The sequence below is a fragment of the Podarcis pityusensis genome (genome assembly GCF_964106645.2).
Source record: "Podarcis pityusensis genome assembly, chromosome: 3".
NCBI lineage: Eukaryota > Metazoa > Chordata > Lepidosauria > Squamata > Lacertidae > Podarcis > Podarcis pityusensis.
Genome location: NC_138026.1, coordinates 10,929,017 through 11,001,105, shown reverse-complemented (window position 1 = coordinate 11,001,105; position 72,089 = coordinate 10,929,017). Strand labels below are relative to the sequence as shown.

The following is a 72,089-nucleotide window of genomic DNA, read 5'->3' as shown; positions in this document are numbered from 1 at the left end:
TCACTACTGGGAAAACCATAGCTTTAACTATACGGACCTTTGTTGACAAGGTGATGTCTCTGCTTTTTAAGATGCTGTCTAGGTTTGTCATTGCTTTTCTCCCAAGAAGCAGGCGTCTTTTAATTTTGTGGCTGCTCTGCATAAATTACTCTTTACCAAAAAAGGGAAATGGCTGCAAAAGTTGGGAAGTCTACTCCAATCACTGTTTCTGTAAATCTGCATTTTCCAGTGTCGTTGTGGCATTTGGTGCAGATGTGGGGAACTTTTGGCCCTACAGAAGTTGCTGAACTACAACTCCCATGAGTTCTTTGTAGTGTGACTGTGCGTTATTGTCTTGGAAAATATTCAATAGCACCAGTTCTGTCCCCCCTCCCCATCTCTCTCACCGTCAATGAAAACTAATAAAAGAATAGAAAGAGAACCTACCCACGTGACGCTGACATATAAACCTCACATATACACTATGTAAAAGACTGAAAGTTTACTACTCCACCTCTCTCCTCACCTCTCTTCTCCCCCAACTTTATACTTTCTACAGCATTAAAGTCTCACATCAAATATAGCTGACCTGTAGAAAGGACTTTAGGATCTGAAAATAGAGATGATGTATGTACTTTTGTAACCCCAGAAAATATTTAATAAAAACATTTAAAAAATAAAACTACTGTTCCCATGGGCCCCAGCCAGCATTGCCAGTGACCATGGATGATGGGAGTTCTAGTTCAACAACATTTGTAGGACCAAAGGTTCCCCATGTATGTATTGGAAGAGAACTGAAGAGAACTGGCTTCAAATCCAAACGCAGATGCGTAGCTCATTGGATGAACTTGGGCCAGTCACACACACTCTTTCCATCAGTCTGACAGGGTTGTGAGATAGAGCAACCATATATATCATCCTGACCTGAACAGCTTGGATAAAATATGCAATAAATATAAAATAAATCAAGAGAAATCTAGCCACAAATGCACATGAAGCAGGTCTTTGGGGGGGGGGGAGTTGTTAGGTGGTTTTTTGTTTTTGTTTTTGGAAGGGATATATAGTGAGCAAAGAAGCAGTAGATGGGAGAAAATGATAACTGTTTGCACCCTGCCTTCACCCCACTACGGCTGAATTACAAGCATTTGTGTGTAACATGTAGTCTGCCCCCAAAGTGTCAGCTAGTAAAAACACACAAAGTTCATTTTGAGTAGGTGATTTGTGTGCGTGCAATTTTAATAGCTTCACACAGAATTAATAGGTTTGACAGATGGAAGTCAGAAACCTCCATTCCTCTGATAAACTTTCAGAGGCTAAATTGTTAGAGACATTAAAATCTCTGCTCTTTCTAGGCACCGAATCTTGAAAATGTTAGTCTACAATCTTCCCTACCCCCCCACGGAAAAAAAATTGTTACTATGTCATGCTTGTGCATGGATGTGAAGTTAAACACACTTTAATATATAAAGCATAAAAAGATGTTGCTTTGGTAATAAAGTTTATTTCTGCAAAGCTTGGCTTCATCACACTAAATGTGCCAAATTTGTGGGTGTGGTTTGAAATTAGCAGATGTTCACCCACACTATGAACAGAGATCCCATTTGTTGTGTTTGGAATGGGGTTAGATTGTGCAGCTTTTGGAACCAGTTAGGGTTTCTTAAATTTCTACCTGGGGCCCCAAACCAGCAACCAAATTAAAACAAAAGCAAATGCAAAAACGTTTATGACAAGAACCTCAGAGTTCACAGCTTAGGTTAGATGGGTACAGATAATGAAAACTCATTGATGTTGATGAGAACAGGATTTTGAAACATTCCCATTCATACGTCACACTTGTCGAAATCTCCCAAGGGGGGAAAAACACCCTTCTCCAAACTGCTTGCAGTCATTGTAGGTGCTAAAGAGCAATGAGGAAATAATACAAAAGACTGAAGCTGGGGGTTATCCTAATTCATTGTGGATCATTAGCTTGAAAGGTTTGCTGTGTGCATCCATAGGCACAAATGTTTTTGAATTTTTTATTGAAAATTTCCACTTAAAATGCAGTAAAAGCCAAACTAATCTAAAAACAAAAGAGAGGAAAGAAATGAGAAGTGGGAGGGGGGAAAGGGAAAAAGAGAAAGAAAAAAAGATATCATAATACCAAACTCTTTATTATTCCACGCACAGAAGAGTGAACTTGCCCAACTCTCCCCTTCCCACAGCCTCTCTGAGAATCCTCTCCACCCTGTCTCTCATCAAATTTTGATGCCTATTCAAAGACCATCTAGCCAGTGTTCGAAACTCACATTGTTCCAGGCGCATTCTGCGACAGGGAATTTTATTAGCGTGAGCAGTTTCTGAGCTCTGGGCGCAAGTGCTGCGCCTAAAATTTCAGGTGAAAACTGCAGAGTGGAAGCAAAGGAGGACCTTTTTATGCCTCCCCACTGCCATCTACTCTCTGAAAGTATTAAGAGACCCTCTTAATAATATTAAGGGGGTGGGAAGGGGAAGGACTAGACCATGTGGAAAATGAACATAATATTTAAGCTGCAGGTCATTCATTTTCAGCTTTGTATTCTTGTTATACTAAAGCATGTCTAGACCTTCAATTCTTGCACCCATAACCTTGGTTTAAGGTGCTGTTTAGCTCCTGGCTTTCGTATCTCAGTTTCTAACACTGCTCAACCACCTGTCAATGCAAGAAATCTACTGCTACAGCCTCTCCTGAAAACCTCTCTTGTACACACACACACACACACACACACACACACACACACATATATATATATATATATAATTTTAATTAAAGATTTAAACAAAACATATTATCCAAAAACATATCATCCTTAATTTTTTTCCCATTTTCCTCCCTCCCCCCACCCTCCCACACAAAACCCACCCACCCCACCCCCACCCCACCCCGACTTCCCTCAGTTCCAGTCTTTGGTTTCTTTGTGAACGTTATTCTCTGCATGTTACTAAGTTGTATAAATTGTTACAAAGCTGTATAAATCCTTAAATTATTTAACTGATTATTGTCAATAAAAAGTTTGAGAATGTTTATTCAAAACCTGCCAAGGAGTCCAATTCACTTTGTTGCCTCTTCAAATACTTTGTAAAGGGTTCCCATTCATCTTTAAAGTCACAGTTATCCTTGTCCCATAGCTTATGTGACAATGCATAGTCCATCAGTTTTTCTTGCCATAATTCTTTAGTTGGAATTTCTTCAGTCTTCTATCCTTCTGCTTTTAGGACTCTTGCGGCTGTTGTCGCATACATGAAGATGTTTTTCATGCTGAAAACCTCTAATGGGGAAAAAAAAGTCCACCATTTTCCAAATCAGTCTGTTCTACTGCCTTACCATCAGGAAAGTTCCTCTTAACATTTGATCAGAATCCCCTTTCTTGTAACTTGAAGCTGTTAGTTAGGGTCCTCATCCTCTGGAGAAGCAGTGGATGGAGGTGTGCTTCATCCCCTATATGAAAGCCTTTCAGATGTTTGAAGGTGGCTGTCCTATCACCTCTTGTCTCCCCTCCAGGTAAAACCATACCCAACTTGAGCTAAAGCTTCATGCATCTGATGAAGTAGACTCTAATCCATGAAAATGTATGCCAAAATAGAAGCGTTAGTCTCTTAGGTGGCACAGGACACATTGTTGGTTTTGCCAACACTGTATTGTGTAACATCCGATGGACAGCATGTAGTGTCCAATGGACAGGGCGACCGTTTTCTGCACCTTCACATGAAATTAGAGGTCTGGGTCCATCACCAAGCAGAAAGCCCTTCTGTATGCACAGGGGAGTGGCAAACTTCAATTTCAGCAGCAGCCCTAGAGACCTCATGAAGTGCAGAATCGCTTTGAGCAAAATATGAAGAGGGGGCACTTTTGAGGATGGTGGAGGAGGGAGTTGAAAAGCCTCTGGGTGCATCGTGTTTTGGGTCTGAACCACAATTCTCCTCCTCTACCGAACCACAGAGCTCAAGAAAGATTTAAAACTCTTGGGTGCCGGCCACATTTTCAGACATCTCTGAGCTATTTGCAGCCCTGAGGCCGTCCAAGCCTTCCCTCTTTCCTAAAGCTTTTCTGTGGTACCCTGTAACCAACACCTTTGAGAATCGAAGTACTTTTTAAAGGCAAAGACTAGTTTTAGTTAGGATAACTTTCTTAAATATTTTCCTAGAGACCTAATCTGGCCCCTGTCTTTCCTATTTATGTGAGCTGACTGTTGCCATCTGCTGGTGAAACAACGATCCATTCTAAGGACATTTAAAGAGGTGTGTTAAACCCTCAGCAATGTAGGTGTTACCAAAGCAGCAAGAAAACAGCAAAAACCAATAACAACTGTAAATAAGTCTGAGTTGATCAATCTTCTCAGGAGGAGGAAGAGAGACTGCAAAATCCATTCTTTGCCATATAGAATTGTAGCTTTTCTTAAAAGATTCTCCCACCCCCCTGGTCGTTTCATTGCTCTAGAGAAAACTTTGCTTCCCAGATTAGACGTTGCTTTCTTGAGTTGATATATACCCTCAGCAATGGTGGCCTTTGGTAGACGTTAGAAACGAAAGGTCATGCTGTGATTGTGTTTTTTGTAAATCCATTTTAGTGCTTTGGGTTTGTGTTTACCTTAAAGTAAACCTGAGGCAAAAGATAACAGATGTCTGATCTCAAAGATCATAGAGATTATAATTTGGCACGCAATACCATGAGTTTATCAAGTTTATGGAAGTATGTTTGGAAGCCTCTAGACAGGCTATAAATGAAAGAAGGGAGGGCGATACCCGCAGACACACTACAAGGCAAAAGTTTTGAGAAAGTCTTTCCCTAGATTTAAACATTGCAGATTGTATAATGAGCAGGGCAGCTGGACTGTTAAAGCATTCTTTAAGCACACATTCATATAAAAATACTGTGAGAAAAGAAAGAGGAGGGATAACCATTGTAGGGCTGTGCTGAATTGTCACCACAAAAACCTGAGGCACAGAAGAGAAAGGTGGCTTTCTGGTCTTTTTTCACATGGTGTTTGCCTTGTGTAAGATATTTGTTTAAACCTGCATGGCTAGGGACTTAATGGTCATTATGGACCACTCACAAAACGTTCTTTGCATTTAGTATGATAGTGTTGTTCAGAAGTCATTACAGTCATACCTCAGGTTACAGAGACTTCAGGTTGCTTTTTTTCAGGTTACGGACCCGCTGAAACCCGGAAGTACTGGAACAGGTTACTTCTGGGTTTCGGCGGTCACACATGCGCAGAAGCGCTAAATCACGCTTTGCGCATGCCCAGATGCACCGAATTGCAACCCGTGCATGCACAGATACGACGCTGCGGGTTGTGAACACTGTGGGTTGCAAACGTGCCTCCCACACGGATCACGTTCATAACCCGAGCGTCCACTGTATTGCGCTTTCTGCTATGTTCTGTTGTCTACGACACCATGATTTATTTGAATATATGAACTTTGCCCAGTGGCAAAGAACTATTGCTTGTTTGTTGCCACAAACCATGATTTGCAGTTGGTTTTTGTGAACCATGGTTTATTTTAACTATTACTTGGTGCTATGTATTAACCTGGCATCCTTCCTTAACCGTAATATGTTTGGCTGCATACTTCAGATGCTTGCCAAGCTATGAAGTTCTGAGGCAAGAATAGTTGGAAAACAAACCAAACTTTGGATAAATGATCCAAGATTTGTTTGATCTTCTGTGGGACACCATTGGCTGCAAAGCAGGCCGTTGCCCTTAGGCTGCAATCCTATACATACTTAGCTGGAATTACACAGTTACAACTTAAGTCAGTAGGACTTACTTCTGAGTAGACATGCCTAAAATTTCAAATGTATACTTTGGAGTACCCCACAAAAATATACATTTTATATACTTTACATACATTGCTATGCAGATATCGCTGGAAGATTATGTTGTGCTAAGATTTGCAACACATTTTGAACTTGTTCATTTTCATCAAAGGCACTTTCAGAGTCTCCAGTCTCAAACTTTTTGCTTTGGCTGAATGTGAGTTAACATAAAGCTTGATGCAAATTAAAGTGCTTTGTCATGCCCAAGCTATAACAAGGTTCCTAACAATTTGCAAATAGGGGTTTCCAAATCAAAAAGAATGTGGGTGGGTAAAGCTACCTAAAGAGCTATCCCACCTCTCCTCTTTTCTCTAAATATGTTAATTTAAGGGAAATTGCAGCCTAGGGCAATTCACCTGAGTCTTTCCCTCTCCAGAACCATCAACCATGTAATGCACAGTTATATTCATTCTTCTCCCTTTATACTGCCCCCTAATTAGTCTGAGTGGCGATTAACTCGAAAATTGTGTTCACCTTAGCATGATACACCTGTGAATACCAAGATCTGGTGCAACTTCTAACAAGATTTAGGAAGAAAAAAGCCTATTCGCAACTGTAGAAAACTGAAATATTGTTGGTGTCAGTGTCACTCAGAGGATTCCTTAGACTGCAGGAGACATCCTGTTTGAACCATTACAGCGTTATGCACCAAGTTCCCTTGCCTGAATGTGCAAAGCTATCAAGAGGTGGCCTGTATTAGTTCTTATTCTTATTCTTATTTTATTATTATTCTCATCGGACTGTATTGGACTATATTGTGATTTTGCTCATAGGCAGATGGGGGCAGTTCTGCAATGCTGAACCGAAAACACTTATCAGCATGCTTATCTGAAAGGCTGAATAAACTGACATGCAGTGCTCATAAAGTCTTGTCTACATTAACATCTCTAGTAATTAGGATGATATGTGTGTAGGAATATCTTATGCCTCCTATGCCTTTGGCCTAATTCCCACACTAAAGCATCTCAATGGCTGAAGCTCAGCTTCAGATGGTTTTCCCCATTATCAGGGCAACTCTGACAAGTCACCCAAACTTTTAAAAAGTGAGATATGTACCTCCATACCTTAGAGTAGGGTAGGCAGAAAGTTGGCTGGGATTTACTAGTCGATTTGCAGCAGATCTGCAAGCATTTCATATTATTATTCCCAATTTATTTAGCAATAGCAACAAAACCCCCTCTCATCTAAATTACCGTATTTTTCGCTCTATAAGACGCACCAGACCACAAGAAGCACCTAATTTTTGGAGGAGGAAAACAAGAAAAAAATATTCTGAATCTCAGAAGCCAGAACAGCAAGAGGGATCGCTGCGCAGTGAAAGCAGCAATCCCTCTTGCTGTTCTGGCTTCTGGGATAGCTGTGCAGCCTGCATTCGCTCCATAAGACGCAGACACATTTCCCCTTACTTTTTAGGAGAGAAAAGGTGAGTCTTATAGAGCAAAAAATATGGTATGCTGTTAGAATATTGAATTGTAGTAACTCAAGACACAGATCTTCCAGAGCAGGCAACTGACTTCACTCATGGGGCCACTATTTTTGCACCTGGCTGTAGTGGACAGGAGTCAGGATTCTAGCGAAAAACAAAGTAAATATTGAAAGGTTGAATTCTGCCCACCCCTACCTTAGGAGGTTTCCCTCAGACACAACTTTGGTTTCTGATATTTAAGTTCATTCCTGCTGCTACAACACTGTCTTCAGGCACACAAAATGCCTGGCGCATTTTTCAATTGCAAAAATGGCTGGTGCCATCCTTCCCTGCATGGTGGTGCTCAAATCTCCACCCCTTGCCTTCCATCCAAGCCCCTCACACTTTCTTCATCCTTGGTTCCACCTGCTATTCGTTTTTGGAATGCTTACGAGATGTGCAGCAAATAATAGATTTTTGGGTTGATTTTTTTAGTGAGGAGACAATGGCAGTCTGCACATGTGCAATGGCACACTTTATTAGATGTGTGTTGTACAAGTCCTAGTGTGATTAAAACAGCATATTTTGAAGCCCTAAACGGCCTCAGTCCAGTGTACCTAAAGGAGAGTCTCCACGCCCATTGTTCAGCCCGGACACTGAGGTCCAGCTCCGAGGGCCTTCTGGCGGTTCCCTCATTGTGAGAAGTGAGGTTACAGGGAACCAGGCAAAGGGCCTTCTCGGTAGTGGTGCTTGCCCTGTGGAACACCCTTCCATCAGATGTCAAGGAAATAAACTATCTCACTTTTAGAAGACATTTGAAGGCAGTCCTGTTTAGGGAAGATTTTAATGTTTGATGTTTTCTCGTGTTTTTAATATTCTGTTGGGAGCCGCCCAGAGTGGCTAGGGAGGCCCAGCCAGATGGGCAGGGTATAAGTAATAAATTATTATTATATTGTTATTTTTAAAATGCCTCCACTGTAATAGTCTATCTGCTCCAGCATACAGTGGTACCTCGGGTTACATACGCTTCAGGTTACATATGCTTCAGGTTACAGACTCCGCTATCCCAGAAATAATACCTTGGGTTAAGAACTTTGCTTCAGGATGAGAACAGAAATCGTGCTCCGGCAGCGCGGCAGCAGCAGGAGGCCCCATTAGCTAAAGTGGTGCTTCAGGTTAAGAGCAGTTTCAGGTTAAGAACGGACCTCCGGAACGAATTAAGTACTTACCCTGAGGTACCACTGTACTTTTCTCACAGTGGTCCACCAAAGGCCTATGGGAAGCTCTCAAGGAGGACGTGTGTACCTTAATGCAGAACAGAGAATTGTAAGCAAATCTTAAATGCAGGCAACCCCCATTTTGCACGCCATTCAAAGGATGTGCAACCATGCATCTGTGGGACAATTTGGATCCGGAAGAAGGCATAATGAAGCAGTGCAGGCTTATGCACAATCCAGCGACATGCGTAATGACCCGGAACACAACCCCCGTGCAAATCAGGGGTTGCGTGCACCCTCTTGTGGCAAGGGGCAACCCCCCAAGTGGCTCGCTGTGAATATTAAACTGGTATGAATATTTATAATGCACCACTTTGAAAATGTTGTTTGCAGTTTAAAATACAAATTGTGGTGTAGTGGTTAAGAGCGGTAGACTTGTAATCCGGTGAACTGGGTTCGCTTCCCCGCTCCTCCACATGCAGCTGCCGGGTGACCTTGGGCTAGTCACACTTCTCTGAAGTCTCTCAGCCCCACTCACCTCACAGAGTGTTTGTTGTGGGGGAGGAAGGGAAAGGAGAATGTTAGCCGCTTTGAGACTCCTTAGGGTAGTGATAAAGCAGGATATCAAATCCAGATCCAAACTCCTCTTCCCCCTATCTTTTTTTAGGCAACACAGATATATTGATGGTCTCTGCGGTGCTCTGGATGAATTTCTCAGTAGATAGCATCACCAACATGTTCAGCAGCTCCTCCACCATGTTGCTGAGAAAAAAATCTGATTCCACTATAGGCATGGGTGTGGTGTCTTATGATGAGGAAGCAGCTGGTCTCTGAAAGGGTTCTCTGGCTGATGTTTTTGGAGCATCTATTTGGCGTATTCTTTCCTCCTGTCTTTCAAGAGCTGCTCAATATTCAGGTCTGGCTGACCAGGTTCCAGTTATTTTTGCCTCCAGCCTCCCAAAGAGCCAAAGAGCAGGCTTTGAACTGTTTCCACCTTGGCTGTAGCAGGATTGTTTTGACAGAGCAGGGACTTGGGGTTCACAATCTGCTATATATGAAGGGGAAAGATGGAGACGGCCGAGTGTTTGAAATCACATTTACTGTAAATGGACACAAAACCTCTAAAACAAGCCAGATAGCAAAGATGTTTCCAATCTTTATATTATTGGGGTAGCAGCTGGGGAAGTTAAGAGATTGGTTCCCCAGCACATAGTCCCTCTGGCACCTGCTGCCTTGTGATCCCTGAACAGATAGGAATTTGCAGGAATGGGAGGCGGGAGATGTATTGGAATGAGAAGGCTGTATGTTAAACAGATTTATTTCAAGTGGGCAGGGCGAATAAGTGTGTGAAAGGGGCTATTCACAAGGCTACATTGTTGTAATCTGGGCCAATTCAGCAGCAGCAGTAAACAGCCTCCAGTTCTACAGTAGAAGCCCCATCGCACATGCAAATAAGGATTTCCATAGTGGCCATAAGTATGCATTGAACAGGTTGGAGAAGCACACCCATCTCAATAGTGAGCTCTTCAAGCTGCTGGAAAGGTATTGAAGTGAGAAGAGCAGTAACACGACCATGTCTGAGTCGATGGGCAGCAGGTGTGTACGGACTTAATTCCACATTTTCCAAATGCAAATTCCCCTCCACCTACCACAGCCGTTTAACCTTCCCTGCTATTCCAAGCCTGCTCTTTGCTCACCTTGCTCAACCTTGCCCTCCGGCCCCCTGCCCAGTAGAGTTGGAAGAAGCAGAAATATTGAAGCCTTCAAAAGAAACCCCTCGTTTCCCAACATGTACTGAGCCTGCCCTCACTGTGCCCTGAATCTACAGGCAACTATTCCCCTCTCCCTACCAATGGGAAATGGGAGGCTCTGTGAGAGTGGTTTGCTTGATGCCACACAAGCCCTTCTGGTTTTCTCTCCCATCACCACAGACACACACACACCCTACAAGGAAAGAAACATAGGACAAGATGATGAAGACGGGATTTGTGTTTTTAGAAACACATGCTCTACCAGTTACCCACTTTCCTTCTGCCAAAGTACAGAGAGGAAGGAACCTACTAATCGCGGTGTTGTTGACAGTGTCCTGTGCATATCATGATGACAACAATGACATTTATTTTATTTTATTTTTGAAATATTTTTTATTTGATTTTACAAGTATAAAGATATAACAATCCAACTATATACATCCGCAGTTAAAGATTCCTCTGTATCTCTGGACTTCCCCCTTCCCCTCCATGGGTCCTTTGTCTACTGCATATTTTTCAATAGCCCATATTTTATATCACTCCATTGTCTCCATAATACTCGCTATTATTGTCGTTATTGCAATTCTGCTAATGTTTTTATCTGCTTACAGTGGTCTCCAAGATAAATTATAATTTTTTCCCATTCTTTATTAAATTTTGGGTTTTCTTGGTTCTTGATCTTTCCAGTCAGTTTTGCCATTTTGGCATAGTCCAACAGTTTAAATTACCATTCTTGTCTGGTAGGGACTTTGTCTTCTTTCCACCTCTGGGCTAGTAGCATCCGTGCGGCTGCTGTTGCATACATAAAAAGTCTTTTCTGCTCCCTTGGAAAATCCGCAACTATAATTCCTAATAAAAATGCCTCTGGTTTGTTTGTTTTTTACAAAAGTTAATTTGAACATTTTTTTCATCTCATTATATATCATTTCCCAGACAACAATGACATTTATATCCCATCTTTCCTCCAAGGGAGCTGAAGGTGGTACCCATGGTTCTCTTCCCCATTTTATCCTTGCATCTGCTTTGAGGTAGGTTAGGCTAAGAGACAGTGGCAAGCCCCAAGGTCACCCAGTTAGCTTCATAACTGAGTGGGGAATTGAATCTGAAGCCACCACAGGTGGTTGTGATGTGAGCCTCCAAAAGCTGCCCCTTCAAAATGCAACGGCCTATTCATCGATGCAAGACTCCAAACAGCCATCACACAAATCGTAGTGTGAGTGAGTCATGGGGATAAGTTATGCTTAGAATTAAAACAAGGAGTTTCAGTTAGATGGAATGTGGAGTGCTGTGAGCATAATAGCTGGGAGATCATTTCCAGTTATCATCCCAATATTAAAGGGACTCCTGACCATTAGGTCCAGTCGTGGCCGACTCTGGGGTTGCGGCGCTCATCTCGCATTACTGGCCGAGGGATCTGGTGTACAGCTTCCGGGTCATGTGGCCAGCATGACTAAGCCGCTTCTGGCGAACCAGAGCAGCGCATGGAAACGCCGTTTACCTTCCCGCCGGAGCAGTACCTATTTATCTAAGTGCACTTTGATGTGCTTTCAAACTGCTAGGTTGGCAGGAGCAGGGACCAAGCAACGGGAGCTCACCCCGTCGTGGGGATTCGAACAGCCGACCTTCTGATTGGCAAGCCCAAGAGTCTCAGTGGGCCTATTCATCGATGGCATCACTGTCTTTGCTCCCATGCGCTACTTGCTCTGAAGTTTGCATTGTGCCCTCCAGGGATGTAAGTGAAACTGTATATATGCAAGACTCCAAACAGCCATCACACAAATCGTAGTGTGAGTGAGTCATGGGGATAAGTTACGCTTAGAATTAAAACAAGGAGTTTCAATTAGTTGGAATGTGGAGTGCTGTGAGCATAATAGCTGGGAGAGCATTTCCAGTTATCATCCCAATAGTAGCTACCAGTAAATAGTCATTCCCTCTGGTTCCCTCAGGCTTGGGTTTAGAGCTGAGCTAGAGCTTCAGTTAATGTGACCTAGGCCAGTTTACACCCGTCCAGAAGTAGCTTTATATTTTAAAGCTCTTATCTCCATGTGGCTCGCAGAATCAAAGTGTTCTTTTGTTTTCTTTTTATGTGCTGCTAGAGCCAAATGCTTTCTACTTTAATGAGAGACACGGAAGGAATTGCTATCGTGCATTTTAAAGACACACATGTCAACCTCCTCTTCTGCCCCCGCATGTACACTTGGAATCGCTACAGCGCAGTATCCGAAGGTTCTTTTGATGCTCTCCCAGAAAGCCCTTTTTAATTTAATCTCTAATGGGATTAACAGCTTCATTAAGTTGTAAATCTGCCATATTCCAGCTGTTGTGGGAAACTGAACTTTCTGGATCAGAGGCGCGTTTCTTGCAGTTCTGAACGTGATGTCTGAAAATAGCCTTTTTTGCAGTCTTTATTTCCCTCTTTTCACTGCTACCTTCCAAAATATATCCTCGTTGGCAAATATTACCGATAGAGGGGAATGCCAGCTGACATTTCGGGTGAAGCAGGATCGCTGTAGCGACAGCCAGCAGTGCAACACTTTTTCACTTGAGGTAATGGTCCAGTGCCTTTAAAACAGCACCCCAAAAATAAGATGCTAGAGCCATAAGTACAGACGTGTGCATGGCACCAACAGCTGTGAAGATCCTGGCAAGCTACCGAGATAACAGTGATATTCACTTGGGGGTGGTTCCATATAAGTTGATTCTTCCCCAAGCACGGAACTTAAGAAACACAACAGAACTAGAACTGATCTCTCAGCTGTTATGTCCTGAGGCAGTGGTGGAAAACCTGTGTATTTCCATCTCTTTCAGGACTCCCAACTGCCTTTAACACTGACCTGTGGAGGTGATGCTGGCTGAGGTTGGTGGGAGCCGAGAATCCATCAATAACTGGAGAGCCATATGTTTTTCTATCTCTGCACTAAAAACCAAATAACTACCGGTCAGGTTTCTAAGTCTCAGAGTTTGACCTCAACTTTCAGGGGAGGTTGTCACCTCCTTCTCAAAGGTAAGCAGAAAAAATATATCAGAGCTGGAATCAAGGGGACATTCTACTTCCTGTATGGCTTGTTTAGTTTTAAGACCATAGCAAGCTGTCTTACACCAGATTCAAACTACTTTGGGCTCCCTTCCAACTCTACAATTCCATGATACAGTGGTACCTCGGCTTAAGTACTTAATTCATTCCGGAGGTCTGTTCTTAACCTGAAACTGTTCTTAACCTGAAGCACCACTTTAGCTAATGGGGCCTCCTGCTGCTGCCGTGCCGCCGGCGCGCGATTTCTGTTCTCATCCTGAAGCAAAGTTCTTAACCCGAGGTACTATTTCTGGGTTAGCGGAGTCTGTAACCTGAAGCGTATGTAAACTGAGGCGTATGTAACCTGAGGTACCACTGTACTTGTAGTGTCATCCAGAAGAAGGAAAACTCTGATCCTAAACCTCTGGTGCCTTATGGGATATCTTTGGGGGAAGAAAGGGCTAAGGAGTCAACCCTACACAAATCCATAGTGGAGTTCCTAAGTTGATTGGATGGCACCTTGTACGCCTCCTTCCTGCAGCCAAGCTAATGCAAAACATATTGCTCTGTTTTCCTTTGGACTACATCAGTGAGGCGGCAGGTCCTCTGGGCAACCCAGGACCTCCATACACACTGGCCAAGCTTGCACCCTGGGGAGGTCACTCTGGTGTTACTAACACAGCGGTTAGATTTCATCCCCAAAGGCACCCTCCATTGTCTTTTGAGATAGATGGATGTCAACAAATATATTTGTGATGGCCTGGGAATCCAATTCAGAGGCTGAACCGGAGGAATCCCAGCCTGCACAGGAGTCCCCGCCTCCAGGGCCGGCTGAACTGGGGCAGGGCCTTGATTCTGAAGCGCCTGCACCTGTGCCGGATCCTCAGGAGCAGGCACCAGATGAATCCACTCTGGCTCCAGAGGTGGTTGTGGACTCAGTGCCTACAGGTGAGTCTCCCCCTGGGTCCAGTAACCCTTCAGCCTCTCCTGAACTGCAGAGGCTCAGGGCAGAGAGGCGAAGGGAACTGGTTTCTCCCAGGAGGAGTGCTCGCCTTAAGGCCAGGAGAGGCGGGTCTCCTGGGGGCCAGGACCGCCCCTGGCCTCAGAGAAGATAAAGGCCAGTCAGCCCGGTCCCAGGTTGTGGGAGCAACGTCGTTGATGAGCTGTTTCGGCCAGCATCCAGTCCTGTTCCCCCAGAGTTCCTGTCCTTGCCCAGCTTCTCGCTGTGGACCCTGCTTTGCCTGAGGAGGACTGTCTGGCAACCCTCAACTCAGGTCCTGGACCTCGCCCCACGGTAACCTCACCCCTGGACCAGCACAATATTTGTCCATGTAGTCCAGCGTTGCCTTCTCTAGCTAGCAGCTGCATCTCTGAGGTCTTTTCCATCGGCTGCTGTCTGCTCCTTTCAACTAGAAGTGCAGGGGATTACACACCATCATCATCATCATCATTTATTTATACCCTGCCCATCTGGCTGGGCTTCCCCAGCCACTCTGGGTGGCTTCCAACAAAATATTAAAATACAGTAATGCATCAAACATTAAAAGCCTCCCTAAACAGGGCTGCCTTCAGATGTCTTCTAAAAGTCTGGTAGTTGTTCTTCTCTTTGACATCTGGTGGGAAGGCATTCCACAGGGCGGGTGCCACTACCAAGAAGGCCTTCTGCCTGGTTCCCTGTAACTTGAGGGAACTGCTAGAAGGCCCTCAGCGCTGGACCTCAGTGTCTGGGCAGAATGATGGGGGTGGAGACGCTCCTTCAGATATATTGGACTGAGGCCATTTAGGGCTTTAAAGGTCAGCACCAACATTTTGAATTGTGCTCGGAAATGTACATGAAGATACCGAACCCTCTGCTAATACTGGTTTCTGTTGGCTGGTATATCATTGTGCCTAAAAGTTCAGCTGTAGACCCAGAAGTCACTGGTTCCAATATGGCGTATGCCAGACATAGGCAAACTTGGCCATCCAGATGTTTTGGGACTACAATTCCATGTCGGAACATGCCTGGAGGGCACACGCAGCCCCCAGAATCAGACAGACCTCTCTGGGCTTCTTCCTGATGAAGCACAGCCCAGGACGTTCACAAATCAGTCCCAGTACGCACCAGCAACATGTGCACGCTCACTTAGCAGAGTATAGCAGGAACAATCATGGAGCGTAGGTGTGTGCATTCTAAGTGATTTGTTAAGCAATATAGACCAGTCTTGAAAGACCTACACTGGCTCCCAGTACGTTTCCGAGCACAAATCAAAGTGTTGGTGCTCACCTTTAAAGCCCTAAATGGCCTCGGTCCAGTATACCTGAAGGAGCGTCTCCACCTCCATTGTTCTGCCCAGACACTGAGGTCCAGCGCCGAGGGCCTTCTGGCGGTTCCCTCGCTACGAGAAGCCAAGTTACAGGGAACCAGGCAGAAGGCCTTCTTGGTAGTGGCACCCGCCCTGTGGAACGCCCTCCCACCATATGTCAAAGAGAAAAATAAATACCAAACTTTTAGAAGACATCTGAAGGCAGCCCTGTTTAGGGAAGCTTTTAAGGTTTAATAGGTTATTGTATTTTAGTGTTCTGTTGGAAGCCGCCCAGAGTGGCTGGGGAAACCCAGCCAGATGGGTGGGGTATAAATAATAAATTATTATTATTATTATTATTATTATTATTATTATTATTATACAGGACAAAGCAATCATGGCGTCCTCTCACTTCTTCTCTGAGAGAGAGGGAGCAAGAAATTACAAAAGTATAGTACAGCGGAAGAAAGATAAGACTGACTTCCATTCTCACACTTTCCAAGGCTAGAAAGCAAACACTGACATGTGATGTAACAATCACACAACCAGCAACGGAGGAGTGAAATGCTAACATCCTCCATCATCCCTGACCACTGGTCCTGTTAGCTAGGGATTATGGGAGTTGTAGTCCCAAAACATCTGGACGGCCAAGTTTGCCTGTGCCTGGTGTAGGCCATGAACTCCCTAGTATGGCCTAAGGGAAGTTACCGTTTCCCAGCCTCAGCCCTGCATCTGCAAAATGGGGAGAATAGTGCTGACATACCTTTCAAGAGGGGAGCCTATATTGTAAAATTCTATTGCAGTGCAATAAGAAAATTGGAATTGGTTTGGGATAACATATGCTAAGCCCATTGAACGCTGTAAGGCTGTTGTCCCATATACACACTTAGCTGGGAGTGTGTCTCATTTAAGGCAATGGGGTTTGCTTTTGCGTAGACATCTATACAATTTAACTGCTAAATGCTACAGAAATGCAGAGAATGTTTTATTACTAGTAGGAGTGATAGTAAAGAAATCTATTCCTTCCTGGAAATTATGGCAGTACTATTTAAAGCAGCACCAGGGAATTAAAACTTTCTCTATTGCTGCAATAAGATTACAGCAAATTGCTGCTGAAACAGATAAGGGGACCTTGGAAAAAAGCGAGTTAACTTCTTGTATTTTGGTAGCTTTTCTTTCCCCTTACATAATTTATAGAAGATGCATCGTAGAAAGCAAAGTGTGAGAGGGAAAGAGTTAGAAGGAGAGGGATCTTATTTTGTAAATTACAGGAGTGTTTGCACAAAGCTGAAGTAAGGTGGTCATTGGCAACAAAGGAAAAACAGCAAATGAGTAATGAAAAATGTGTAATGCAGGATGAGAGTAGACTTTCCACGCATTGGCTGCAGAAAAGTTTACACTCTTAAGCAGTAAAAACAAACCATTAAGGCAGACCTACGCTGTCAGGAAGTATAAAACAGTCCTTGAAGGCTCTGCAGTAACTGCGCACAAACATTTTCATAATGGAAATTAGGGAAGAAAATTGAACATCAACATACAGGGCACTAACTGAAGGATTAAAGTTGAGTTGTGCAAACAGCAATTAAGCAACCTCTTAACAATTTAGAGTTAAACAAAATAAAGAAACACCAGATTAGTGATTAATATTTTCTATTTCATACCCAGGCTCCCGCAATAATGACTTCATCTTGCAAAAGTGCACAATGAGACTGGGAGGCAGAACAGGATGATACAGTGGTACCTCCGGTTATGAACTTAATCCATTCCTGAGGTCCGTTTGTAACCCGAAACCGCTCATAACATGAGGCGCGCTTTCACTAATGGCGCCTCCCACTGCTGCTGCACTGCCGGTGCGCGACTTCCACTCGCATCCAGGGGCAAATTTCGCAACAAGGGGCATCTACTTCCGGGTTAGCAGAGCTTGTAACCTGCAGTGTTCTTAAGGAGGACGGTACATAATAATAATAATAATAATAATAATAATAATAATAATAATACAGTGGTGCCTCGCAAGACGAAATTAATCCGTTCCGCGAGTCTCTTCGTCTTGCGGTTTTTTCGTCTTGCGAAGCACGGCTATTAGCGGCTTTAAGAAAAAGGAAACCAACTCGCAAGAACTCGCAAGACGTTTCGTCTTGCGAAGCAAGTCCATAGGGAAATTTGTCTTGCGGAACGACTCAAAAAACGGAAAACTCTTTCGTCTTGCGCGTTTTTCGTCTTGCCAGGCATTCGTCTTGCGAGGTACCACTGTAATAATAATAATAATAATTTATTATTTATACCCCGTCCATCTGGCTGAGTTTCCCCAGCCACTCTGGGCGGCTCCCAATCAAGTGTTAAAAACAGTACAGCATTAAATATTAGAAACTTCCCTAAAGAGAGCTGCCTTCAGATGTCTTTTAAAGATAGGATAGCTGCTTATTTCCTTCACATCTGAAGGGAGGGTGTTCCACAGGCTGGGCACCACTACCGAGAAGACCCTCTGTCTGGTTCCCTGTAACCTCACTTCTCGCAATGAGGGAACCGCCAGAAGGCCCTCGCCGATGGATCTCAGTGTCTGGGCTGAACGATGGGGGTGGAGACGCTCCTTCAGGTATACAGGACCGAGGCCGTTTAGGGCTTTAAAGGTCAGCACCAACACTTTGAATTGTGCTCAGAAATGTACTGGAAGCCAATGCAGATCTCTCAGGACCGGTGTTATGTGGTCCCGGCGGCCATTCCCAGTCACCAGTCTAGCTGCCGCATTCTGGATTAATTGCAGTTTCTGGGTCACCTTCAAAGGTAGCCCCACGTAGAGCGCATTGCAGTAGTCCAAGCGGGAGATAACTAGAGCAAGCACCACTCTGGCGAGACACAAGGTTCCACTGTAAATGCCAATTGGTATATGGCATATATACATCCCACAGGCGTGAAGGCCTTGACTGAAACAAACTAGTTCACTGGCAACAGTGGCAGTTTCCACCAGAGGCAGGCCTGTGTTGTATATAAGCCTCCTTCACACTGGAATCCCTCCAGGCTGTAATGACTACATTTTTTATTCTACATATGTTTGGCAAGCTAAAGATGCTACGTCCTGTGGTCATTTGTGTGAATTCTGTACGTGACATTTATTTGCACACAAACCACCTTTAGGGCATGATAGGATGTCAGCACAGAATTATTTGAAGCCACATTTGTCTTGTGCTGAAAGGATCGTGGAAAGAGATCCTAGATAAGATTAGGCACGTCATGACAAATGAAGTGGCATCTGGTATCAACAGAGATGTACTCTATGCAGTGATGCCCTACCGCCATGGCTTATATTTGTATGGCTGTTGCGCATGTTAAATGGGAACAGGTTCAGCGAAGGCAACTGATGAGCAAAAGTCAAAATTCAGGCTGGATTCAACTAAACGGTTTTGCTAGCCGGAGCCAGCACAGGTGTGGTTAACATGACTGGGGCTTTCCCCCTCTAATTCCCATGTGCCTTAAAAAAAAAAAAAAATTCGTTCTGGGCAGGTCAGAACCCCCCAAAACAATGTGCAGAGAGGGAGGAGAGAGGAGATGGTCCCATCTGGAAATTGGAAGTGCTTTTTCTAACACAACTGTTGCAATAGTGTGACCAGAGGTTAGGGCCGTCTTTAGCAGATGTGGTGCTGGGGTGCAAATATCCGCCCAGAGCCCCCAAATTACCACGGATGGGGGTGGTGGAGCTGCGCACTGCCAGCCATGGGGGGAGACGCAACTCTCCCCCATGCCGCTGAGGGAGAGCATTCCCTGCAGAGGCTTGGGAAGGAAGCCGCGTGCCCGCCAGCCATATGGTTGACGGGGCGCAGCTGGCAAGCATGCAGGGAAAGAAAGGGGAAGCCGCCGTCAAAGCCGCGCAGCTCCCCCACTCGCTGGGGCACCCCTGAAAGGCTGGCACCCTGGCGCAAAGCACCACTAAGCCCTATGGGAAAGACGGCTCTGCCAGAGGTGTACCTAGGGGTTGGTGAGACTAGCCCCCACTGGGGCTGCAAAAACCACCTATCTGACTATGGCGTTTCTGACATCAGTGTGCAGCTAGTGTTGGGGCAAGATCAAATGTGGGAGAAGCTTCCTGTCCTTCTTGCACTGCGGCATAAAGGCGTGCAGTTTTTTTCATCCTGCCTGTCACTGTGGACACTTCAAATACTTGGGTCGTTTAAAATGTGGTAATTTCTATGTGATTGGGGCAGGGGCACTGATACGGCTGCTTACAAGGTACCCTAGGCATGCCTTTGACATTGAATCCCACCCAGAATAATTCTGCGGGCTTTCCCTTATCCTGAACTCAAGTTTGCTGTAAAAAATGAAATATGAGGACAGTTGGCTCTCAGCCCTAAGTTGAACTTCATGGAGTGAGCTATAGGCACGATAAACAAATGAATCAATTGCTAATTGGCATTGTTACTAGTTCTGTCTGCTTTTTATACAGTATTTTACTGGGTCCTGATTCATGCATGTTCAACATCAAACGGACTACAAATGAATGGGTTGATGGGGAGGGGTGTGAAAATCTTACCATGCTTTTGCTTTGGCACTGTAACATTCTTTGATATAATAATGGAACTAGAATGCTGGGCAAGATATATTTCAAATTTTAAAAAACTGAAATCCAATAATCTTCTCTCTGCTCACAACCTTTATGGAATTTGTATGTCGTTCAGAAATGTTGGCTGTTGGATTGATTTCCAATGGTTAGAGTTGATTTGTGGGTGATGCATTGAGCCTCTTTTGTTTTAGCGATGGTACCACCCGAAACCCCTTGAAATAGGATCAAAATCACCATGAAAATCATGTGCATCTGTCCAACTGGACTTAACAGAACTCTCAGAAAACCTACAGCCCTAACTCATGTAGTTCCATCTCCTTTTAAATTTGAAATTCTGAACTTCCATTTCCCCTCTTAGTTCTTAGTATCCTTAGCACTAAAGAATTCCAGACAGTCTGTGGAATGATTCGGCAAAGCATGTTATGGGCTTTTTCTGCATGTGCAAATTGAATTTGGGGTAGTGAAGTGGCAGGCTGAACAGTTCCCCACAAGCAAGGCCCAGACATCCGTCCTAACATCCCATTGCACACATTTCTGACAGACAGTTTGCAGTGGTGTACAAACCGGATTCATGAAGCAGCAATCAGAAGACCTATTCAATCCAGTCAGAAGAAACTGTCACCACAAGTGGGAAATGACCCACAAATGTGTGAAAGTTTCTGAGTACAGTGGTACCTTGGGTTACATATGCTTCAGGTTACATACGCTTCAGATTACAGACTCCGCTAACCCAGAAATATTACCTCGGGTTAAGAATTTTGCTTCAGGATGAGAACAGAAATCATGCTCCGGCGGCCCGGCGGCAGCAGGAGGTCCCATTAGTGGTGCTTCAGGTTAAGAACAGTTTCAGGTTAAGAACGGACCTCCAGAATGAATTAAGTACTTAATCCGAGGTACCACTGTACTGTTTATTGCTAAGAACCGGGGGGGGGGGGAATCGCTATTCCAAACATGAATGACATGAAGAAAAAATTACTCAGAAACAAATGTATAAGATCTTCCTTGCCATTTTACCAGAAATGAAACGACAGATCTTTCGAGGTCACCTCCGATCAAATTATTGCAGGCTATATTTACATATTAAATGAGCACTGTACCTTCTTGCTTACCAAAAAATATTCATGAATGAAGGTTTCACAACACTGCATGAATATTCTCCAGTACTTCCGAGTCTTAACCTTCTATAACATCCCTTCTCTGTGTCCTCCAAGCCTCCCTTTTGGATGGTTATGATGCTAACAAGCTTTCAACAAAACTGGTTTAAGAAAGTATTCAGAAATTCCAACATTGCTGTTATAAATGAGCCAATATCCCAGATCACACCCACACCATACATTTAAAGCGCATGGCATTCCACAAATAATCTTGAGCATGGCAGTCTGTTAAGGGTGCTGAGAAGTGTAGCTCTTTGCACAGTAAACGGCAATTCCTGGGATTCTACTTTGATTTTTGTGGGGCAGGGGAATGTTTTAAATGCATAGTTTGGATGTGACCTTACAGTCAAAGTCTTGTCCTACCAAGCCAAAGAACAGATCACGAAATGATTACATGTCTTCTCAAGTGGTGTTCATTCTGAAGGGTTGCTGTTACTGATGGTGCAGCCTAAAGTTGCAGATGTTGCTTATTTGGTAAGACATCCATCAGATTTAAGCCACTAAGTTAGAAAAGCTTATTTGTCTTGTTTCATACAATGTTGTATGGGTTCCCTTTTTGTATAACTTACTGATATTGTGATTCTTTCTAATTGTTTCTGGTAGGCTTTTGAATTGTGATACTCACTGTTCATCTAACCTTTTGCGAGACGCTCTGAGCACCATTTTGTGAAAAAGTGCCATTCAGACAACAATGACATGTTTAGCAACATAGTTAGAATTAGTGCTTTTTTCTGGGGGGATTGCAGGTGTACGCATACCCCTAAACATTTTGTGAATCTAAGTTTGGCCTCATTGAGGGGCAGTATTTCAATATGAGTAAGAAAATGACAGTACCCCTAAACATTTTTTTTGAGGAAAAAAGCACTGGTTAGAATATTTGTCAAAGATTGCAGATGAGGTTCCCTGAACCCCTACTCCAAGGCTATTGAAAAAGTTCCAGTGCCGAGATTTTTTAAAAGGGGGAAATACTGCAAAACAAAGCCATGTAAACCTCTTTGTTTGTGCAAAAAAACATTTGCTGGTCTAACTAGGGCTGCTTGACTTTGGAGGACAAACTGAAACATCTCTAGGGACATTGCTTTCATTTAAAATAAACATATGCTCCCGTGAACACCTAATGATCCGTTCTCAAACCACTTAAGTGAAATTATTCCACAGTATGTAATTTCAGGATGGTTATGAATGGCCTTATTGCAAGCCAGGCTAGCAGCGCAATCCTTCAGAGCTTCTCAGATGCAAGTGCGATTGAGTCAGCTGGGTTTCCCCAAAGTAATTCCCCCTGAACTTAGTGGGAATGCCCTCCGAGTAGATATGTGTAGGATTGCAGTGTAGCTTTACATCTTTTGACTCTGGTGCACATTTCCCCTGTCGCTGTTGCTTGTAAGTGGCCCATTTCAGGTGCATCCCTCCTCACTGGCCACACTGGCTGGGGCTGATGAGAGCTTAAGTTCAAAAACATATTTTGAAGGCACCATGTTGGCTACTTCTCACCTGCTCAGTAGAATCTATGCAAGGGCAATTGTTTTCCTGTTCTGCAAGCTCTCGTGGGAAACCAAGAAGCCCTCTTCCCACTACATGGGGGTGCAAGTTGACCCAGCTTTATGCTTACATATGGGCAACGCATCTGACTGCATGCGAACTTCTACCTCCCTGGAGCCTTTTACATAGGTGCGGGAGGAGATATTTAGGGCCTGGCCCGGTAGTAATTCCTTGGATTCCTTTGCATGTGTTTGATGTCCCTAGGAAAATAAAAGGGTGGAATTTGCATACTTTGCTGCTTCCCACAAACCTGTTCTTCCCTCGGAGCTCTGTTAACATAGATTGCAAGGTGTGTGCAATAATACACTTCTGGCATCCAGCGAGCGTTACTCTGTAGTAGCAGGAATACCTTAGGCGCCGTCGGAAAGGCGAGCAGAAATGAAGCTTTTTAAAAACTGAAGAAATCTGGTATTTTATTTAATATTTGGCCAGGACAAGGATTCCAATGGGTGAGCTACTTAAAAGGGGAGGAACAGCATAAACATTTTGCTTTTCTGTAGGTGCAAGGACCAAAAAACGAAAATTAAAGTAGGGAAAGAGAGTTTTCTAGAGAAGCCCGGTTGGTGGTCGTGTCACACCTTCATGAGGAACGGCAGTTCTATTTCTACTTGCTCGGCAACCGTCTGGTTCTTATCCACATGCTCCCCACCGGGAGGATGCCAGTTTCTCATGGACTAGGCAGCCCACCCTGCAGCATTCCTGAGAATTGTACAATATAATCTTGAGTCAGCAGGGCGGATTAGCCACTTTTCATTGGGCTTGCACTCGTGACCTTAACAGTAGAACTGCAGAAAGCAAAATGCATTACGCACCTTTGCCATAGTAACCCTTCCATCTACACATCGCAACTTACTTAAATACACACTGGAAAAGGAAAAGAAACAAAAAAAGCTACCATTTGTTTTAAATTATGTACAAACCCTATATTTTTTTTTCTTCTGCTTTTTTTTTGATTATACATATAAATACAAATTAGCTATTCTTCTAAAGTGGTTATAATAGTAAATAAATACAAAATAACAATCTGACCTTTATACTTCATGTGCTGAGGGGGGAAAGGGGGGGGCGCTTAAACCCATATAAAATGTACAACTAATACGTTTAAAAATCTTTAAAAGGAATAATTCTCTGATTAAAATATTTTTTCCTCGCTTTTTTCTGTAGACATAAATAGATTTTTTTTTTTCAAAATAGATGCGTTTAATTCTCCATTTCATAACATAAATAAGGTCTTCATTGGGAAATATTAAAGTGTCAAGTTTTGTTTTGTTTTGTTGCATTGGTCCATTTTCCGTCCTGCCGCCACGTCAGCGGCAGCCACAGCCCTCCACAACCATGTCTTGATAATTCTTTAGTACCACCTTCTCGTTCTCATCCAGGTAGAGCATGGAGATGGGACTCAGTTCTGTCGGCACGCAGCAAGCTTTGGGGATTTTGGGGTTGACGGAATTGACAAGAGTCTGAACAATGGCATGGTTGGTGGAGTTCAGGTGGTCTGCCAAGGGGAAGGGGCAGTCTCCGTGGCAGTAGAAGGCACTATAGCCCGGCGGGGCCACTATCCAGTCATTCCACCCCACGTCGTTGAAGTCCACGTACAAATCGTGCCGTTTGCAATTGGACTTGCGCTTGTTGTGCTTGCGCTTGGCCTGGCGCTTCTCTCTCTTGTGGAGAGGGTGTCCCTTTCCGTCGTGCCCAAAGGTCACTAGTAACGGCCGGATCCGAGACCAGCTGGCATCGTCCTGATGCAAAGACCTGCTGATCCGGACGTGCCTCTTGGAGGCAGTGCTCTCCCTGGGGTCCAAGTGAGCCACTTCTACCACAAAACCATGGTTGGGTTGTCCATGTGCAATCCACCGCATGATAGCCGGTGTCACATCAAACGTTTCCCACTTGCTGGCGTTATGATGCACCAAGCGCGTGTCCAAAAGTCTCGTGATGGGGTCCTGGGAGGCCTCTCTCTCGGGCTTTACGATTTCATAAATATTAATACGGTGGTAAGAGCTGCCATTGCTCTCAAAAGCGTCTTGAATGCGCTCCCGAAAAACCTGAAGCTCAGCTGAAGTGATGAACTCCCCCTCAGGGATGGAAGTTAAGTTGAAGAAGAAGCGCCGAGATGTTTTCCCACTTCTTTCTGGAAGTTCTTCTAGTGTTTCTGGTTTGGGGGGGGGGGGAGAGAAGAAGAAGAAGAAAAACACAATCAGTAACTCAGATAATGCCACGAAATATTTGAAGTACCCTATGGTGCTGGAGGAGACTCTTGAGAGTCCCATGGACTGCAAGAAGATCCAACCTATCCATTCTTAAGGAAATCAGCCCTGAGTGCTCACTGGAAGGACAGATCCTGAAGCTAATGCTCCAGTACTTTGGCCACCTCATGAGAAGAGAAAACTCCCTGGAAAAGACCCTGATGTTGAGAAAGATGGAGGGCACAAGGAGAAGGGGACGACAGAGGACGAGATGGTTGGACAGTGTTCTCGAAGCTACTAGCATGAGTTTGACCAAACTGCAGGAGGCAGTGGAAGACAGGAGGGCCTGGCGTGCTCTGGTCCATGGGGTCACGAAGAGTCGGACACGACTAAACAACACAAGAACAGATATAGAAGATTTCCCATAACATTAGCATAAGCCAATACGTGTGTTACGTTAGAAATTCAAAAGGCTTTTTCCCCTTTCCCTTTTTTCAGTTGCTCTTGTCTTTCTGTTTGTTTAGGCAAGCCCGCGAAACATGATGTTAAAATGCTTCCTTTGCTGCCACACATTTCAGATCTCATAGGAGTGCGCTGTGAATTCCAGGTGGTCGTAATAAGGGGGAAGAAATGTGAGGCATTGCTTTGGAATTCAAGGGTATTAAAGAACATTTTTTAACACTGTGGTTAGCAGGGGCCCAGGGAGAGTAATTAAAAACTGACTGAGGATCAAGGAAAGGGATTGCATTTCTTAAAGATTTCCCTAAAAAAAAACACAACGCCAACAACAAACCCCTACCTCCAGTTTTCATGTCAGTCTCTTAAAAGCCATTCCAAATGCATTGTGCCACAAGTTTCATGATTTACAAAACTTACTATCCAAAACCCTGTCTCCTAATTATAGACCTTTCCACAAAGCACACCCAGTCATTTTACTCAAGGAGGCCCTAAATGAAAATAACTTGGATGGGTTTAGTAGTTAAACCATTCGGGCGCCCTCCAGATGTTTGGGACTATAGCTCGCAGGCGTGCTGGTTGGGTCTGATGGGAGCTGTAGTCTTAAACATCTGCAGGGCACCAGGTAGGACTAGTTGTTTGCATTGTTCCTGCAATGGGCAGCATTGCAGGTATGGCCAACCAAGTCACACAGATCTATTGAACCTCAACAGTCTACAGCTAGCTGCATCACATGTTGGGCAAATTCATCATCCATCCTGTCTGTCCACTGCACTGCTATTACAAACAGTTAACTGCAAAATAGGGGACAAACAGGCATACAGACTCTGCCGACGTTGAAGGCGCTTTGTGAGTTGTGCCTTGTCCTGCTCTTTTCTATAAAATCTACTACTAATTTTAACTGCTGAAAGCTCACCCCCTACATAATACTTGTTATTACAGGTGGGAGCAGAGGAATGAACATTTGCTTAAGTTTGTGGCTGAAATTTGAACAGGAGACAGGCAGTATATTGGTCATCGTCTAAAGTGGCCAGGGACACAAAACACCATTTCCTTTTTGTTCTTTTTAATATGGATGGCGTGAGGAGGGGTGGGGGGGAAGGCTCAGGAGAGGGGATGAAGACATACTGGGCGGGGGGAATTATGTGCATCCCATGTGGAAGATTGGAGCACTCTCAGACAGTTTAAAGGTATGAGTTCTGCTTTTTGGAAAACAAAATTTTGGGGAAATGTAGTACCATGATTTAACATTTACTTATGACCAATAACACTGTACAGTATTGACAGGATGTACTATTGCTGCCAAATTTAACTAAAGCATTGAGGCTAAGAGTGAAGGAATCTGCTGCTCCCAAGGTTGATATTGCTGGTCTACAATTTCCACCATCCCTGACCCTGTTTAGGGACTTATGGGAGTTGGAGTGAATCTTCATTTGCACTTTGGGTTCAGAAATAAATTCATGTGCAAGTCAAAGAAATCTAAGAGAAAGCAATGGGAAGATTTGACCTGCACTACCTCCTGTTTTATTCCGAGGGCTCAGTATGTGATACAATATCCATATTCTCACATAGCCTCTAAATTGGGTTACGAACAGGAAATGTGTCCAGCCCACTCGGTGAACTACGCAATGATAATACCACCACACATTGCAACTTTTACCGATGGGGGCATAAATGCAACAACTGTGGCTAAGTCTAAGCATATTGTAAACTATCTTAACAGCAACTTTGCTCCGTTGGTGTTCCATTTACTTGGAAGTGTCACCAATATTAAATTCCAAAGGAACAAGTTTTGGATTCCAGCCTAACTGTTCCCAGCGCAACTTTGGAAACACAACCATAATCCAAAGGTATCTCCTTATTCCCCAACATCCGACTTCAGAGTCCCTTTCCTCTATGGTCACCTAAACAAGAGCTTGCATTTAAAGTACACAAGTCTATGGTGGACAACGGGTATCTCCCAAGCATTTGCAGGAAAGCCAACTATAATTGGCTCCCTCTAAATGTGGTTGTCCTGAGCACTCGACACCCATCTGCAGTGAGGCCACATGTATGCCTGAGCACATGGAGTCTCTTGCAGGGGTGGCCCTGACATGCTTTAGGGTGAAGCCACCTGGTCATGTGGCACCAAAATAGGTGCAGGCTACAAAATGGCAGGGAGTGGTTTGTGAACAGCATTGTAAGACTCCTTTCAAAGCACTGGCTGTAAGTGAAGTGTGTAGCATTTGACAGCAAGATGTCTTAGGGTCGGACTGTTCTCCTCTCTCAGCAACTCTGTAAAGGGTAAAGGGACCCCTGACCATTAGGTCCAGTCGTGGCTGACTCTGGGGTTGCGGCACTCATCTCGCTTTACTGGCCGAGGGAGCCGGCGTACAGCTTCCAGGTTATGTGGCCAGCATGACTAAGCCGCTTCTGGCGAACCAGAGCAGTGCACGGAAATGCCGTTTACCTTCCCGCCGGAGCAGTACCTATTTATCTACTTGCACTTTGACGTGCTTTCAAACTGCTGGGTTGGCAGGAGCAGGGACAAAGTAACGGGAGCTCACCCCGTCGCGGGGATTCGAACCGCAAACCTTCTGATTGGCAAGTCCTAGGCTTTGTGGTTTAACCCACAGCGCCACCCACGTCCCAACAACTCTGTAAGCATCTCTAAAAAGTGCCAGAACAACAAGATGAGGGGATGTGGGGAACTGTGGGCCCCTGTTCCCAACCACCCCAGCCAGCCTGCTCCAGTGTTTAGGGCTGATGGGAGTTGTAGTCCCAGCAACATCAGAAGGGACACAAATTCTCCATCTCTCCAGAAGAACATCTTCTGAGGAAAACGGAAGCCATTTCCCAGTCCTTTGAGTCTACACTCTTTCCTGGGGTTTCCACCCACCACAAACCCCTGGTGTCTACTTCACCCTTGTTTTTCCTCGCCCTGTCCTGATGGGAGTCCCCCTGCTTCCTTTTACTCAGAGGAAAAACTGCTGCAGTGTTTTATCCTGCACTGCCCTGTACCCCAGGGCCATCTTCTATCCTCACCCTACTGCATCTGGCGACTCCTCACTACCTTTCAGAGCCAGCAACCGGCTGCCATCTTTCCGTCTCTTTCCACCCAAACCCCTCCTTGCCTCTTGCTTTCCCATTCCCGCCCTGCCCCCGCCAAGTTTTGCAACAGGGGAAAAAAACAGCCGCTCACCCAATGGCTAGGGAGGGTTCACGAGAATAACAAGCCACAGCCACGCTGTTTACCTCACATTCGATTTGTTTTTAATTCCTGCCCTATCTACATCATTGGTGCTTTAATTGGACACTTCTCTTAAGTGGCTTTGAACTGACATGTGCAAAACAAAGGCAGAGCTAAACAAACCCTCGCCCCATCCCCAAAAACCACCAACGAACCCATGTTTTGCATGGTTACAAAGGTGCAAAGGCAGAGGTTTTGCCATTGCCCAGAGAGGTAAGCCAGAGATTAAAGGTCAGTGGCAGACATGTGCTTGCTGAGGAGAGAGGTTAGGCTGACAGGGACCAACACAGTGGCTCCATGGTTGTGGAATTCCCTACCCAGAGAGGCAAAATCTTAGAATTGTAGAGTTGCAAGAGGCCATGAAGGCCATCTAGCCCAACCCCCTGCAGTGCAGGAAACTTTGTCCAAAGCGGGGCTCGGACCCACAACCCTGAGATTAAGACCCTCATGCTCAACTGACGGAGGGAGAGGCCTCTTATTTTAACTGGGCTGGTTTATGAGATTGGATGTGACGGGGAGCGGGGGGGGGGGGGAGGATATTGCAAGCTGCAAACAGTGCACTTGCAACAAGGGCCTGTGGGTTTATTAAAGGAAATAAAGAAACAACCTAACGATTTGCTCAAATAATTTGTGGCACTTGGAACTGCGAGGAAAAGTAAATGATCGCGTCAGGTTTTTAGAGCTTTCAGAGAAAAGTTAAGTGTGTGTGTGTTTTTTCTGTAGCAAGCTACGGCAAAACAGTCAGAGGGAAAAACAGGTTTCCCTGTGGGTTCTCTGTAAGCACATCTGTATCCTGGTCACAGGAGGTGTGGAACCTGCAGCCCTCCAGATCTTGCAGCCCTCAACCGCCAGCAAATTAGCATTGAACCAGTTCCTCCACACTATTTCTCGTATTTAAACCCCACTATTGTCTAGGCACTCCCTTTCCTCTCAAGCGCACCTGTGAAAGGGCCTTTCAGTAGCTGACATGCCAGGGAGACGCCTCAGGGCATAAGGTGGTGATGATTATTACTATTATTAATTAATTAAATTTCTATACTGCCCTTCCTCAGAGGATCACTGGGTGGTTTACAATATAACACTCCCCCCGAAAGACCTACCATAATGGTTGTATTCCCTAACATCCTTTCTATTTCCCAAGGCCTTTAAAAATGAACCTGTTATCTCTGCTGCTGTTTTAAGGCGGCTCTCTCTAGATAAGCTGCTTTTAGGTGTTTTCTTTTATTGTATTTTTTTTGGGGGGGGGAGAGAACAGCCCTTTGAATCGGCTTGAAAGAACAGGCTTCCCACAATAAAGAACAGACTTAGGAAAAGACTTAGACCTGGGTTTAAGTTCTCTCTTGAGCTATATAGATCACTGGACCGCAATAGCCAAGTCATTGCTTCTCTGCTTCAGTGGGACTTACTCCCAAGCAAAGGGGTGTAGAGTTATCGCCCAAGGGTTTATTTTGTTGGAATAAGGATTGTTGCCAAGTTGCAGCAAGGAAGCTGACTGAAACACTTGCTAGCCTTCCCTCCCTCTGCCCACTCATATATGTATGTAGTTCTACGTTAAGATGCATTTTGGCACAATTGAAATGTTTACTGGAAGTTCTCCCATTCATTAGTTTTATATTCACACACACAAAGCAGCATAAGCCACAGTGCAAGTTTAAGTTACACCATTAATCTCTTTCCTCATTAAGACTTGCTATTAGTTAGAATAATCACTACGCAGGCCACACCCCTTGTGGAGAAACTTAATTAAAATACATATTTATTTATCTTTCCTTGCCAGCCCAGCTCTATATTATGTGTAACCTAAGCAGTTGCTTCCGTCTCTCTCCCCCCAATTCTACAATCCATCGATGCCGCCCGTGAAAAGGTTGACAACTGCAAGTTTATAGCCTTTCTGCAGAAGACACTAGATTCACATCCTCTGAATGCTTATTATTTGTACATGTGTTGCATCAAAGTATCTGTGGCTGGGATGCAGAAACACAGAAAGGAACCTGTAAGTCTAGCTAATTCAATGTGACTTTGCTAATCACACACACAAAAAAAATGTGCTTAGAGTCATAAATGGAGGGGAGAAGAAAGAAGATTGCCGCAATCATGGCGAAACTTTTGGATTTGCATTGAACAGAGATGGCAGCAGCAGCAGCAGCAAAAACAAAACAAAAAAAACCCTTTGCAAATACAATGTAAAGCTTTGCCCAGTAGTGCTGAGGACAAGTTCATTCAAGTTTAAGGAACTCGGATATAAGCACTTTGCATAAAAGTTCAAGCAAGTTGCCTTTCATTTAGCAAACTGGCCTAGTTCAAAAATACAAGAATAAGTGGCAACAGAGCATCTGAAGATTGTGTTGCATTTACTCCCAATTGTTCTGTCTGGTTAAGTACATATTTGCTTGTGGTTTTTAATCTGAGTGACCTAAAGCCCCAGGTGCCCATGAAATCCAGTGGGCAGCTGCTCCAAAACTTATCAGCCTTGCTTTCTGAAGGGCTTACCTTGGGTCTCCACTAAATCTAGATTTAAACAGAAGACAAAGTCATGGTGGAGACAATACAATTGATTGTTAAATTGATCTCTCACGGGGATTAGATGGGGATTAGAAATCCTTCCAAGTTACCCTGATTGCCAACTGTAAATTAGACAGACTTTTTTTTCCTATTTAGCCTGCAACATTTAAATTTATTGGTAGGAACTCATAATCTGGACAGAATCTGTAGAATTAAAAAAAAACCACCCACTTCTCTTGCTCTGGATCAATGTAAGTCAATTTTTAAAAATTGATAAATGAATATAAGGCACAGAACAAAGAGTTCAGCAGAGTTAGAAATGTAGTTTGCCATTCTTAAGGTTTAATGAAACAAACATAGCCAGCAACTAAAATTGCTAGCTATTTAAAGGGGGAAATGCGACATTCCTTGTACTCCTCCTCATTTTTGCTCCAGGTTGTTTCCTACCATCTGTACGTTCATCACCTCGAGGAAAAACTGGTCTCTACACTCCTCTGGGCAAATTGGCCACCCACATTATTAGCATAAGCGGGATACTGGTTCTTTAGGAGGCAGGGAAGGGAGTTTCTGCCGCCAACACAATGGCAGTGACAGGCTCAATCTTCAGAAATATATTTAGAAAAATTAAATAATCTTTAAAAAAAATCAAAAACTTTTATTCATCTTAGAACATGGGTAGGCAAACTAAGGCCTGGGGGCCGGATCCGGCCCAATCGCCTTCTAAATCCAGCCCACGGACGGTCTGGGAATCAGCATGTTTTTACATGAGTAGAATGTGTCCTTTTATTTAAAATGCATCTCTGGGTTATTTGTGGGGCATAGGAATGCGTTCATTTCCCCCCAAAAAAATATACGGCCCCCCACAAGGTCTGAGGGACAATGGACTGAAAAAGTTTGCTGACCCCTGTCTTAGAACTATGGACTGTGCTTTTAAAAATGTCTCAAAATGCAAGGCCATGTGTTTCTGTGATGTTCATCATCATGCAGGGGAGGGGATACGCAACGTGTCAGTGTTCTTCAAATAGCCCTTTTTTTTTTAGAAATCACAGGCTGAAACTGCAATCTTTGGGTTGTTTGTAATTCCGGAGATGACCCATGGAAGTCAATGGGATGACTAAGTGAAGTCTCACCGATTCCAGCGGGTCTGCTCTAACAATGGCTTGCGCTTGGATCCAGCCCAGGAGGCTTGGCAGCCATGCAGAGATAACCATTTCTGTTCATTTTGGGATCCAAAAACTAATGTGCATGTACTGAAAGGAGCATGGTACTGTCTTCACATACACATCTACGTTACTGCAAACATGGTTTCATGTTTTGAAAGCTTCCCACCCACCACAATCATTCAAAACAGTGGCCAGAATTAAACAGATGAGTCCGGTCACACAGCACACAGAAGGAGAAAGAGGGAGATTGTTGCAAAATGCTTGCCCTGATCAGAGGAGTGAGATGTTGAATTCCTCCTGGTGTTTCCAGGTGTGAACTTTGACTGTGAAAGAAGGCTACCTATTTCCAAGTCAACATGGGCAAGATTGGTTTCAGAACCCTGATTCATTTTTCAGTGGTTGAGACAGGCCTGCGCTGAACTAAGAGGAAGCTGAGAGGAGTTTGAGCAGAAACACCACAAGGAGAGACTCACACTTCAGCTGTATTCACACAGTGCGGTAATCTCTTCCTTCCTAGCATAGGTGCTCAGAAGGAAAAACCGTACATTTAAACTGCACTTTTCAGCTAACCAAATTTGAGCGATACGCTTTGTCTCGTTAGAACATACCAGTGTAGCAGCAACCAAACCAGGCAGAGATTCAAATTGCATGATGAGGAATTCACAACTGCTTTAATAGCAAGAGATACATCGCATATATCTAATGGGTGAAGTGTAAGGAGCACAAGAAATCAAGGCCATTGCTGCATTTGGCACTGAACAGATTTCAAGCAGGGGTCTGTCTGCATCCTACCTGGAGATGATGGGAACAGGTGCTCCCCTACTGAGCTATGTGGGCCTTCCCAAATATCTAACCACCAAACGCCTTGGCAATTGCAGCATTCCAATTTGCAGGGGGCAGGGGACAGGGGGGATGGAATCTCCAAGGCCTATTTTTGTTAGGCCTTGGGCAGTGGAAGCAGGAGCTAAGAGCATCCCTCCTTACCTTCATGGTGAAAGCTCCTGACAGTATTGGCTCTGCTGGCAGCTCTCTCCAGGTTATAGTCCATGGTTGTTGGCTTCTGGCTGGTGTGCAGATGGTAGAGCTCCAACATATAGGGAGGGATGATGATGTCCTTGCTTGGGGTGGGCCGCCGCGTGAGCCCAAACATATTGAGCAGGCGCAGTTCAAATTCGCGCAGGATCCCTTCAGAGAGTTGCAGGGGAGTGACACGGCCCAAGTCTCCGCTGAACCTTCTCCTGTCGGCCACCTCCGGGATGAGGCTGGCCGAACCACCCAGCAGTATGTGATAAAGCAGCAGTGCTAGTAGAGAGCAGGTCCTGGCAACCATGGTCATCAACCTGGGGAGAATGGAAGAGGTTGAGTTGGCAGGCAAGGAAGCGCTGTAGGGCAAAACCAGCATGAGCAAAGTGTAAGGTCCTTCTAAGCTTCACGGCTGCTTTCACTCCATGAAACATAGGAAACCACCTTCTACAAAGCCATTCCATTGGTGCCATCTAGCTCAGTCTTATCTGCCAGTAAAGGTAAAGGGACCCCTGACCATTAGGTCCAGTTGTGGCCGATTCTGGGGTTGCGGCGCTCATCTTGCTTTACTGGCCGAGGGAGCAGCGTACAGCTTCCGGGTCATGTGGCCAGCATGACTAAGCCGCTTCTGGCAAACCAGAGCAGCGCACGGAAACACCATTTACGTTCCCGCCAGAGCGGTACCTATTTATCTACTTGCACTTTGACGTGCTTTCCAACTGCTAGGTTGGCAGGAGCAGGGACCGAGCAATGGGAGCTCACCCCGTTGTGGGGATTCGAACCGCCAACCTTCTGATTGGCAAGTCCTAGGCTCTGTGGTTTAACCCACAGCACCACCCGCGTCCCTTTATCTGCCAGTAGTTTTGTATAATTTCAGACGGGATATGCCCAGACCAGCCTGGAAATGCCAGGGATCCAACTAGGGTCTTTCTGAATGCAAAACAGTAGTTTTATCATTGATCTATAAATAACCCTTCCCAGCTCCCATGGTCCTTGTAGGTAGGACCTTCTCCATATCCCTGAAAGTGAAGTTTATGACAGACAGTCCTGACCCCAGTGGGAACTTTGGTACTGACATGAACTGTGGCAGGATATTGTTTTTCCTCTCTCTCTCATATGTCCACAGTTGCTGGGGTGGGTAGCAATCTGCCAGCACATTATGGAAGCTGCCCACGTGGACCAAGATTGGTAGGAACTGGTATTATGGGCAATGGGGAATAAGTAGCTGAAAGCGAAGGCAATTCACAATCCTGCAGCTGAAAGGCCCAAGCAAAGCCCACAAATGGATCCTCTTAATCCAGGAAAAAACAGGTTATACTCAGAGTAGACCCACTGAAATCGATGGCCATAAGTAACCTGGGTTCATTAATTTCAACAGAGTAAACATTAGTTGAATACAACCCATAGAGGGAAGTCACACAAAACAAGTCACACAAAACAATATTGGTAACACACAACCTGCTCCCCACCGTGGACAACTTTGCGATTGCTGGCAAAAGAAAAGACTGTGTGAAATGGAAATTTCAGAAAGAAGCAAGCACATGAAAGACCCTGCAGTTTTGGGTGGCTCACTTAAAAACGCCACCCATGACCCCTTGAAGGAAGGGTGGGATAAAACCCTGCAGCAAGATATTGACACATTCGTCCATGATATGGTGTGGAGGATACCTCCACAATCACATGAATTTTCATAATTATATTCACAAGCCCACACCGTGGCTCCTGGGCTATTTGAGTGCAACTGTTCACTCCAGAGAATAAATAGAGACAGAACTGTTATAATTAGTATTGTGTGAAGAGCCCCCAAGCATAGCTGCATGCTGGGACGTAGCTGAAGGAAGGAAGTATTGCAGGGTGTGGCGTGGTGGGGTTTGAGGGGAGGCTGGAGAGCCAGCATTATGGGACTGTGATCTCTGAGCTGATTCCTAGCCTACTGTAAGGTGGCTCTGCTGCACTGGTGGGAGGACAAAACCCAGGCATGCATGTAGTAGAAGGTGTGGAATGAGAGACAGGAGGTGAATATGGTAAAGAAAGAACAAGTAATCGCGGAGTGGGTTTTTAGAAAAGAGAATTACATGGGGAAGGGGAAGGACACGAGCCTTTTTGACTGCAGTGAAACATTTATCAAGAGGAGCTTCCAGCCTCCTAGGTCTGCAAGGAGAGTGGGCTTTAAGTTTTATAGCCCATCGATTCCCCAAGGGCTGGACAAAACCACTGGAAACAATTAGAGGATGCACCAAGGCAACAAGTCAGCACAGAATGAGGCATTCAAAACCAAGTGCACCTGACAGTGTGCTGGATTGTGACCTGAAACTGCCTGACTCCCCGCTTTCTCCCCCTCACTCCCTTCCTTTACATCCTGTAACCTACACATAGCTAATGGAAACCTTATTTCATCTCTTCCCCGCCCCCTTCGCTCCGCATTTTAATAGTTTGGGCATCCAGCATAATGAGCGGGGCATCGGCAGCCACAAGCAAAAGATTGCAAAGGCTGCTAGCTAGAACTTTATCCATGTGAGCCGTTTCATTCAAGGATCTCATTTACATGGAGAGAGCGCCTTTCTGCTGCTTTAGTTCAGGGGCGCGTGCGCTCCTCTAGTAAAGTGCTTGGACGTGCATTTAAGTTTGTTGGAATTTCTTCCTTTCAAAAGCCTGCTACAGTAAAACCGAGCTAAAACTCCACTCTCCAGCACCCCTTTCCCGTGCCTCGGATTCATTCGGCTACGGTAAACGATCCTCTCTAACTGTTAAGAGGCCAGCCGTAATGAACTTGTGGCCCTGCAGACTTCGTTGGACTCCACCTCCCATCAACCCCAGCCAGCACGGGTGATGGTCAGGCATGATGGGAGCTGTAGTTCATCAACATCTGGAACCAGTTCCCCACCCACGGTTAATGCGCGGAGATGTTTCTACCAAAATCAATGGGATTTGCGAATGGAGGTGCGCGGGGGGCGCGTTACAATAATGGGCTAGAAAGGGACTCAGGTTTCAGAAGCTCCCGAAACAGCGGTGGGTGGGGATCCGGCAGTTTGCGGAGCGAAGCGATACACCCCGAATAAAGCAATTTCAGCAAGTGACCGGGCCAGCAGAGCAACACAGGCAGCAACTCCGGAGGCCTGCTGGAAGTGTTTCCCAGCCAGGACTTCTTGCAATATAAAGCAGAGGGATGCTGCCGCGTAATAACCTGCCCAGTACTCTCCCCGCCCGCCACCTGTGGCCCGGGATACTGCAAGGCGCTTAGGATGGGCGCTGCAAGCAGTTAACTTGCGCAGCAAAGTGTTCTGGGGAAGAGGGCAGCTGGGCGGGGGTCTTGTCACCGGGGAGAAAGAGAAGGGGGGAAGCAAAAGGGATACACACCTCCCGCATTCTCTCAACAAGTGAGCAAGGTACATGCCAAGAGGGAGATCTGCCACCAGAAATGTCTCGTTTACCATTAGCTTTAATTCATACTTCCTAGGAAGACTCACGACTGTTTTTGTTGTGGGGAAGGAGGTATGATCAACAGTCTGGGGAACGCGGAGGAAAGAATCTGTAGGGAGTCCCCGCGGGAAGTTTCCCGGCAGGTGTGGCCATGTGCCGAGTTCGAAACCGCGCGCGCCCTCCTTCCCCAGCGCCCCCTGCCTCCTGCTACCTTTTAGGATCCCGCCGATCGCCTAAGAAGCAGCAGCAGCACACTCGGGGACGTCCATGGAGCCAACCTCCACATGGAAGTAGCGTAGCCGATCAAGCGGGGGGGGGGGGGGATGTGCGATCCGTTCTTTCTTTTTCTTTTTTTGGGTGGTGGTGGTGGTCTTTCCAACCCCCACCTCCTTACTCCGGGATCGGGGAGGAGAGCTGTCCACGAGCGGCGAGGAGCTGTGCTCAATTTCCCTCCCTCCCTGGGAAGTTTGCGGCGAGCGCAGCCGAGGCAAAAGGGGAACCAAACGTTCCAAGCGCCTCCGAAGCCTCGCTCTCTAGTCGAGCTCCTCTCCAGCGCTGCAGCCCGAGCTCGCTTCTCGGCGCAGAGGAAGAAACCTCCCGGGCATGGTCTCGCTCCTGGTCTAACCTGGACGAAGCGAGGAGGAAGACGAAGAAGAAGACGACGACGTAGACGCGGCGGTCGCGGATTTGCAGCTGCTGCTCTCTGGCCCGCTGGCCTCTCCCGGGCGCCGCATCACTCCCGGCTGCAAGGGCGCTGCCCCAGAGCCAAGCTCGGGGGAAGAGCACGCACCGCCGGCGTCCTTCTCCAGGGCCCGGCCCGCCGGGGAAACATGCTCAGGATCCGAAACTGCCGGGGAAAGGAGCCGCGGAGGGTCGGGGGCGAAGAAACGTCCCTTTCCCGGGCCGAGAGCCGGCAATGCGCGCCCCCTCGGCGCTCCTGCTCGGATGTCAATAGAAAGCAGCTCCCTTCTCCTTAAGAAAATGCCCTTGGCATCAGCAGCCGTGAAGCGTTGGATTCCGCCTCCGATCTCTCCAAACGGGCCACTTTCCCCCCACTCCTCTGGGTCGTGCGCTTTCGTTCCTGGTTGCAAAAGAAAAGCAGCAGCAAGAGCAAGCAGGCAGAGTTAGTGGCCCGGCCAGCCGCTGTCGCTGCTCCTCCTCCTGTTGCTGCTGCTCGGTTCCGGCGGCTCCTGGTGGTGGCTCGGCGGCAAGAGCGCACGACCCGGCTCCTGCCTCTCTCCGCGCGTTGCCTGCGCCCTGGGCTCCGGCGTCGAGCGCTTCTTGCTGCTTGTTCCTGCTTCTCCTGCAAGGGGAGCTGCCTGCGCCGCTCTCTCTTTTTCTCTTTCTCTTGGCGGCCTCTCCCTCTCGGGGCTTTTTGTGGCTGCTCGGCTCGGGCTGAGGTCACGGGCGCGGGGGCTGGAGGCGCGCTCGCCAAGCGCCAGGCGGCCTGTGAGCGAACCGGGAGAGCCTAGGCGAGGCTGGCGCGGCGGGTTGCTGGTGCTGCAAGGAAGCGCGGCAGGGCAGACGGCTTTTAAAGGGAACGCCGCCCCCTTTTTGGACTTCCCTCCTCCAGGCGGCCCCCCCTCCAGCTTACACACGCACACACACACACGCATACAAGCAGGCACACATACGCTCAGCCCCAGCCGCGGAGGGGTACTGAGCGCGCTCTTCGCTTCTCCTCCGCCACAACTTTCCGGAGTCGAGCCGTCAGGCTCGCCGGGAGGAGGAGCTGCCGGAGCTCCGGCCCGCCGCGAGACTTTTCCTTGCCCGCCCGGCCCGCGCTTGGAAGAAAGATGTACCTATTTCTTCACGGCGCTCGGCAGCTCCTTTGGGAGTGGAAATGTTTCCAGAGTTGCGCGTGCCAAATGCTTCTGTTCCGAAAGGGGGGTTGGAAAGGATAAAGCTCTGCTTGTGGAAGACGACGACGGACTCCCCCCCCCCCCCACCTCTCCCTCCCTCCGCCCGCTCAACATAAAGAGGGGAACTTCCTAGGGCTAAAGCCGAGATTTGAAACGACCCTGCAACTGCGGATCGATCGAGCGCAGGAGCGGGGCGCTGCGCTGCAGGCAGCGCAGTTCAGGTTCCCTTTGGAGTCGCCGCGGCCCCTGCCGCGCTCTGCCGTGGCCCGCGCGTCCTCTGCCCGGTACCTGGACTGCAACCACAAAGGCACTTGTTATTCGCGTGATATCCTATGACCCTTACTCTTGAGTTAAACATGTTTGCGATTGCTGTTGCTTTTGAGTGATCAAACGACATAGCAGCCCTGTCTTGGGTTAAGTTTGGCACAGCTCATTTAAGTCAGCCAATAGGTTCAGGCGCGTCTATGGCTGCCTACACACCATCCATTTAAAGCGCGCGATTCCCACCCCACCCCCACCCCCAAAAAATCCTGGGAACGCTGGTTTGTTAGGATGCTGGGAATTGGAACTCTGTGAGGAGTGAACTATAGTTCCCAGGCGTCTTTGTGGGGAAGCCGCGCGCTTTAAACGGATGGTGTGCAGGCAGCCTAAGCGTGCAAAATCAAATTCTCAACGTGCCTCACAATCCTGGAATCCTAGAATTATAGAATTGGAAGGGACCCTGAGGGTCATTTAGTCCAACCCTCACCAGTGCGGGAATCTGAACTAAATCATACAAGACAAAAGGACCACCCAACCTCTGTTTAAAAACCTCTGAGGAAGGAGAGTGCACCGCCTCTCGTCGGAATATGTCTGTTTCACTGTGGAACAGCTCTTACTGTCAGAAAGTTCTTCCTGCTGTCTTTTTGCTCAGAAGTCAGTCCTCCGGTGCTGGGGGGGCAGGGGGCTACGAAAGGGGAGCCGTTTCGTAGAGTTTCTGCTGGGACTTTTGGGTGATCCAGAAAGCTGTTCCCCTTTCCTCGGATCAGAGCGGGCAGTGCGGGAGTAGAGCAGCTTTGCTTCGCCTTATGGCCACCGAAGGCCTGGCCCTGGAGCAACAGCAGAGGCAGTTCAGATGAGACGGAAGGCTTGAACAATGATCCATTATATATGTCCCTTTTGTCTATACGTGGAGGGGGAGAAGTAGAGCGATTCACAGGTCCTGCCTCTGCAAATCGGATTAGCTTCGTGGGGTGGGATTTACGTGTTTACTGTCTTTGAAGGTATGAAGGTCAAAGAAAGGGAATCAGAGCACTTGACAGAATCTAAACACAGTGGGGAAATGACATAATATCCACCTGTGCACGAAACATACGTACTCTGTAGGGTGTTCTACAGAAAACGAGAATAGAGGAGATGATGCAGAACTCTGGTAACTCTCAGTCTTCTAATTTAAGGAGACTCCCTCCCACCAAGAATTTGAAATGCCGCTTTTATTTACACCAGATTGGGGAGCCTAGGAGCCACTCCCATCACCCCCAAACAGCACTGCCCAGTAGTCATGGTGGAAGATGGGAGTGTGCAGTCCAGCAACATTTGTAGGGTTTGCAGGCTTCACAACCCTAGTTGACCAGCCAACACCCCGTTTAAATTGCTAATGCCACACCAGGTCAAAGCCAGCCAGTGGTTTTCCTAGGGTATGTTGACTTCTCAGTTCATTGGTCAAGTCTTTCCCCCATGCTTCCTCCAAGGAGTTCAGAGAGGTAGCCCTGTTTTGTTTTCAGAACAATTTTGTAAGAGACCAACCAGCAAATGCCATGGCTGAGCCCAGTTACTCCCTGGTGAAAAGGCCAACCATTCTATCTGCTCCTTCACACTCCTTGTACAAGGAGCCCAGTACAATAATGGTTTCCATAGACAACTCCCATTGTACAAATTGCAGCCTGCCCCATGAGAGTTAGCATTGTGAACATGGGTAAATTTCCTTGGAGGTCAGCCCCACTGGTGCTCAGTGAGATATTTAGTCCTAGGTAAGTTTCCAACAAATTGCAGCTTCAATTGTGGTGATTGTTATGGACCAAACTCCTTTTTAGACAGCTCTGTTGCACTCGATTCTCGCCACCTAACAGCTGCAAGTATTATAGTACACAGTGGCAGAAAACTTGTCAGAACCGATCCAGTGTCTTTTTCAACTGCAATTCCAAGGCTTCACACAATTTGCAAATATCTAGTGCCTTCATCATATATTTTTAGGCACAAGGCAAAAAACGTTCCTCTTCAACCAGGCCTTTGGCTGATTAATACCCTAAAGCCCTTTAAATATGTCTGTGGGAAAGGGGGTGTTGTTGTTTTGGTTTAATTGTTTACTTGTGTTTTATCTTGCATTTTGTTCTGTGAACCGCCTTGAGATCTTTTGATGAAGGGTGGTGTATATATTTAATAAATAAAATTTAAAAATAGTGCACAAGTGACATAGTTTTGCCGCAGAAAACCCTGGCATCAATTCAAGTTGAGGAATAAATGATTCTCTTAAACACCCAAGAACAGATAGTCCCAAAGATCCCCAGCTTCTGCAGGTTATATACAGCCTGGCAGTTTTGATACGCACATGTTGATATGTAAACATCTTTCTCATTCATTCCTGCTCGGAGGACTGGTCTTTATGAATCCCATAGATGAGCTGAAAAAACCTGAATTGCTTAGGGTCCTCCAATGGCAGAGGCTTTGGGTTAATTTTTAATCCAGCCCTTGAAGGCTGGCATGTATTCTTGTTCTCAGGCACCCATACTTGATATTGGGGTGGGGAACATTTATTTTTTTTACCTTGAGAGCTGCATTCCCTTCCAGGGAACCTTGCATGTGCTGGTGATGGGCTGCACCAAAAGCAAAAGCATGCAGAGGCAGCATGTAAAAATCTCACCTTTGCACATTATGCTAGTTTCTGCATTATGCTAGTTTCTGCAGACACCCCTCACTGTCCTTCATCCATGCCAGTGAGAGGCATGACCAGAGAGTCCAAAGATACATGCCAGTCTGGCAAAAACTCTCAAGGATGGTGTGAAGGAAGGCCAGCGAGGGGTGAGGAGAGGAGGTTTGGCCTGGAGTCAGGCAGAGAGGCCTGGAGGGCTCCTCCATTCAATACCTGGACTTGAGGTTTCTTCTTCCCCTTATGTCATGCAAATCAGATGCTGTTGGGCTCCAAATTTCCATCAGCCCCAGGCAGCATGGCCAAAGGCCAGGGATACTGCAGGTTGTAGCCCAGTAAGGTTGCAGGTTCAGTTCCCGTATGGGGCAGGTGCATATTCCTGCATTGCAGAAGATTGGACTAGAAGCAGTTCTCCACCTGTGGGTCCCCAGATGTTGTTGGACTACAACTCCCATCATCCCTGAGCTCTGGCCTTGCTAGCTAGGGGTGATGGGAGTTGTGGTTCAAGAACATCTGGGGACACACAGGTTGAGAAAGGCTGGACTAGATAATCCTCAGGGTCCCTTCCAACTCTATGATTCTATGAACTGAACTGACCACAGGTTGCTCATCGCTGATTTAGATGCCCGTTCCCCATATGCAAAAGTCATGGCTATTTGTTTGAGCTGTATTCCATTACGTATGACCTATATTAGCACTCGCCCAGTTGGGCGCCCTTAAAATGGTTTGGACTACAGTTCCCAACAACCCCAGCCAATATAACCATGTGGGCCAAGGCAGATGGAAGTCGTGGTTCAAAACATCTGGAGGGCACCATGTTGGGGAAGGCAGCCCTAAAGAGAGGAGAAGTGGCTAAGCCGGCGTTTCTCATACTTATCCATGTTTGCCATTTACCACTAAAGGGCACAAAGCAATGGGAGTGGTCTCGTGGCTCAACTGGTCGAGTATGAGACTTTTAATCTCAGGGTTGTGAGTTCAAGCCTCACTATGGGCAAAAGATTTCTGCATCGCAGGGGGTTGGACTAGATGACCCTCATGGTCCCTTCCAGCTCTACAACTCTGTGATTCTATAGACTTTGGGGTGGCATGGATCGCACTCCAGGTCACAACCCACCAATGTTCAGGTTCATCCCCAGTAGACAGGATTGTTTCGAGGATCGCAACGTGAGATGCCTGCTTTGTATGGAAGGCATTTGAAACTGATTATGTGCAACATACCTTTTTAAAAAAGAAAAGAATGGTAGTGACAGAATCAGAGGGTATTCTCCCACTGGCAGAGTAATTGTGCCTATTATTATTATTATTATTATTATTATTATTATTTTAAAAATATTACATCAACACAGAAGCTGCAATGAGAAAGGTTTCGTTGCACCTGTAAGTCACTGTCCAATGACCATGATCCAAAGCCCAGAACCAAAGCTGTTCCCTCCATGGACTTACTTTTGTGAATTAAAAATCAGGGGAGAAATCCTCTTGCTTTATAGGGAAAGTTACCTTCCTCCTGATGGCTTGCAAACAGCTGCTGCAGTGGAGTTCTACAGAGGTAAGGTAAAGGGACCCCTGATCATTTGGTCCAGTCGTGGCCAACTCTGGAGTTGCGACGCTCATCTCACTTTATTGGCTGAGGGAGCCGGCGTACAGCTTCCGGGTCATGTGGCCAGAGCAGCGCACGGAAACGCTGTTTACCTCCCCTCCGGAGCATTACCTATTTATCTATTTGCACTTTGACGTGCTTTCAAACTGCTAGGTTGGCAGGAGCAGGAACCGAGCAATGGGAGCTCACCCTGTCATGGGGATTCGAACCGCCGACCTTCTGATTGGCAAGTCCTAGGCTCTGTGGTTTAACCCACAGCACCACCCGTGTCCCATCTACAGAGGAGATGGGTGCAAATGGACATAGTTCCATTGATACCTACCAGGCTCCAACCCCCACTGCAAAATAGCATCTACCACTCCAGAAGTATTTTTTCTGACTTTCCAAACATGAAAAAGAGCGGAATACTGAAAGGTTTGCACCTTTTGTGGGTATAGTCCCTAGTTCTTAAATTGATTTTTCCACTTGGGATGCAGGAATTTATTTTTACATATATATTTTAAAAAATAATAATAATTGTTTGGAAATGCCTGCCCTCCTGTGGTGGAAATGTGTCAGGACACCTCTGCTTGAACGAAAACTTGTAATTCCTTGCACTGTTGAGGCCAGTTCAATAACAATGATTTACTTTCAATTGGTGGACTTTCGGCTTGCCTTCATCTACTTCCTGTAGCCTCATGAAACTATAATTTTAATTATCATCACTGGAAGACTTTAGATCATTAGCCGCTCTCAAGAAACATTGCAAATGCTCACTGCTCAAATTACAGCCCCAGCTCCTGTCTCCTTCAAAATTATAGCCAAATTGTAGTCACCTAAAAGCAGTAGCCGGGTGTGACAACATAGGTAAGGTGTCTAGATTCCCTCTACAATCCAAGCACTGCAACGTCTGCAGAATAATTTCCCTGCAGCTATGGGGTACAGTGTAGACCTGCGTTCTTCAATCATGTGTTTCCAGAAGTCGTTGGACCATTTGCTCCCAGTAGCTCCAACCACCACGGTGAGCCATCAAAGATGAAATGAATAGTAGGCTACCAGCATTTGGAGACCCAATGTGCACAATCTAATCAAGTGTGCCCATTCTGAGATTTCTACTGCCTTCTAAACAAGTTCATTGGGAAATGAGACCCACCAAAAACTATAGGATTTATTTCCAAGCGGTAGGCTTAGAACTAGGGTTGTTGATGAAAGTTATGAACCCCTCTTGTATAGCACAGCCTTTATCTTGGGTTGCTAAGTCAGAGTGGTTAACCTGAAGTATTAGGAATGGGTAGGGAATCTATGGCCTTCAAAGACGCTGTTGGACTCCATCTCCCATCAGCCTTGGCCAACATAGGTTTAGACTGCTTCTCAGGGTCTTCCTAGGCAGAACTAAAATATCAGAATGGAAGGAGTTGCTCTCTGCTTGGCTTGAGAACATTTGCCACTGAGTTTCCATTTCTCCAATGACATGGTCACAAGGCTCTTCCTCATGAGCTCATTGCCTTCCCCAGGTGTTGTCACCAGGCTCCACTCAACTCTGTTCCTATCTCACCAAGATTGCCCCTGGTTTGCCAGGCAGTGATCCTGTTATTCACAGGCTCCACCTCCTGCCTCTTGTTCAGAGGTTGCTGGATTCCACCTCCCATGATTGCCATCCAGTATGGCCAATGGTCAGAGATCGTAGTATAGTGATCTCATCCTATGCAGCCACATTCCAATGTGCTTGGCTCTGAGTTGGATTGCGGCCACAATATGACTATCCCTTACAACACTCAAATAATATGAAGTTATTTGATTCTTTTCTCACCTTCCAGCCTCTCATGAAGGCTCAGGGTACTTTGTTTGCAGTCCTTTTCATGTTGTCCTCAGATCTGGCAGATTTGTGAATGAAGTTGAGCAGGGGGTGACCTTGCTGAATGCAAGTCTCAATGGCCAAGCATTCAAACTCAGACCTCCCTCATCCAGACACCCTCACAGGGCCATCAAACAGACTCTCCCTGACATTCCTCATTTGCTATATGATGTATGTGAGCAGAAGATAGGACCTAGAATCCTGGTAGCTGGATCTTGAACACAAAGTTACTGGCATATCTGAAGAAGTGTGCATGAACACGAAAGCTTATACCAAGAACAAACTTAGTTGGTCTCTAAGGTGCTAAGGTTTTCCCAGTAGTGATGTATGGAAGTGAGAGCTGGACCATAAAGAAGGCTGATCGCTGAAGAATTGATACTTTTGAATTATGGTGCTGGAGGAGACTCTTGTGAGTCCCATGGACTGCAAGAAGATCAAACCAATCCATTCGGAAGGAATTCAGCCCTGAGTGCTCACTGGTAGGACAGATCCTGAAGCTGAGGCTCCAATACTTTGGCCACCTCATGAGAAGAGAAGACTCCCTGGAAAAGACCCTGATGCTGGGAAAGACTGAGGGCACAAGGAGAAGGGGACGACAGAGGATGAGATGGTTGGACAGTGTTCTTGAAGCTACCAGCATGAGTTTGACCAAACTGCGGGAGGCAGTGGAAGACAGGAGTGCCTGGCGTGCTCTGGTCCATGGGGTCACGAAGAGTCGGACATGACTAAACGACTAAACAACAACAACAAGGTGCTACTGGACAATTTCTTTTTTTTAAAAAAAAATTATTTCGACAAGGTTACTGGATTTGCAAACCACAAGTCTTTTGTTGTTGTTGCTCCAAACTGTTCTTGAAGCAATCCCATGGATTTCAGTGAATACACAGGGTGGAATGCAACTAACGAGTCCCATCAGTGGAAATCCATAGAAGAACTTCCATTTGCACAATGGAGCTTTCCCCCCCTCTTCTCCCACGACACCCTGAAGTTGGCTCTGAGGGATGTTTGGAGAACCACCGGAACATCACATGGAGAAGGAAAACAGGATGGTTCCTGATAGAACAATCAACATAGCACAACGCTGAATTTCTCTCATGGTCCGTGGCTACTGCATCTTGCCACCACGCCCAGTCAGTGTTCTATTTCAGAAAGCACTGAATTTTCTGAATTTGCCTCAATCTGTCGTGAACTTAAGGCATATGGAGCAGGCATGCTAATGATGCAAATCATTGCCAAAGTAACAATGGTCATCAAGTTTGCACCCATATTAAATAAACACCTCAGCATCCAACTTCCAGTGCAGCTTATTTGGCTATGGACCATGCCAGGAGGGAAAAAAGTATCATTCTTACCTTAACATCCGATACCCATGCTTGGTGCCTAGGTTATATCAGATATCCTGCTCCTCTTATCTGCACAAAGGCTAGATTGCTATATTAGGATGATAAGTCTTATTAAAGAAAAATGCAGCCATTGTTATGCATACCAGGCCTGGAAAAACTCTTATTTAACATGTCAAGAGGTTGCAGTATTTATTTTATTTTATTTTTTGCTTCCTGTTTGACTTTAAAAATAGTCCATCTATCCAGTGTTTAGGGCATTTAAAAGCAACAGCTTGTAACTGCAGAGGATAAAGCTCTAGCACACTATTGGTGCCATATAGCCCCAAGCAAATCAGCTGCAAATCAAGCCACATTCAAATGAGGGGGAATGAAGTTGGTTTCAATGGGACTTAAACTTGATAAAGGGACGCGGGTGGCGCTGTGGGTTAAACCACAGAGCCTAGGACTTGCCAATCAGAAGGTTGGCAGTTTGAATCCCCGCGATGGGGTGCGCTCCCGTTGCTCAGTCCCAGCTCCTGCCAACCTAACAGTTCGAAAGCACCTCAAAGTGCAAGTAGATAAATAGGTACCACTCCGGTGGAAAGGTAAATGGCATTTCCGTGTGCTGCTCTGGTTCTCCAGAAGCGGCTTAGTCCTGCTGGCCACATGACCTGGAAGCTGTACGCCGGCTCCCTCGGCCAATAAAGCAAGATGAGCGCCGCAACCCCAGAGTCGTCCGCGACTGGACCTAATGGTCAGGGCTCCCTTTACCTTACACTTGATAAACTTTCTCTGGATCATGACAGTTTATTGATCACATTCAGACTCCACCCTTCTCCCTAAAGCAGAGGTTTTCAACCTTTTTGAGTCTACGGCACCTCTGTGGGGCTCTGGAGCTCAGTTATGTCACCCCTTGCTGACAGAGCTGGCAGCCTCGCCCTTTTTCGAGCACCCTCCCTTGTGGGGTGTTCCCTCAGTCTCCTGTCCTCTCCCCTCTCCTTGAGAGACCTCTGGGCAGCCACTGCTGCTGCCCCTGATCTCTGAGCTCCCCCCCTCCCTGCCCCAAAGAGAGGTGCCTCTTCACACTGCCCCACAGGGCCCTGGGACTTGTCTGCCCATTCCCAACAGCAAGGACTGGTGGACTGGATGGCTGGGCTCCTTCGCCCACTTGCTTGCTTACTCAGAGGCCGCCTCAGCTCCTGGCAACCAGCACCCCCTGGCCAGCTCTAGATGCACTGTTCACCCAGGGAGCTTGTAGCCAGGGATGCTGCAACAAGCAGCTGTGCAAGTGTTTGGCAGAGATGTGAGAAGGCATCAAAGGGGAGGAAAGAGGGTCAGAGGCCAGTGTTGCCCGTGGCAACCCTGACATTCATTCAAGGCACCCCAGGGTGCCATGGCAAACTGATTGAAAACCACTGCCCTAAGGAATTAGCGAGGTATAAGTGAAGTCACCCCACTGAGTGGCAGTAGACTGGTCCAAGGCTATCTGTCACATTTCAGAGCCGAGTGTAGCACCCAAGAGACTGGATCTCAAAGAGATGTTTCTCCATTCACTCTTAGGTTGTTGGGACTGGTTAGGTGCCATCCCACTCTTTGACCAGAAGAGGGGAACCTGTGGCCCTCAAGACCTTGATGGGCTCCAGTTCCCATCAGCCTTAACCACCATGTCAAGGATGATGGGGAGTTGGATTCCAACAGCATCTGGAAGATTGCAAGTTCCCCACTCCTACCCTTGTTCAATCAACATATATGTAGCTGAGTTGTGTATTATCTGTCCGTACCTACCATTTTCTTTTCTCCTATAGAATCATAGCCCCCAAATCTAGTCCAACCCCTTTGCAATGCAAGAATCTCGACATGTGGTCCCCCATTCCAAACTGAAATCATACCAGACCCTGCTTAGTTTTGCAAATATGCTAGCAGTTTAATTGCCGCACTAATAGCACTGCTAGACCTCCAAGTCTGACTTGGAGTTTCCAGGTTTTCCTGGTCCCCTCCAGGTGGTGGGTTTGAATATTCAGGTGGGCCAGGGTGCTACTACTACCACCACTCCTACATTGAGAAGACCACATGCAACTTGCAAGCTTCATCCTGGCAGCTTTTAGAACATTATTATAACGTAAACATTATAACATAAACACCAGGGAAGGAGCATCTCCCCTCCTCTGTACCTCTCTCCCAATTAACCTCTGTCTCCAAGGCCTGCCCCATGACATCACCAGGGGATGCCCCTAGGTTTGAAATATCAGGGTCTGGGATGCTCCTGACCTGGCAAACCTAAGTCCTAGTGATGTTACCCAGTACAGAGATGGGGAACCTGTGGTCCTCCAAATGCTATTGGACTCCAACTCCCATTAGTCCCAACCCACAAAGCTAATGGTCAGGGATGGTGGGAACTGTAGTCCAACACCTTCTGGAGGCTCACATACATTGGTTTCATGTTTCCTTACATCCATTTTTAAAAATACAACAGTCTTGCTGTGTGATCTTGGTCCTCTATTCCCAGGCTTTGTGTTCCTCCCTTGCTGTGACTGCTGGATCTTCTAAACACAGTGATAGACCTACATTTTTCGGGCCCAGAAGCTTGAACTGTTACAGGGGGCAGTGAGGTCTGGGTAACCATGGTTATCTTCTTCATTGGGATTATTCCATGACAGATCACCACAATTTTTAAAAAGAAATAACTACACCACCTCAGATTTTGATTAAAATTGCTGTACTGGATTATCTCATATGGCAAAGTCACTGGTGTGAATAAGAATTTCCTATGCCTTATAGTTTTTGAGTCATGTGACTCAAACTGGGTCTACTAGACCTAAAATTTTGAAGCAATGTTGACGAAAGTCACTTCTGGAGCCCCTCTGAGATTAAGGTCCCTGAAGCTTAAGCTTTATTAGTTTTATAATAGACCCACCCCTGTCTAAGCAACGAGTGCTGTTCTGGATATTCCTTGACCTTCAGGTACTGAGAGATGCTTAAAGGTTGCCCTGTCCCTCCAAACAGTGCGCTTGAACCTTGAAGAAGTCAGTAAATGATTGGAGTATGTAAGTAGCACACTGGAATTTTTTCTGGCAGGTTTTTGGCTGTGTTGTAGCCTAGCTAAATGAAATATGGGTGAGAAACAGCTGAAAAAAATTATACAGCTGAGAAGGCACAGGTGAGCTGAGTAAATGGTATTACACCAGGAGACAATATCAGAAGCGGTTTAGTCATGCTGGCCACACAACCCAGAAAGTTGTCTGTGGACAAACGCCGGCTTCCTCTGCTGAAGCGAGATGAGCACCGGACCCCAGAGTCACCTTTGACTGGACCTAACTATCCAGGAGTCATTTACCTTTTACCTTACATTTCAACACCTGGGAAGAGTGATGTGGCTTTAAGGACGAGCTTAGCATCTGAAAAAGCGCTGGGAGCTGCTGGTCTGGATTGGTGCTCCTCCTTGTGGATAGGAACTGCATGTTGGTAGATATGACCATTATGGGTTACTTTCTCTGGCCCTGTTCCTATAGCTCGTTGCTTTCAAGTACCGGTACTAGTCTATTAACAGCTTTTCCTGGTTATCCTGAACTCTCACATAGTATCAAACAATCTCTCTCTCTCTCTCTCTCTCTCTCTCTCTCTCTCTCTCTCTCTCTCTCTCACACACACACACACACACACACACACACACACCCCACACACCACACACAGCAAATTTCAAAAAGAGGCTAGGGCTCATTTACTTTTAACAGCCACACCTGGTGAAACTTCCTCTACTACAGAATTGCTACAGGTAAGAGGAGCCCTGCCTTATTTTGCATTTCGCTGCCCTACATGTAACCAGCATGTTTTACTCTTGAGGTAACAGCAAATAAAGAATGTAACAAGATCCCTGCTGAAGAGGCCAGTGATCCATTGAATAAGAATGTATGTTGTGCAAATAACTAACACTTCATTGGAATGGTTGAAGGAACAATGTTGTTGATAGATAACTGAACTGGTAGAAGGAACCTCTTGGACCAATTAAAGGTTAGCTCAATTATTGATTTAATTACTTATCGATTTAGTACAGTCATACCTCGAGTTGCGTTTGCTTGACGTTGTGTTTTTTCTGGTTACGAATGCAGCAATCCCAGAAGTGTTTACTTCCAGGTTCACCACTTCACGCATGCACAGAAGCGATCTGTGTGCTTCGCACATGCGCAGGAGCGCTCTATCATGTCATGCGCACGCACAGAAGCGGCGCTCTACTTATGGACTTTTTGGGGTGCGAACGACACCCCGGAATGGATCACGTCCATAAGTAGAGGTACCGCTGTATATTCTTCGCAAATATATGTGCACATCTGTCTATATATGTGTGTACTTTATTGGATACATGACTATGTTTGTAAATGGATTCTATTGTCTTTGATGTAGTGTTTCACGTGGGATGTAAAGGGAAATCAACTTGGAAAGAGAAAGAGGATTTTTGGGAGCTGATGTCAAACATGGGAATTCCTCTTCTGCTAAGGTCAGTCTAAGTTTATAAGACTCTTTTGGCACTGGTGGAGGAAGAGGGGGAAGAGCGCACCGCCCCCGGCCCCACGACCCCAGTGGGGTGCAATCGTGGCTGGCCCTCCCTGCACTGGGCGCCATGCCCCCGGGATGTGCGCCACGCCCCCGGGATGCACACCAGCCACGCCCCCGCCTGCTCTCCGTCCCCAGTACCAGAGCATGAAGCTCCACCACTGTCTTTTGGATATGGGTGTTCTTATGAGCTTGTAAAGTTATAGTTGTATATTTTACGTGATCATAATACTATATGTAATCAGAATACCCCCAAAAGTTTGTGGTGGTGACATGTGCCTGGCGTTTAGGATGGGAAGGTGCGCTTTAACTTCCCACTGTGTGTATGGGACTGATCTGGGAGACAGGTATTGCCTCAATTTTTGAAAATCTTTTTGCTTTTGGGATGTGCTCGCAAGTAGAACACATAAAGGGCCATGAATCAGTCCCCACCATATCTAGGAAAGAGTCCAGTCTGAAACTCTAGTTATCTGCTTCCTGTCTTTTTTAAAAAAAAATTAAAAAGTTTTTATTGGGGGGGGGTTGTGTTACAAAGCAAACAGGGAACGGGTAATTCTATTGTCTTAATTTTCAATTCATAGTTTTTCACAACCTTTTCACAGCTCGTTTACGTTTGGTGAGAGACATTTTGTCATAGATGTCTTGCATTTGGGGGAAAGGGGAAGGGGGGGAGAGATGGGGATATTGATTTTTGGTTCTGTTGCCTATTCTTAATATATGGAGTTCTGTTGTGTCAGCATCATATAGGTAGGTCCTTTGTTTGTGTATTTATTCATTTTTATCGGTATTACGAGAGGTTGGGGGTTCCCAAGCTTGGTTGGTTGTGTTTAGTTGATTACGGTGTGATTTATTTGTGTGAGGGAGGCAGGCTAGGTTGTTGGGTCAGATTAGCCATATTGATTCGTATGTTGTTGGAGAGGATCGGTCATTGTCCTGTTGTTGTGTGTATGTAATAAAGGGGAACCTGTTATGTACTGAGTTGAATAGGATCCAAAATGCAGCAGTCTGATTGGTCCTAGAAAAATAGGATTCAGAATGCAGCAGTCTGATTGGTCCTAGAACAATAGGCTCCAGAATGCAGCAGCCTGATTGGTCCTAGAACAATAGACTCCAGAATGCAGCAGTCTGATTGGTCCACAGGAGCCACCCAATCCAGCTCCAGGTGGAAGTGAATCCGCAACCTGATTGGCCTACAGGAGAATCCCGGAATTAGCCAATCACGTGGGGCCCATTGTGTAAATAATGTAAATAAAGCTGACATTCTGGGGGAACTTCCATTCCTCCTCAATACTATGAGCTGAATAAAGAGCATGAAATCCACTCTTGACTCCGAGTATATTTCAGAACCATACTGGGGTGAAGGCATCCTCCATAGCTTGTTCCCGTGCTAGTTTTTCTAGTAGGCCGGTTTATACCTGCTTCCTGTCACAAAAACAAGAAGAGCCTGCAGGATCAGGCCAGTGGCCTACCTGATCGAGCATCCTGTTCTCAGAGTGGCCAACAGAGTGGCCAACCAGATGCCCCTGCCCACTTTGGCCTGCCCATCACTAGCAAATGTCCTCTGGAAAGTTGCTCAGGAGGAAATGATGCCCTCAGTCTGATCTCACAGGGCATGGAAATAAGCCTAGCCATCCACATGCCAGAGCTATAAAGGCAGTTCTAACCTACAACATCTCACTGCCTGAGGCTGAGCAGCAAATGCCCCTCCCCAAGATCCAAGGCAAAGGTTCTAGTACCCAAAACTAAAAGTAAAGGTAAAGGGACTCCTGACCATTAGGTCCAATCATGGACAACTCTGGATTGCAGCGTTCATCTCGCTTTATTGGCCGAGGGAGCCGGTGTACAGCTTCCGGGTCATGTGGCCAGCTTGACTAAGCCACTTCTGGCAAACCAGAGCAGCGCACGGAAATGCCGTTTACCTTCCTACCAGAGCAGTACCTATTTATCTACTTGCACTTTGATGTGCTTTTGAACTGCTAGGTTGGCAGGAGCTGGAACAGAGCAACAGGAGCTCACCCCATCAGGGATTCGAACCGCCAACCTTTTGATCGGCAAGTCCTAGGCTCTGTGGTTTAGACCACAGTGCCACCCGCGTCCCCTTAGTCAGTTTAATTTGGCACCTGAGGCAGAAGAGCTCACAAGCATCTCCTTTCCACTTCCCTCCTCTGGCAGTAAAAATGCTGCCATCGTAATTTTAAATAACTATCAGTTTGCTGTCCTTTGATGATACTGTCAATCTGCCAACTAAGGCAGCCACCTCATTTTGCCTCAGGTTAAGACCGGCCCTGTACACAGGTACAGTGGTACCTTGGGTTAAGTACTTAATTCGTTCTGGAGGTCCGTTCTTAACCTGAAACTGTTCTTAACCTGAAGCACCACTTTAGCTAATGGGGCCTCCTGCTGCTGCCGCGCCGCCGGAGCATGATTTCTGTTCTCATCCTGAAGCAAAGTTCTTAACCCGAGGTACTATTTCTGGGTTAGTGGAGTCTGTAACCTGAAGCGTATGTAACCTGAAGCGTATGTAACCCAAGGTACCACTGTACTTGTAGCAGATCTTATTCATAGCCTGCCTTGGTTATCACTTGCAGCGGCAGCAATAGGTCCCTCCCTGCCTCCCGGGTGGGAAGAGGTACTGTAGTGTCACATTTGATCTGTTTTTCATGGAATATCATCTGAAATTTTCAGTAGCCCAAAAATAAAAATTATAAATTGTTGAGATTTAAATCATATCATTGATCCTTCAATTTTTGCCATTGTTGACATGTTGACGTAAAGCAACAAGGAGGCTAATGAAGCTACTACGCACATTGTCTTAAGACCTGCATATTTCAGTAGGGAAACTGGATAGCTTTTTGCAATTAAAATAAAGGCAAGCATGACGTTCTGCTTAAGCAGATTGTCTGTATGAAGGCTTTATTGTAGCTGCAGATTTAGAGCCCATGAAAAGGTTTTCTGTGCTCGCTGCAGGGTGAAGGACATTGCATCAGCAGGCATTCTTGTTCCTGAACACCTATTTGCCAACTTCCCTTTGTGAATGGGCACTTGCAAACTTAGAAGTCTGCGCTTGTGTTCGCACTCCTCATTCTTGCTTATACCTAGACCAGATTCTTAAGGGAGAAGAAGTAGATAGGGTTGCAGAAAACACCCCAGCGATGAGCCAACTATGCACAGGTTTTATTCCATATCACGGCTGATCAAGTGTACATGTAGGCAATAAGGTGCCTTTTTAGGCACTGATTTATGAGCTTTGTTTCGCCGGTATCTAAATTTCTGAACAGCTCTTCTTGGACCATCTTATTCACTTGCATTCCTTTAAATCATCCGGGTTTTCTTCACTGCCCTTAAAGCACCTGCCAAGTTGTCTTCTATGCCACTAGCATGCAATAACGCTTTGGAGTTAAAATAAGGAATGTCTCTTGTTATGTTAAAGACACGTTTTTATGCTGCTTTAACTTAATGTCTGGGATGCGGGTGGTGCTGTGGGTTAAACTACAGAGCCTAGGACTTGCCGATCAGAAGGTCGGCGGTTCGAATCCCCGCGACAGGGTGAGCTCCCGTTGCTCGGTCCCTGCTCCTGCCAACCTAGCAGTTGGAAAGCACCTCAAAGTGCAAGTAGATAAATAGGTACCGCTCCGGCGGGAAGGTAAACGGCGTTTCTGTGCGCTGCTCTGGTTCGCCAGAAGTGGCTTAGTTATGCTGGCCACATGACCTGGAAGCTGTACGCCGGCTCCCTCGGCCAATAAAGCGAGATGAGCGCCGCAACCCCAGAGTCGGCCACGACTGGACCTACCTAATGGTCAGGGGTCCCTTTACCTTTACCTAACTTAATGTCTATTTACGGAGACATGACTCTGTATTTGAGTTACCACTGAGGGATATCCCTCCATTCAACTGAATTATTCCTTGCTTCTTTATCTCTGTCTCTTCAAGGTTCTCCACACTAGGAGTGGAAGAATCTGTCCATTTCAGTTCTCTACTTCTCTTGTTTCCAAACTTAAATTGCATATACCCACAAATGCTTATAGATGTAGACTTTGCATGGACAAGTATGACATTTGGAATGCATTTATACAAAATATAGTAGGTTTAAAATTAACACATATGCAATTGCATAATAAAAATACATATACATTAGACAAATACATATGGATTGCAATTGTTAACTCTTGTAAGGATATAGTATACCCTTTTTACTTTTTATTTTATGTTGTTCAATTAAACTGTTATTAAAATAGTAATGTTTCCATCCTTAAATTTAGTTCTCCACATTTCTGCAGCAATTGGAGATTTAGAAAAAAAAACACAACCAAAAATATTTATCATTTTAGTATGAATATCTCCTAATTAGCAAACCTTTGTGTGCAGTTTTGAATAATGTGTACCTTTCTGCAAGCGATTTCTCAGGTGTTTCTTGAGATACAGTGATGTTGTTTGCCATTAGCTGTGCTGTCAAAGCTTTTTCTGATGTTATTGGGGTTGCTTTGTGGATTTTTATTGTACTGTATTTTTATCCTATGCTCTTAAAGATGTTGTAAGTCACTTGGAGACCTTTTTCTGTTCAACAAGCAGCTAAAAAGTTTTAATATTATTACTATTATTAAATGCTTTTGTATTGATTCTAGATAAATCTGATTTTTTGGGGTGTGTGAATCTGCACAAGTGAGAAATAGATATTGCAGGGGTGTTTTGGGGGGGAGGGGTCTCCCCTCACATCCTTTTTCGCAACGGTCTCCAGCCTGTCCCTGACCTTCCACAGGTCCGAGGAGATTTCCGGCAAACATGTGCATTTAAAGGATAATAGCTTCCAAATATTTCCTTTTGTGTCTCTTTCCCCCACCTGCTCAACAAAGACGTCAGGAGCCTGAATCGGGGTAAAACGGGGATTACTGGCTTGATGCCCAGGGTTTGCTAGATTCAGCCTTGCATGTGTTTTATGTAAGTGACCTCCTGCACCAATAAAAGGCCTTCTCTCTCTCTCTCCGAACTGTTCCGTCATGCTTGATCTTGCTTATGTGAAGTCACTTTTTGTTTTGTTTTTTATTATTGCGTTTTATAAACAAGAATAATGTTATACAAATAAGTACAGTGGTACCTTGGGTTACATAAGCTTCAGGTTACAGATGCTTCAGGTTACAGACTCCGCTAACCAAGAAATAGTACCTCGGGTTAAGAACTTTGCTTCAGGATGAGAACAGAAATCGTGTGGCGGTGGCGCAGCGGCAGCGGGAGGCCCCATTAGCTAAAGTGGTACCTCAGGTTAAGAACGGACCTCCAGAACAAATTAAGTTCTTAACCCGAGGTACCACTGTATACCCAGTTTTCTCATGTCATTTGTATATCACAAAAATAGCATAATAAATGTGGAAAAATATGCACAACATATGTTTCATTATTAGTGATCAATGTATAAGTTCTTGGTTCATAAATTGGTTTGAACAATTGGGAACAGGAAGAAGAAAAGGGGGAATGGGGAGTGGGGTCGGGTTTGGTGGTTATACTTCTATTATTCTATTTAGTGTATGTGTGGGGTTTTGTCAGTGTTACTTGTATGGGTTCTTTTACTGTTGTATTTCCTTGGTGGTGAGAGAGGTTGGGGGTGGCCTAGGGTGTGGTTGGTTGTCTTTGGTTGGCTGTAGTGAGAATTGTTTTTGTGTGTGAGGGGGGTGTGGGTGTGTATTTTTTAATTAGGTTAGCCAGATTGATTCATGTGCTGTTGGCAGATTCTTGTCGTTGTCTTGTTGGGCTGTGTATGTGATAAAGGGGAGCCATACCGGGGTGAAGGCATCTTCTTCAATGGTCCCCGTGTCAGTTTCAGTTTATTGGTTAGTTTTCCTAAGAAGGCTGTTTCCCATACTATTTGATAAGTCACACTTAGACTTGAGTCAGCTTTGAGCATCTGACTTGATGGGGTGCCTCACGAGCGCCCAATTGTGTTTGGTCGACGTTGTGTGTTGGAAGCTGCTATGCCGTTTGATGGTAGTCACCTGTTCCACTTAGTGAACATGGTTACAGCTGAAGCTCAACTGAAGGTTAACTATATGGATATTCCACACTTTCTCTAAGGCAGCCTTTCTCAACCTTGGGTCCCCAGATGGCCTACAACTCCCATCATCCCTGACCACTGGTCCTGTGAGCTAGGGATCATGGGAGTTGTAGGCCAAAAACATCTGGGGACCCAAGGCTGAAAACCACTGCAAGGAGCTCAAGGCAGTATATGTCAATGGCGTGTTGGAAATATCTCCTGTATTTTAAAATTATTGTTTTTATTATAATTTATTAAGGAGGTGGGGAACCTGTGGCCCACCAGATGTTGTTGGACTCTAAGTCCCTCACCATCTTTAGTTGGGGGGCAGGTGTTTCCACTACTTTTTTAAAAAAAATATTTTATTTTGACAAAGTAATAATCATAAATAAGAATAAAAATGTGCACCCCACCACTGAGACCATTCCATTGTAACTATCCAACCTCCCAAAATTTCAACACGTCTTGTGATGGTTTGACCCCTTTCCATTCTAACAGTACAAATTCTACAAACACCCTCCATATCTCCTCAAAATCATTTCTCCTGCATATTCCCCGTCTTACCTTAATGGCACATGTTAATTTATCATTAACAGCTATTTCCCACACCTCTTTATACCACTCTTCCATTTTTTATTCTGCTTGCCCCTTCCACTTCTTAGCTATCATAATTCGTGCAGCTGTCAATAAATTTGTGAGCAAGTCCTTCCTAGCCTGCGAACCTTCTACCTCCATCGTAAATTGATAATAATGCTGCCCCTGGACTTTTGGTCAGCTTTAACCCAGTGATTTCTGTTATCTCCTTAACCACCCTAACCCTCACCATCTTTGACCATTGACCATACTGGCTAAAGCTGATGAGAGTTGCAGAGTTGGAGTCCAGAAACATCTGGAAAGCCACCTCTTGATTTGTTTGATTTCTCTTACCTGCCCTTCACCATACTCCAATGATTAATGAGAAAAGGAATTGCGTTCAAAAATTACCAGGTAAAGGTAAAGGGACCCCTGACCATTAGGTCCAGTTGTGGCCGACTCTGGGGTTGCGGCGCTCATCTCGCTTTATTGGCCAAGAGAGCCGGCATACAGCTTCCGGGTCATGTGGCCAGCATGACTAAGCCACTTCTGGCGAACCAGAGCAGTGCACGGAAACGCCGTTTACCTTCCCACTGGAGTGGTACCTATTTATCTACTTGCACTTTGACATGCTTTCGAACTGCTAGGTTGGCAGGAGCAGGGACCGAGCACCGGGAGCTCACCCCATCACGGGGATTCGAACCGCCAACCTTCTGATTGGCAAGTCCTAGGCTCTGTGGTTTAACCCACAGTGCCACCCATGTCCAGGGAAGAATAAATTTCAGCAGAGTTCTCATGGGTGGGGAGCAGGTTTTCTGTACTTTCAGGTTAACCGTGGGATGCTTGGAAGCACTGTTCCTTTCAATTTCCAAATCATCTCTATTGAGATCACTCTGCAACCTTCCTGGGGGCTCATGTTTCTTGAAAACTTCATACCATCGTCAGCTGGGCTTTCCTGTAAGTGCAGGAAGCTGATGAGACTGTCTATTGCACACTTAACAGCTGTTTGTTGTTATTTCTGCAAGTGAGGTCTTTTTTTAATTATTAAAGAAATCAGTGTGGAATTATTATTTTTTTAAATTACCAATAAAAAAGACCCCCACTTAAAAACATAGATCACACCCATCTCAGGCATTCAGTAGCTAGGCTCCCCACTTTCTCATGCCTCTAATAAAGCCCCAAGGAATATGTCATGATGTAATTTGTGGGCCTTTTTCCTATTAGGGTGGCTGGCTGCAGAATGCTGGAGGAATGTTTGCTGGAAAGAAAAGCATAGAGGCACCACCCGTTGCCACCTCCTAGTGCTTCAGTGAGCTCAGCACCCACACGCTAAAGTGCCATGAGCTGAAAAATACAAGCTGCTTTTGCAGCAGAGATCTTTCAAGAAACTAAATGACCAGCAAAGCAATAATCAACGCAGTTCAGTGGTACCGGGTTGCCCTCAAGATTGAACGCATGTGATGTTGCATGTATAGTGCGCAACATCACAAATGTCTCCCGACACCATGCAAGTGATGCTGTGAGGACCAGTGTGGCCAGAAGAGCATCTTCCAGCAGAACTGAATCAAACCTTTGCATTGGACCTACCTTTTTTTTTTAAAAATGATATTTATTAAAAGAGTTTTAAAGTTACAAAAAAAAACAGAGAAGAAAAAGAAAGAGAAAAAACAAAAGAAAAACAAACCACAATCAAACAATACAAATTGATAAAAATCAAAATCAAAAAATAAGAAGAAAGCACATAACAGAACACAATCAAAAAACAAAAATAAGCCACAAATTTAAAAACAAATCCAATATTCTCATATCCTTGGCTGTCATTACCTTCTTTCTTTGACCTCCTCACTCCTCCCTTTTTTTGTATCCTAGTTATTAATAGTGACAGCAAATTCTTTCCATTTTTCATAATATTCTGTCATTACATTACCTTAATCTATTTTAACCTTGTCTTACTATAAAAGACCTTAAAACTTAAAACTTAGATCTTATTTATACCAATTTATCATAACCATAACATATTCTTACATAATTCTTTTAACATTTTTGCTAAAGCCAAATAATTTCTTTCCAACATTTTTCTAACATTCATCAATTTTATAGAACAATCCTAATAAAAAAAATTTTCTTCCAATCTTCATCCAGCGTCTCTTCCTCCTGGTCCCGGGTTTTGTCAGTCCTTTCTATCCCATCAATCTAGTTCATTAACCTGGTAATCTTATGTCCGAGGCCCTTAAATCTCTTCCATGTCCCTTCCGCAGTTCTTCTTCATGTTTATACCTGTACTTTATTTTATCTCCTGCTCCTTTCACTCGTGGAAACTCCAACTTGACAGTGTTTTTGACCCTTATCGAGAAATCAGCCCCTTTTCCATAGTCCACACTAGACTCCATGTGGTATTTAAAAACATGTTTCAAGATCCCTCCAGAATTGAGAGCCCCCACAACCCCAAACATCTCACGGCCCATTGCCAGACTTGGAAAGTCAAAACATCCCTGCATAGGGGGGTCTATCCAACCCCCCATTTCCAAACCAAACAAAACTCTATCTCTCCAAGCCTGGCTTTTTCCAAGTTCATTTGTCAAATCCAACAACTCATGTTCCTGCTGGGCCACAGCTCCCTCCATCTCTGGCGCCCGAGGTTCAACAACATCCTCTTCCCTCATCTGATCTGTCAGAGCACACTCCTAATTTAATTCCTGGGTGGGTTCTATATAGTTACCCACTACCTGTCCGAAGTTTCCAATCGCAACAGTCATCAAGTCCGTCTTCTCATGTAGCTGTTCCAGTAGGGCACTTGTTTTGCCGAAGGCACGCATCAGAGCTTCTGAATACATTGTTCTGCAAGGTCAGAAGTCTTTTCCCACAATCGTAATCTGCTGCAGCTGCAGAGCTCCCCGATTCAGATTTGGTAACAGTTTCACAGGCTCCCTCTAGGGGAAGAACTTCTATTTGTTCTTTTCTTTTAAAAGCAGATCTAACAACAAAATTTCATTTTTCAGATATTTTGTCAATATTTGTTCCTTTAAAATACGAAGGAGAACAATGGAATCACTATGTTTCTCTTCTTTTAACTATCTGTCAAAAATGTTTGCCTCTGGTCAATGAGCTTCCCAAAGAATGTCAGTCCTGACACCCGCTCCCAGGATCAAGACGGTGGAAAATTACTTTGCTTTACACTCTTTCTGCAGGTTTAAACAGTCCGGAAAAAATCCCCCCTCTTCTCCTGCTTCCGAAGGGGGTTCAACAATTTTAAATGATGAAAGTTAATCCTTTACAGGCGATTTTCTGAACTGTAGTTTGCCATGTCTTTGCTTTAATCTATCTACAAGAAACGGAAGGCTGACTTCCTGTTTAGACCTTCCCGTTTCAGTGCCAAATTGAGATGAATTTCTTAGTCCAATTTTCCTTTCTACTCGCAGGTCATTATTCAAAGTCCAATTGTCCGAAATTAAAGTACTCACGGGTGATTGTTTTAAAAGCCAAATTGTCCCAGGAAAAAGGCAGCGCTCTCCGGCAACGGCTGTGCGGCTTCGCTCCACGGAAGAAGCAGTTGACTCTCAGCACCGCGCCACTTCCCCCTCTTCGCTCCGGAGCCCGTAAATGGGTTCCTTTACGGGTTGGGGGGCACTAAAGGTGCCCGCCGAGTCCCATGGTCACAGGCTTCATCCGCCTGTGATTTTTGAAAGGGTTCCCGCTTCGCCGTAGCGGGAAAGACCCGTTTCCCGTGGAGCTGGTCCCTCCGGATCAGAGGGAGTCCGCCATTACCGATGGCGCCACCCCGGAAGTCCCTTTGCATTGGACCTACCAGTCAGTTGCAACTCCTCACTCACAAGAAACCCTCCAAGGTGTCCTATGATTTATCTAAAATATCCACAGCCCCTTATTTGATCCAAGAGGTTGCTGCAACCAATTTCTGATGAGTTTAGGTGTACAGTTTCATGTTTCAACTGCACTTTTTTTTTTTTTTTTTTTGCCTTACTGAATTGTACGCAGCAGCATGGGAGCAACCAGAGAAACAGACGTAACAGCCGCACTTTTCTGAGTAACGTGTTATTGGGGCTGAGATTAGCCCATTGGTCTTCAGCTCTTGGGTTTTTGCCCTTTCTACTTTTCCCAAGGGTTGTTAAATGGTGGCAATGGGAAAGCAGTTGCAGCCGGTCTAGTGTAAAGTTGCTTCAACAGCCATGCAGCAATGTTAAAATGCCTCTTGTGTTATGGGCACATGTTTTTGGTGTCATTTAAATAGCTAGAAGGTGCTTGCTGGCTGTAATGCTGAACTGGTCCTCTCAATGGCAAGGCAATATAGGATATTTTGTTGGAGCACCTGCACTGGGTAATAGCAGAAAAGTGTAAATAGCATGCTCAGCAGATTTATGGAGTACCCAGGGTTAGGGGGTCAGGCCATTTGCTGTCATTCAGGACTGTTTGGCAAATACTGGCGTGTGCTAGATGTGTTTAATGAGTGCCTTCAAGCTGTGAAACTGCTGATCTATCCATATGAAACAGCTGGAAGTTGAGCAGATATAGGTATTTAGGCAGCACAGTACATAAGCCACTTAAAAAAGGTAAAGGGACCCCCGACCATTAGGTCCAGTCGTGACCGACTCTGGGGTTGTGGCGCTCATCTCGCTTTATTGGCCGAGGGAGCCGGCGTTTGTCCGCAGACAGCTTCCAGGTCATGTGGCCAGCATGACTAAGCTGCTTCTGGTGAACCAGAGCAGCACATGGAAACACCGTTTACGTTCCCACTGGAGTGGTACCTATTTATCTATTTGCACTTCGACGTGCTTTCGAACTGCTAGGTTGGCAGGAGCCGGGACCGAGCAACAGGAGCTCACCCCATTGCAGGGATTCGAACCACCGACCTTCTGATCGGCAAGTCCTAGGCTCTGTGGTTTAACCCACAGCGCCACCTGCATCCCTACATAAGCCACTTAAGCTGTTGCATTTAGTGTTTAAACAAATGCATTTGCTTGCTCATTGATTGCATTCTTGTGGGTTGTTGTCCACTAGAGTTGGACCAAACTCCCATTTATAATTCTTCTCTCTAGATTTTGAGGTTGAGTATTCACTGGATATTTGCTGTGTATCAATATAATCTATCGATCTTTGACATTAAATGGCATTTCAGCATTTGATACATTACATGTATTGGTAAGCAGTATTTGACAGTCAACAGGCCCATATTTCATATTTTACACATTCCAGAGTTATGAAGAGCACTTTATTTTAAGCTTGTAACAAATTCTGTCAGCTATTAAGAGCTGTTTTGAAAATGCAGCCCTTCAGCTAAGATAGGCTTCCCATCCTTGGTGTAAGTGGTTAGCTAATTATCTCTTGTGTTGAATTTGCTCTTCAGTCTTCTCCAGAGAGAAACCATCTGATGGATCCGTTAATCTTGACTAGGACTCTTAAGTTTCAGTGGCTGTAGTGTAGATGCAACCATGGCCTTCCTTAGATTGTCTGATGTCAGGAGCCAGGCGTAGGTCACCAATAAATGCAGGTGGCGCTGTGGTCTAAACCACTGAGCCTCTTGGGCTTGCTGATCAGAAGATTGGCGGTTCGAATCCGTGTGATGGGGTGAGCTCCCGTTGCTCTATCCCAGCTCCTACCAACCTAGCAGTTCAAAAGCACACCAGTGCAAGTAGATAAATAGGTACCACTGTGGCGGGAAGGAAAATGGAATTTGCATGTGCTCTGGTTTTGTCATGGTCCTCTGTGCTCCAGTAGAGGTTTAGTCCTGCTGGCCACATGGCCTGGAAAGCTGTCTGTGGACAAAGGCCGGCTCCCTCAGCCTGAAAGTGAGATGAGCTCTGTAACCTCATAGTCGCCTTTGACTGGACTTAACCGTCTAGGGGTCCTTTACCTTTATCTTTACCTTTTACCACCAATAAAACAACAAGGCACCTGATGTCAGTGGTTAACTCTTTATTCAAAGAAACAAAACAGCTCAGTCCTAGGGGGTCTCAGCAACCCTTCTGGTTAGGTCTTTCCCCAATGAAACAGTTGCAAGGACTGAAGGTCCCTACCTTCTCACTGCTCTATAAGGCTCCTCCTCTTGTTCCTTCCCCAGCAGCCTAAGGCTTCATGGTCTTGCCTCTTGTTGCTCTGCAATCTTCTTTTCTCTGTGTGTTCTGGGAGACCGGGGGGCGGGGAGCTGGTAGCAGTAGGAGGTGGAGACTCCCCAGATTCTTCAGCAGCCCATCTCCACTCATCTCACCACCAATGCCCTGGCTCTCAGCCTTCTTCCCTGGGGGTTCCCTTGGGGGTTCCCCAGCGGGTGCCTCCCACCACTCTTCTGCATCCAGCCAGGCCATGATATCTGCTGTGGTTGAATGTATTATTTCCTAAAGGCTGGTGTTTGAGGCAGCCATTTTGAAACATTTGAACCTCCTGGCCAGTGCTTGGATGGAAGACTTTCTGAAATTCACGTGTATGCCACCTTGGGTTCTATTATGGAAGAAAGATGGGATACAGAGTACAAAATCAGCGAAAGTAGAAACAGTAGTATATTTTCATATATTAATTTTTTTAGTCTGTTCCTTTTGATTTTGCTCTTGGTGCTTGTTGTGTTTGAAATCCAGATTATTTTGTTGGAATATTGAAACTATCCTATGTTTTTTCTCATTTGAACTCATTTATATGTTTGGCAACTTTTTTAAAAAGTTAAGTTAATGGATTATATCCTGCTAACTCAAGTCCATAGATTTCAGTGGACTTTTTTAAAAAAAAGTTTTTTGTTGACAACTTTCGAGATAAAATACAATAAGAATCAAACTAGTCTATAGAACAAGAATATTTTTATTAAAAAACCAAAAGAAAAAGAAGAAAAAGAAGACCTGTAAGGCCCTTTACCATATTTATATCATATATATCCACATACAGAGAGGTAGACTATACCACTTGGGAGCCAACTTCTTTTTCCAGTTTCTCACCCTGGGAGACTCAATGGACCTTCTCTCGATTTCATGTAGTCGGACGCAACTCCATGTTTGTTCTGATCAACATTGGACATGGTCTACTTTGGAAAAGCAGCGGATAAATAAACTAAAGCTCAACGTATTTCAAGTTGCATTGTGATTTGCAATTTCCACTGTTTGTATCTGTCGCAACAGCTTTGGAACTAAATACCACCTTTCATTGCTCCTTTAAGCAGCCAAATGTACCATATGCTGTTGCATTCTACATCAGCAATGAATGAATTGCTTTTGCTGAAGTAGAATAAAAATGGCCTCTTTTGCTGCTGCTTCTGACGTCTAGGAAAATGGCTATTGCCAACATACATTGCACTACTGATATTAAAGTGTGGTTTGATTCTACACTGAAATCAATAACAAGGTTCCCATTTATATCAAATGAAGCAGTGTCTGGGCTAGAAATACTCACTCTGGCTCTTAGGTCTGTGAATATTTCAATGTTGGTATAAGCAACACCAGATGAAGACGTCAGGTTTCTAGATGTCCCCAAATTCCACTGGTATTTATACCGAGATGTGTCTAATGATCAGGAAGACATTTTTCTGTCTGAAATATGTGTGTTACATACATGAGAGTAATGGAGTTGCCCCTGGCACATTTCAAATGTGGTTCCCATTGATATAGTTGCATGTCTTGTGACCAGGTCATATGTTCTGTTTTTAAAGACTTGTCTACATTATCAGGTTTTTGTGTGTGAGACAGAGAGGAGTACTTTCAGTGTTTGAGGAGAGAACTTCTGTAAAATCGTGAGTGCTTTTGTGCACTCTGCAAGCAATTGTTTTGATGGAGCTATGATTTCTTGCCCAGCCTCTCCTTCCAGAATTGGATTAGTCATGTGCTTATTCTTATTAGACACAGTTCCAAAGTTGCATTTGCTCCTAGCGAAACTGAATGGAGGTGGTTGGCACGGGGAACAATTAATATAGTATAACTATATATTCTGTTCATTTTTTGAGTGTCATGAAAGCTTTGTGTTTGCCACAAGAGGTTCACAGGGCTAACCCTCTTAAATTTGTACACCCTGTTATCTGATGCATAGCTTTTGCTACATGTTTAGTTCTTAGGACCTTGCTACAGTAATGTGAGGTGTTTTGTTTGTTTTACTGAGTATTCACTTTGCTCAGCTACTTTAGCTAAACAAAAGAAAGCCAACATCTTTTTCTCTTCTTTTCTCAGTGTCCCCATCTGCCTCCAGCTTCTCTAAACTTGGGCAAGCGGGGGTCTAAATCGTTTGTTAACCACAGCAAACATTTTGTCAGAACTACAGGCCTTTGCAAATACACCATGTATTGACAAAGTTGATGGTTTAAAGGAACTTGAAGGGGCACAATCTTCTAGATATTTCAGATAGCCTGTTACCAGGAGACTTCGTTTGTAAGCTGGAATCCTATGTAAAACTCGACGAATGCTCTGAAATTGTGTTGAAATTTCTCCATTTCTTCCCCTATATACCTTTGGCACAGAACTGCTCATTTGTGGTTCATGATAATTGCAGCTGCAGACAGAGGTTGACTCAGGAAGTCAACTTGTTCCACTTGAGACCATGGGTGGGAGCTCATATAATGAAAAGCTATTCCACACCCTCCCACATAGAAAACTAGATGTCAGAGACTAGACTAGAACTCCTTTTCCTTGATGTCTAATGTTGGGGGGTCTCTCTATTTTCCACTGTTCGGGGACCTGTTCTCAAATTGTGAACTGGTCCCCCAAGATATCGCTAAATTGGTCAAATTCCAATTTGTAGTAGTTCTGGTACATACTGTCATCTTGACTACAAATCATTCTTCTTCATTATGTACCAATTGCAACTCTATTCTCTCAGCCTCCTCTTATAAGGCAAACAGTCCAAACCCTTGGGATTTCTGTTAGTAAGATAAATGGGCCATTCCTATAATTCTCTGATCCTGTTCCAGTACAAACTCATCCTCCTTGAATATGGATAACAAGGAAACATAAAATACCTGATGTTGCATCACCATCACCTTATGCAAGAGCACTAACTCGTCCCTCCCCCTAAGTGTAAACATTTCCCCAAATGTGTCTAAGAATTAACCTTCTCCAGAGATGTATTAGCAGCTCATAGTCTTTGTGTTCACATCCAGCACCCAGACGTTTTTCTGCTGCCTTCTAGGAAATCAACTGTTCCCAATTGGTGACAAAACAAATCCTGGCATTTGGGTGTTTGCTTGGCAAGGTCTTCCCATTCATCCCATATAACTTTGGCAGTCCTTGTTTGTTCCTAACAAAGCTTGCTTAACACAATGTCTTCAACAAGTATTCTGTCCTCAAACCCATCATTCGTCTCTAACACTTGGGTGAAACTAAACACTGTCTGCTATCAGCCTCTTTGAGCAGGTGATAGTTTGAACAAAGTGTTCTTTTATCTCTTCATTTACCCATCTAAACCAAACCATAATGAGGTACTAAGTGTTTTACCACTGGTTTAAAGAGTCCAGTCCTGAGAGACAAGGCCAGCATGATTATACACAAAGTTTGGTATTTTGTTTGGACTGTGCAAATATGGAGAGAAAGGTATTTGGAAAACCCGCTTCAGTTTGGTACCTTGGGGCTGGTGAAACATCATGGAAGGTAAAAAATTGAATCCCACACTTAAGTAACTCGGCAGCCATCATTTTATGAGCAAGTGCTAAACCCATCACCACATTGCTCATGTCTGGTTGCTATAAACACGCTGTTCAGCCATTTTTCAGGCAAACTTCGTGAGTTTGACTTAGTACAGTTAACTCTTCTTGATGCGTTCTGAAGGGCTGGTTTACAGATTAGATAATTCTAAGATCTGCTGATTTCTGATTTCAAGTGAGGGGGGACAGCTCTGTTTGCTGAACCCACTTACGAAAAGAAGTGGGGAGCTCCCTCTCTCTGCTGCTTACCTGAATGAATCTAGACCACTAGAATCCAGACCACTAGATATTCCTGGTTTCTTACAAACACAAAGTGCTCTCTTGTTTTCTCACCACCACAACTACCTGACGTCTATTTGATGACCATTGCAGATACTTAGTCTCTTATGTAATAACACATCCTGTTGGTTCCCCACCCGACCCCCCGGCCAGGGAAGTTGGGCAGAAATAGCAACTCTAAATTTGCCAAGAAGAAGTGGTTGGTTTTGCACCTCTCCCTTTCTCCCCGAAGAGCTGTGCTTTACAAGGGGGGTGAGCTAAAACAGTGTTAATCCTGCAATATCTGAATGCAGACAGAGTCTCTCTCTCTCTCTCTCTCTCTCTCTTTCCAACCCCACTCTGTTCCAAACAACCAAGTGCCATTTAAGGGGGTGCAGCAAGTTAAAGGGACGCCCAAGTGTCATTAAATGAGGAATTCCACATGGCGGCAGGCTGAGAACGTGCTGGACGTTGATGCTAAAATGAAGTATCAATATCTTAGAAGCCAGCACACACTTGATGAAAGAGACATTCTAAATTATTTATTGTATGTCATACTTGAGGGTTTAATTTCCATATATATTGTGATACATAATTTAGGAGTGGGACAAATTACAGAGAGAGCTCCCAGGTCTGCGCTCTCTCTCTGTCTCTCTTGAACCGTTGCAATTTCCTTTCTTTGGTTTAAGGGCATTGCTCACACCCTGGAGGGTGTTTTGCTTTTCCCTGTGGATTCTTTGCTGCGGTGTTGTCTTTTCTCATGCGCATGCATCGCACACACAAACACGCTTTACTTTTCCAGGGCTGCAAATCTCTCCTGGCCTGAATCATTTAACAGCACATCCTGCCCGAGGTGTGTTACAGAAGCAAGGCTCAAGCAAGGGGATCAAATGTGCTTGCAAGAGGTTAGCCTTGCAGCCTTCACGTCTTGTTTGGCATTATCTAGGCAGCTGTCAGTGTGGACAGCTTGCTTTTCCTAACTCCATTTAAAGGCCTGCAGGCTACTGTGCCGTGCAAGAGGAGCATTGTTTTGGTACTTGTATCTTGCTGAAGCATTTCCGTTTTTACAATTAACGTTTAATTTTCTGGAAGAGTTTGCAATTTGAGGTTCAGTGTAAGTCACTGCATGCAGTGAGCTTTCTACACAGGGAGAATTAAAAGCATGGTCTGCAAACACTTGCAACCTGTAGAAATGCAGGCAAAAAAAATTACTACTGCACTCTGTGTCCTGCGTCAATTGGCTCTCCATGAACAGGGCTGGCCGACCCATGAGGAAGCTGCCTCAGGCGGTGGAAGAAGCACATTCACATTTCATTTTCTAAATAATGATTTTTATTAAATCTTCCAGATTATTATGCAACTCCAATCATATACTGTATTTTTTGCTCTATAAAATGCACCAGACCATAAGACGCACCTAGTTTTTGGAGGAGGAAAACAAGAAAAAAATATTCTGAATCCAAGAAGCCAGAACAGCAAGAGGGATTGCTGCTTTCACTGCACAGTGATTCCTTTTGCTGTTCTGGCTTCTGGGAAAGCTGTGCAGCCTGCATTCGCTCCATAAGATGCACACACATTTCCCCTTACTTTTTAGGAGGGGGAAAAGTGTGTCTTATAGAGTAAAAAATACGGTATATCATTATTTTTTTGTTGCACATTTTTTCCTTGACTTCCCATCCCTCCTTCCCTGCTGGTTTTTTTTAATTCCCCCATAATAGCTGCATTATACAACACATCTATATTTCTTTTTTAAGCTCCCAAAGTCCATTCTTCCATTGCTGATATCTCAAATCCTGCATGTAAGAATGATAGTTCGATAGGTAATTCACAAGTGACCTCCATTCTTCTGTGAAGATATTATCATTTTGTCCTCTTATTTTAGCAGTCAGATTAGCCATTTCTGAATAGTCCCATCAATTTTATAAGCCATTCTCCCTTAGTTGGAGTCTCTTCATCTTTCCACTTCTGTGCGTGTAAAATTCTAGCTTCAGCACATTCACATTTCACCTCAGGCAGCAAAATGGGACACACCACCCCTATCAATATGCAATACATACAGTATGCAAACTTTTTGGTTTACCAGACTTCCATTTTTTTAATCCCAATCCCAGGTTTGCCTCGAGGAGCTTGCAAAACAGCGATCTTATACCATATCAGTTGGCACTGGAGAATATGAACCACTCTCAATTTTACCCGTGGACTGCCATCTGTCCAGATTTTAATTTGCTCTGAACTAATTTTAAGATGTGTTTTAATAAACTGATTGCCTGTTTTTATGTTCTTATGTTTTTTGTATACTGTGTTAGTTTTATGATGTTAGCCGCCCTGAGCCCGGCTTTGGCCAGGGAGGGCGGGGTACAAATATATATATATATTACTACCGTATTTTTCGCTCTATAAGATGCACCAGACGGCAAGACGCACCTAATTTTTGGAGGAGGAAAACAAGAAAAAAAATACTCTGAACCTCAGAAGCCAGAACAGCAAGAGGGATCGCTGCGCAGTGAAAGCAGCAATCCCTCTTGCTGTTCTGGCTTCTGGGATAGCTGCACAGCCTGCATTCGCTCCATAAGATGCACACACATTTCCCCTTACTTTTTAGGAGGGAAAAAGTGAGTCTTATAGAGCAAAAAATACGGTATTATTATATCAGGCCAATGGTCCATTTAGCCCAGTCTTGTCAACAGGGACTGGCAGGGACTCTCCCAGGTTTCAGACAGCAAGCCTTTCTCACCCCAACCTGTAGGTGTCAGGGGTTGAACCTGGGACCTTTCACATGCCAACAAAACAAAACAAAACAAAACAAAACAAAACAAAACAAAACAGTGGTGGCTGGGGAAACCCAGCCAGATGGACAGGGTACAAATAATAAAATTATTATTATTATTATTATTATTATTTATTATTATTATTATGACTACTACTACTACTACTGATTTGGGACGTGGGTGGCACTGTGGGTTAAACCACAGAGCCTAGGACTTGCCGATCAGAAGGTCGGCAGTTCAAATCCCTGTGATGGAGTGAGCTCCCGTTGCTTGGTCCCTGCTCCTGCCAACCTAGCAGTTTGAAAGCACGTCAAAGTGCAAGTAGATAAATAGGTACCGCTCTGGCGGGAAGGTAAACGGCGTTTCTCTGCACTGTTCTGGTTCACGAGAAGTGGCTTAGTCATGCTGGCCACATGACCCGGAAGCTGTACACCGGCTCCCTTGGCCAATAAAGTGAGATGAGCGTTGCAACCCCAGAGTCGGCCACGACTGGACCTAATAGTCAGGGGTCCCTTTACCTTTACCTTTACTACTGATTTACGGTCCTTTCTCCAATCAAATATCATCTTTGCTGTGTGTACTGTTTGTGCTGATATTGGAAAGTGGTATAGCCAGAAAAAAAGAAGGCAAAAACCCAAATTATTGCACTCACCTGTCTCGAATGCATATGAATCCTATGACTAAATTAAAATTCCAAATTTGAGTCCTCCCAGCTTTCGTTACATACTGTAAGCCACAGTTCCATCCCTTGTGGTAATTCTCCAAGTTTTTCTGCTGACTGTAAGAGGACTCTCTCCAGCGTAAGAGTTTTATTAATCTCATCATTTTGTTATGGAGATTATAAAAGTGTTCTCCAGTGTACCGCAGCTTTATAACAAGCATGACATGAAAGGGAATGTTTTAGTACATTTTCACTTCTAGACTCTTAACAGGAAACGATTGAGGACTGGTTGAGCTCAGTACAATCCTCTTTTTGTTGACTGCCGTAACCTAATATAATTTGTAAAGCTTCATCATCTTGGAAACCTTCCAGTACATATTTGACTCTACAATTCTGGCATGGCTAGCCTTTCAAATAACCTGGGATACTGGTTTCTATATAGCTCCCAGGGCAGACCGTATGTAATGCCATGTTCATTCTCCACTGCAACCCTTTTTGTAGAACTATTGACAGCCATTGAAGCCTTGCATTGATTTCTTATCCCTCTGTGCCTTTCTGCAATTCTGTAACCCTAGGTTGCCCAGGGATATTTCTTTGTGGACTGGTTCCTGAATTTAGTCTTCCTGCCTCTAGAGATGTTGCCAAACTTCATAATTACCACTTTGGAACATAAACTTGACATGTTCCAGGAGAGACCCTCCTTGTGGTCCTGCCACCATGAGGGTCTTCTTTGCGGTCTTCTCTACTACCTTGGTAGTAGAATTCTCTCCCCTTTGTTACTTGTTTCTAAGCACTGCCTAAAATTGTATCTTTTCATCCAGGCTTGTGAGGGGAGCTTGGCAGCTGGTGATGGTCACCAGCATTCTGAATATTGTGGTGGTGTTTGTTGATCTTTATAGTTTTATTGTATGGGCTTAGAGTGTGTTAAGATGAAACCCACCTGGGGATCAGTGAAGCTGATGAAGGATAGCTTTGTTGTTGTTTAGTCATTTAGTCGTGTCCAACTCTTCATGACCCCATGGACCAGAGCAAGCCAAGCACTCCTGTCTTCCACTGCCTCCCGCAGTTTGGTCAAACTCATGCTGGTAGCTTTGAGAACACTGTCCAACCATCTCGTCCTCTGTCATCCCCTTCTCCTTGTGCCCTCAATCTTTCCCAACATCAGGGTCTTTTCCAGGGAGTCTTCTCTTCTCATGAGGTGGCCAAAGTATTGGAGCCTCAGCTTCAGGATCTGTCCTTCCAGTGAGCACTCAGGGCTGATTTCCTTCAGAATGCATCGGTTTGATCTTCTTGCAGTCCATGGGACTCTCAAGAGTCTCCTCCAGCACCATAATTCAAAAGCATCAATTCTTCAGCGATCAGCCTTCTTTATGGTCCAGCTCTCACTTCCACACATACTACTGGGAA

General features: G+C 45.2%; 1 protein-coding gene across 1 annotated transcript; it reads right to left on the bottom strand.

Moving 5' to 3' along the window:
* Nucleotides 1-23,130: 23,130 nt before the first annotated feature.
* BMP2 (bone morphogenetic protein 2) lies at nt 23,131-38,214 on the bottom strand. Its single transcript, XM_080999254.1, has 3 exons — nt 36,925-38,214; nt 33,255-33,610; nt 23,131-24,886 (listed from the first exon to the last, which is right to left on the bottom strand). The coding sequence occupies exons 2-3, from the start codon at nt 33,604-33,606 to the stop codon at nt 24,042-24,044; spliced, it is 1,197 nt and encodes a 398-aa protein (XP_080855380.1). The 5' UTR covers nt 33,607-33,610; nt 36,925-38,214; the 3' UTR covers nt 23,131-24,041.
* Between the last annotated feature and the right edge of the window lie 33,875 nt (nt 38,215-72,089).

Excerpts from the sequence above, each read along its gene's own strand:
- BMP2 (XM_080999254.1), bottom strand. The coding sequence starts at position 33,606 with ATGACCATGGTTGCCAGGACCTGCTCTCTACTAGCACTGCTGCTTTAT. Across the intron at positions 24,887-33,254 it reads CAGGAGCTTTCACCATGAAG|AAACACTAGAAGAACTTCCA; the intron begins GTAAGGAGGGAT and ends CCCCCAAACCAG.